The following is a 72089-nucleotide window of genomic DNA, read 5'->3' on the forward strand; positions in this document are numbered from 1 at the left end:
TGAGCTTGATTAGAAATCCACATTTGTAAACAATGCCTTTGTCTCTCAATATTTTAGTAAATGGTAAATATGTGTGCTTGCGTACCCGAGCTGTTTTACAGACTGCAGCAACTTTCTCCCGTTCAGAGGCCCACCTGACGGTGCTTCTGAACTACAGAGGGAAAGCCTACTCCCAATGGAGATCTCGTGCTGCACTTCTCTGTGACTGGAGAGAGGTTAGTAAGAACAAGGATGCTGGACATTCTATCTTCCCGTCACCACATTACATTTAGTGGTGGGCAACAGTGGGGTCCCAGGAGGACACTTACTGAGGGGAAACACCACCGGCCCACTATCTCCGTTTGTCTTGGAATAATATCTCTCCTCTATTCTTGGAAGTCTTTATTGGCTGCTTTAAGAAATAAGGAGTTTCTTCATATTTTTCATTCCACAGAAGCGGTTAGACCTAATTCGCATCTACTATGAGAGGAACAACCAAGAAATCCATTAATGTCAAATCAGCCAAACTCAGAGTTTTTTTAAAATGATTCTGCTTTACAACAATCTGATGTCCACAGGAAAATATCTCTACCCCCCTCTTCCTCTACACCTTCCTACAGAGCCGACTATATGGAGGATGATTCCCAGGAAAGAATGGATTCTCAACAGATGTCAGAATCGTTCATTAAAAAGTTATTCAATTCCCTGAGAGACTCACTCCAATCTATCTACGACAAGTACTGGGGGAACCGCGCCTCCAATATTCAATACATTGCCTCTAGAACTGAACATACTGAACTTAAAATGGAGGTTTTTGCTAAATCCCAAAGGGATTGTTAGGCGATGAGGCTCTTAATCGCTCAAAGAGGAACAATGTGAGAATTTGTGGTAATCCAGAATCTGTCTTTCCTGACCAGTTTCCTACATACCTCAATTAATTTTGTGCTCCCTCAAAAATCCTCACTGGACTTAACCATTGACAGGATTCACCGCATCCATAAGCCTAGAAACATTGCCCTGCACCTGCCTAGTGATATTATAGCGAGAAATATTTTCTATCATTCCTCAGGGCACTTAAAGTCCCCTCCAGACTTACCAGAAAGGTTCAAATATACTGCTATATATCCGGATTTGTCTGCAGCAACAATGCTTCATCATAAAAAATATTTACCATTTACTAAAATGCATTAAAATTTTAGACAAAGGCATTGTTTACAAATCGGGATTTCCAGTCAAGCTCATTGTTTCTAGGAATGGTAGCCAACATGTTTGCCTTTCTCTGATTGATGCTAAAGATCTACTACACTATTGGGGCATGATCTCCTCACCCTCGTCCAGTCCTCCACTTAGAAATTTAATCCATCCAGAAATCCTCACCTAATCTGTCTTCGCCTATGTTTCTGCGGATTAATGGGACTTTTTGCTTTAGTTCACCTTTTAAAAGTTCTAGACGTTAAGGGCTGCTAAGTCTTACAGACTTTTACCTCTTCCCCTTCTATTCCCTGAAAGACCCAAATTGATTTTGATAGTTTTATACTTATGTCACTTACTATGGTTTGTTTTGCTTTATTTCACTGTATCCTCTTATATTGTGCCTTTGCTGTTATTGAAATTTTTGTAATAGGTAGAAGCTATACTATGTCTACTTAGGGGTTAAAACTTTTATCTATTAATGCACATGGTCTAAAGCCTTTAAGAGTTCTTTATTACGGAATGTAGGTATTAAGTCAAAATGTGATATTTTGTGCATTCAAGAATCTTACTTGCACACCAAAGACACACACCTCCTCAAACACTTCAAGATTCCTCATGTCCATTCGGCCACTTCTGATGTTGAAAAAGCTAGTGTTTCAATCAAAAGATACTGTAGCATACAATTATTTTATTTTTTTCTGGATCCGCATGATAGGTTCACAGAATTAATATATGTACTAAACTCGGTACTATTTACTATAGTGTATATGCTCCTAATTCTCGTCAGATTCCCTTTATAAAGAACATTATTTCTAAAGCTAAATCCACGCAACAGGGAGGTTAAATTATCTGCAGAGATAAAAACTTACTGATGGACATCAATTTAGATAGTTCATCAAAAGGTAACAGATTTTCACCTCTTTTACTCTCCTTAGTAGCGGTACCAACACGCTACAGAATAAGATGATATCTTCTTTTCTTCCCCTCATAGAATCTTTCCAAGAATTGATTGTTTCTGGTAGATATAACTGTTCTTTTGAACTCTCTCTCCTCACACATAGACCATGCCCCTATAGATCTGACTTTATCGGACAATTTTTAAGGTCTCCCCTAGAGCCCCATGGAGACTTAACACATTTCTCTTGAAATCCCCTTCAAAGCAAACACGCATCTCTGAGGCTCTTAAGGAATGTTCTGATATTAATCTGATAAGGACTTGGCCATTTTTTGTTTTTTATTCTCATTTTTTTTCCTCCCTGTATTCCAGTGTGATACTGTCTGCTGAGCCCTGTATTTAAGCCTATGATGTGTGATACTGTCTGCTGAGCCCTGTATTTAAGCCTATGATGTGTGATACCGTCTGCTGAGCTGCTTTATCTAATCCTATCCAGTGCCAGAGTTATGAGTTATAATCCTATAGATATGCTGTGTCCGATTGCTGCCTTAGCATTGCCCCTGGCTGCTAGTGCTGCATCGATGGTTCACTTAGGAGACCCAGCGATGCAGCTTAAAGTTGACAATTCACTTTTCGGATTTAGCGATTACCAAGAATAAGGTGCCGAGCACACATTTTTAAAAAGTCAATGGAAATAGCTGCTTGGAGTTTAGAAGTGCCCACTACACACCCTGGCTATGGAACTTTCCTTTTGGGTAATTCAAGCATGTAAAAAAAAACAACTGATCACAATTTAATACTTTGACTAAATGTTTTACTGACAAACATTACCCTAGTAGCCTAATCCCCTAAAACAATTCAATCTCAGTTAGTGTCAAACATAATTTTATCGCCACATTTAATATAAGCAATAAGAATATCACAAAAATATTATCACGCCATTGTCACTTCTTTAAGAATGATCTGTACTTAAAGGATGTTGTCCCGATAGACCTCAAGTGACATATAGGAGGTATATGACACTACTCAGCTTGCTGGTCCACTCCAGATGCTCCCATCAGCATCTCTCTCTTTGTGGAAGGGGCCAGGTGTTTAATGATGTAGTACCATTACCCATAGGACTAATAGGCTTTCATCTGCGGTAATGCTTTAGTCTTTTCGCTATTAAGACCTATTATCCAGTGTATGGACAATCCAGATCTCCCTCCAAATTTATTCAAGAGTAGTCGATATTTGAAAAAAAATCCAATCATCTGCGTATAGAGCAACTCTCTCATCTGCTTCCCCATAGCAAAATCCCTCTACGTCAGTAGTAGAGCATAGTCACCAGAGGTTCTAAAGCTATCACAGAAAAAGTATGTCTAAAGTGGACACCCTTGATGTGTTCCCTTTTTCAAAGAAAAAACATTATAGTATTGCCTGGAGAATAAGGTACAAGCGTCGCGGAGTCCTCGCCGTAGAGTGGACTGAATTAAATCCAGACTACTCTGGGTGGATCACAGCTGTGATCACTTCGGCCATCCTGTGTCCAAATATCTTGGCCAATATATTTACATCTCGCGTGAGCAAGGGGATTGACCTATAACAGTCAGGAGATGTGTAATATTTATAAGGTTTTGTTAGGACTACTACTGTGACCTCATATAGTGAAGTAGGTAGTATGCCCCTGTCTAAATCATCAAGGTAAACTTCTAGCAACTTAGGAAGTAGTTCTTCCCATACAATTTATTTAGCTCCACCAGCAAACCATTAGCTTCAGGACCTTATTATTATGGCCTATTCTGTACTACCATTTGAATTTCCCCTGTTACAGGCATCTATAGTTGATCTGTCTTCTTTTGACAACGTAGGGAAAGTGATGTCTGCTAGATAAAACGTTTGTCATTGTTGGTCATAATTAACCTTTGTTTTGTTTGGATCTGAATAAAATTGTTGAAATATCTGCAGAATGTCGGTAGCCATCTGACCATCCAACCTCTTGAGTTAATGGACAAAGCTGGAACACTGTTTTACCCTAGCAATGGTGTGTGCTAGTAATGGTGTGTTCTATCAATGGTGTGTCCTAGCAATGGTGTGTTCTAGCAATGGTAGCGAGTAAATGGCCAGTTCTTTCTGCTCCTCAAAATATTGTTGCCTAAGAAAAGTAGTTTTATTCTGAGCTTGTTTAGAAGTATACAAGCTTAGTTATGACTGTGCCTCCTTCCAGAATTTTTTCGTTCTCGACAACCCCTTTAAGGCTGGGCTACACACATACTTGTAAAATTTTCCAGTTTTAACTTTTGTGCCACAGCTGCAGTCCATAAGAGTACATTGAGTTGTATGCAACTCATTGCACTCCTGTAGACTGCAGCTGTCACAAAATATGTACTACAAACATTGTATAGGTACACTTTTACTCTACCACAAACCTAATTATATGTAATCTATACTTCTACCTCATATTTCTATTCCTATTTCCTCTACATAATTTTCTCATATACTATTCTTAGTCCCTTTTCCTCATAAACCCTTGTATCCAAATCCCTAATCCAAATTTCTGTTTCTAAACAAATAATCTAAAATATATAATACTTTTCTAATTTGGCATTTTGTTTTGATACTTTTGTGCATGCATGCTCATGATGGTTTACAACAGTTATTTTTATCGAAAGGGTCTCTGCTGCCAAGAATTCTATGCATTTTCAGGTGTTAAACAATAATGAGGGTGTAATCCATATTTCAATAATGTTATCATTTTGTTTTTTAGTAGGGCTTGTATTTGCTTTGCAGCACTGGAACCGATGGGGGTATCCAAGGCCCAGGCATAGATGGAAGAATTTGAGGCTCAGGCATAGATGGGGTATCTGAGGCTCAGGCAAAGATGGAGGAATTTGAGACTCAGGCATAGATAGGGGTATCTGAGGTTTAGGCATAGATGGAGGAATTTGATGACTATCAATGGGGGCATGAGCATCTAAGACTCAGGCAACAATATGTGCATCTAAGGCCACGTACTTAAGAGGGAATTCCTGTGGCTGTCACATACTGTTAAGGGAACCTCAGTAGTTTACTCTCAGGAATATTGGAGCTAAAAAGATCATGCAAAAGATTTGCCGATCGCGCTACATAAGGTAGTTTAAAATTTGTTTTACTGCTTTTCCTCATTCGCAGAAGGAGCGCGGTTGATTTTATTCTCTTTCCATTTTTTAAATGTTGGTAAATATGCGGTCATTGTACAGGTTCTCTGCAATTATGGCATTTTAAGTGAGGCACAAGTTTATAGATTTCATTTAAATAACCTGTCATATAATATCAATAAGATAAATAGAAAAAAAATATTCTGTCCAGATAGTTTGTCAGATCTCAACACCTAAATGATTATATTAAGCCTCATGTACATGGAAGAAGAGCAGAAAGCCTGTCCGAAAGCACACAGCATCTCTATGGCACTGAACCCAAGGGGCAGTCGTCAAGCAGTGTGCTGCCATTGATGCTTCTGTATGGCAGAATCTGATAGAGCATGCCACATTATGAATACTGTACACTACCTCTTTGTGAAATCGGAGGCAGACAGAGGTGCAGTATTGAGTAATAAGATTGATGGATCATGTGAAACATGATCATCGAGAAACTGACAAAGACTGATGCAAACTAATAAAAAGAATGAGATCCGTCATGATCCCTTTTTTTTTTTTTTTTAGCAAAAACATAATGAAAGAAAAGTGTGAAGCTTTATGACCACAATAATATCCAAAATCTGACTAAACCAAATGGTTGATTATAGTATAGCCTGTTGAGTAATTAAACTTTTATTCAGTACAGCAGAAACAGAAACCTCTCAGACGGACCACATAAAGGTTTTATAGTAGATACTATTTTATATTTCTCCATTGGCTCTAAATTGTATATATTTGGATTTGAAGAACTTTTTCCTTTGAAAAGATAATGGATTGGCTACTTAATCTTTCAGCATTTCTTGCCGTGTTATAAAAAGATTAAATAGTTGACCTTTTTTCTGACTATTCGACAATTGTATCCTCAGATGAGAAATACATGTACAGATTTTCCACGAAGTAAGACCGAAAGGCTACTGATGAATCATCCAATTTGCCCTAGTTTAGACTGCAATGTCTTCCTATAAGGAAAGCCCCCAAAAATTATGATCGGTGTGGTCACCAGTACTGTGATTTTGTACATTGACTCCAACAATACCTTGCTGTTTATCTATTGAGGTTAGCAGAGCAATGTCACTTTAGTCAGAGACTTTTTAGTAACTGGCCAGACCTACAGTATGTAGGTTGCACTTCCCCTTATAATGTGAGATGACTCACACCACAATTCAAAGCAAGAGAAAACAAACCAGAATTGCAATCCCAGTTTGAAAATAATAAACTACTATAATCCTCCCAAAAATGATACATAATATGTAGTAAAAGAGTAACACCAAAATGTGAAATTGGAATTCACTGTTGGGCTAGGGCTAAATGAATTGAAATGAGAGTATATGAAAAAAAGAATTGCTGTGGCTCCATAAGACTGAACTTGATTGTCAGGGGCATAGCTGGGGGACTGGCGGGGTATATGTCCAGGTGCTGGGTGTGAGGGAGGGCACCTTCAAGCTTGTCCAAGGTATTTAAATACAGGGCTATGTCAGCAATCTTTGCCCCAGCTGAAGGAATGCCTAGTTACAACTCTGCGAATGTTCAATCCTTCAGATTCTGCAGCTCAATATGATATTGATACCATGATCAAGTTGTAGTTATCCATAGGTTTTGCCGTAAATGTCGATAGATGTGGGTTCCAGCTCTGGGACCGGCACCTTTATCCGGAACAAGGGTCCCCCAACCCCGTGCTGCCTGGTGAGGTGGCTACTAGCCATTAAACTGACATTTAAAATATGCACCGCAGGTCAATTTATGTGCAGAAAAAAAATCTGCAACGTGTAGATGGGTACAGATACATACTGTATTATACTGCGGATTAAATCTGTATCGTGTGCATTTGGCCTTACAAAGTTTATTATATTCACTTATTCTATTGATTTCGGCAAAGTCTGTGTTCATTTAAAGTTTAGAATAAAATATGAGGAGAGCTTATATACACAGCGTTTGGTTTCTGGCGTTTTATAGCGTCCTGGGGGTCAGTGATCTGATATAGGTGTGACTTTTTTCTGATGCTTTCTATAGCCTTTTCATTAAGACTTCAAAAATGCCTGTGGAAAATGACACTAAATTAAAAATGCCACCAAAAACACATGTAAAAGCTCCTTTTAAAACTCATGGTGTTTTGTTTACATGCAATTCAAAATGCTGAAAAAAATGGTGGATTCCAGGTCTTATCTACACTACAAAATATAGCTATAGCATTATACACATACTACAAAACAAACAACGAACATATATCACAAAAAATGTATTTGTTTTTTAAGCTAAAACACCAAAGGGATCCTAAAAGTAGGAAAAATATAAAGGACAGTATAAAGGAAACACTTCCCTTTTTGTATTCACTCCTTGTTTTGACAAAAGCACTGTTCGGTGAAATCTGCTCACACGTGGTATTTTTTTTGCGGTTTTTGAGTAGCGTGTTAGTAAGGATGAAACATAGTGAGGGAATGAAATAAAATTTGCATCTTTTCTGCCTACTTTGATAGGAACATAGATAAACATATAAGCATTCAAGACAGGTGTGTAAGAATGTGGGGGTAAACCCCATTCCTAAAAGGGGGACTTTAGTTGTGTATAATGTGCATTTGTATATACAGTATATGTGTAGTGCATTTATAGGTTTTGTGCATTGCTGTTTTTCTCCCCCAGTATCGGTACCCTGCAGAGCATGTTGGGTTATGCCGTTTATGTTGCTGTCTTATTTTCACTGTAAAGTGGGGCGGTGTTTTTTATCTAAAAGGCGGTTGTTTCTCCTATCCTGTGATTAGTGTGCAGGCAATAGTCTGAGCTGCCGTGAGTGAAGTTGCTGAAGCTGCTTTAGAGAAGCTGCTATTTGGTGCTGTGCAGCCTGTGTATGGGACCTGAGTACAATGGGTACTGGAGCAGGTGACAGGCAGTAGCCTTCCTGTGGTACCAAAGCTGTGGTGGTGCAGCGCGGGCGGTGGGCAGGAGCCTCCCCTGCAGGTAGTGAGTGAGGAGCATCAGAGAGCAGCCTGTTCAAGCCCAATGTAGGCCGTAATTTCTTCAGGACGTGCCCCTGTATCAGGTAAGATTGGGCTTGACTCAGTCCAGCAAGTGTGAGCCAGTCAACCGTAATCATCTGCCTGAACCAACTGGTATTTGTTAAAGAGATTCTCAAGTGTTAAGAAGTGTTTTTTTTTTTGTCTCCTGTGGTCGCGTTGTATCATGAGAGGGCTGAATAAAGATCTTGTTTTGCTACTACTCCTGAGTACCATCTTTTCTGTGAGTATCCAGCCTTGGTCTATACCACCTCAGGCATGCTCTTTACAGATGGATCAAATAAATGTCTCTTACATTGTTCTGTGCTTCTCTAGTTGGCTGAAAACCCACTTGGTCTTTGTGTATAAATTCGAATAGGACTGTAAAAAGGAGAGGCCATGATGTTTGCAAATAGATTAAAGGATTATTCCAATCCTCTAAAGTAATAGTCTGTCGCTAGGATATGCTATCACTTTATGATCGTCGAGGTCTGACCTCTGGGACCTCCACCAATGCTGAGAATGAAGCTGCAGCACTGATTTAGCACTGTGTCCCCTTCTAAGTTTTCCCGACACAGCAGCACTCCCAACCATCTGGCTGTGCAGGGAACTGCAGCCACCCCCATTCACTTGAATGAGGTCGAGCTGCAGTTCCCTGTGCAGCGGATGTCTAGGGCCGCACCCTAGGGAAAACATTAATGTCTTTTGTGACTAATTGAATTGGGTACTACCAAGGGATGACACTCTTGTACTGATTTATTTTTTTTTACAGCCTGGTTGCAGCAAATCAAACTCCTCAATTCATTTAAATGGAAAGCACAGTCTCCCTAAAACTGCTGTAAATTACACGATTAGGCCCATTTCAATGAAAAACTGTAAATAAATTTACTAACCATGCGTTACAATATCACAGTACGTTACTGAATATAAGGACCAGGTTAGAAATAAAAACATTATGTCACCTCAAAGGAAAAGTATTCTCTTTAAAATAAGAAGTAATGAAGTGAATTATGTCCTTCTTTTAATATTTTATTTGGAAATAATTCTCAAGAATCATACTTGCAGACTCATTTGTAAGTACAAAAAAGCACAAATGCTAAGAAATACAAAAAAAATCTTCCAATCAGAGATAGAATATCTGACAAAAAAAAAAAGGTTTTATAAAGGTCATATTTTTGTTTTAATCTGTACACATTAGCTTTATATACTACGTAATGAATCATTTTATTTTCCCATTGTTCAATAGATGGAGTATTGCCTGAGGCTGAGAGTCATAACTTGGCTACTAGATATCTAGCTACAAACAAAGAGTTATGAATAGCAAGAGAATAATTATTTGATGGTCCCAAACAGATGGGTCCCCTAAGAGACATATTATAGGTACCTCCACTTTGTAATAAAATAGTCTACAGTATGTACCAACATTAATTGTCTGATACAATGGTTCACGTTAGAAGATATTTTTAAAAACATCCAACACCCACCATGAAGTGTCTGTCATCTAGCGCTCCCATCACTCCCCTACCCTATGCAGCTGATTAGCGGCTCTGCATGTATGATGATGTAGACAAGCAGAGCCGTTAATCAACTGCAGAGGGGAGTAGTTGGAGCACTAGATGCTGGACTTTACCTGGTTTGGTGGACACTCACGCAGAAGGATGAAACTTATATTTTACACTAATGTAAGCAGCAACATCCACAACATTGGTATGTTCCTAATCTGTTACCCAATAGTTACCTAGTGGTGTCAGCCGCTTGGCGCATGTAAAATCCTCTGATAGACTCCATTTAACATCCTAACATGTGAGATACGTAGAACTAGAATCCAAAATTGTAACATTTTTAAAAGACTGAAAAAGAGCATGTGAGCTGTAAATGTTTTAACTTCAAGGTTTTTTTTATTTCAGATATATGCAAATAAAGTTTATTCACTGTATAATGGAGTTCTGCACTTCTCATATACTGTGTTTAAATTTATCACCATTTTCACAACTGAAGCATTGGATGCTAAAACTGCATGGCATCAGATCTGTCATTTCTTTCCCGCCTTAGTTTCTCTACGATGCCGGAGGGAAAAGTCAATAGTGTATGCAAAAATAATACTTTTATCCCACTATACCTGACTATTGCACTGTCTGTGACTCTAGAAAAACATGTCAGCTATAAGGCATGAAACTCATCTGATTTTTTAGTTTTACTAAAGAGAGACTGCAAAGAGATTGTGTGAGGGAGAAGGTGGGGACAATTTTTTTTACTAGGCTATGTTCATACAACAGTGAAAACATTTTCATCCATTTGAATTCCGTCTGACGTCAATGTCCATATATAGACAGTGAGGTCAGGGGCTCCCCTAGGAGCTCAATCCCCGGCCAGAGCATCATCAAACACTCTGGCTCGTGGATTCCGCTACTGGAGGAACCCATGACGTTTTTGTTGATATATGGAAAATTACGTTAGGGGTCTTGAGATACCGGAATCCCCAACCAGAGCGTCGGCAAATCTCTAGCTGGGAATCCACTCCTGGAGAGAGACCCTGACATCACTGTTCATAGATGAGAGAAATGTCTAGTTCCCTTTCTTGAGATCTTTCCTGAAACCGAATTCCCATTCTGGAAACCAAGGAAAGCAGATCATCCCATGAAGAGGGCAGATGGTGACCTGCCAGTTCATCTATGATAAAACGTCATAAAATTCTGCAACAATTTTTGTTCCATGTTAATTCAGATGCCAGGATACACAATTCGACAGCATATTGGACAACTCTGGAAGCACCTCACTTGTAGGAATCAAGAGTAGAAGCAGCAGCAGTATTGCCAGATTCTTCAAAGACACTCTAAAAGGAAGACATAAAGGGCACATAGGAAGGACAGCATTGGATAACCACGGTCCCATAGACGGGAGGCCCAAGCCAGAGCCTCTCCAGCAAGCAAATAAATTATATAGGCTACTTTTACTCAGTCTGAGGAGAACTGCTGTTGATAAAGTTCAAAATGTGAAGTGCATTTGTTGATGAAACCATGATAGTCTGTAAGAAACTGGGGAGGAGCTGGCAGATGCAGTGACGGCACCGATATGGAAGGCAAGGGAGGAGTAATAACCACGGCCGATCTGCTGAAACTCAGATGCTGCGAATGTTGCAGGAGATGCGGGTACAAAGCATCCAAGCAAACCTTTATTCCCTTATGTGCATGGAGAATTTCTTGTTGGCAATTTCCATGGTGAGCGACTTGCAGCGCTTTTGAGATCCATGGACTACAGAAACTGTTACGTTTTTAATCGAAGAAGTGGATCAACTAAGCCAAAATTGTATACTTGGAGGGAGGAAGAGGCACATGTAAAAAATTGCGCACATCCAAAATAATAAGGAAGGGATTCGAAAAAACGGGAATGAAAAGACCAAACTTTATTATACACTACATAAAAATATAAAACCATTTAAAAAACAGAGAGAATCAGCAAACCTGTAGAGTAGAAACGGGAAGCAAACCACAGTCAGAAATCTCAAATAGGATTCCAAATGGGACAATATGAGCCAATATCAATGCAATAGCCATATAAATGTATTATGTGCAAATAGTAAATCTGGAAGGTAACCACGTGCTGATCCACACAAGAATATACAGTGCAAGAGTGAAAGATAATATATATACCCCAATGAGGGGAAACTATAGCCACACAAATATGGAAAAAAAAATAAAAAAAAATATATATATATATATATATATATATATATTTGCTTGGTGAACCTTTCTGCAATTCGTCACAAGCAGTACGGTTCTAGGCACAAAAAGTGGATGCTATGGGAACTAAAGAGAAATGATCATGATAGGGAAAATTGATACATGATCCAAATAGGCTGTGGAATAAGGACAAACGGCCCCACGCGTATCGCTTGCTCTAGGTGCAGCTTCGTCAGGGGTGAATGATAATCAGAATTGTAGTCAGGATTAAGGTCATGAGTCGATACCAGGTGAACCACAAGGGCCATGCCACAAATTCAAAGGCCAAGACAGGAGCATAATCTAGAAACAAGGCCGAGGTCAAGATCAGGAGTCAGGAACAAACTTATAATAGTAATAGGAACAATAGCAAACTACAGGATGTAATTTGATCTGCAGGCAAGGGATACAAGGAAGCCTCTTTTTTAAATAAACCTCCAGGCATGATGTCATCAGTGGCTACCGGTCACCAACGCTGTCGGCGGATAGAAGGAGAAGGCCTCAAAATCACTGGAACAGTGGTACCAGAGGAGGAGGAGGCGCCTGGTTGCCTAGCAACCAGATGCGGCCGTCGGCTGGAGCTGTGGCCATTCGCCAGAACTCGACGCTGGAGCAAGAAGAGGTAAATAACACCCATGTTGGCTTTCCTGGTATCATGTTGGCATCGATGTGTTTGTTTACACACGCATCATCTATATTGCACTGTATATGGATGTGGTCTCTACGGACGTTGATATGCTGTGCTATAAAGATGCATGTGTAAACAAACAGATCCATACCAATTGTGGAGTAGTTGTAATGGGTTCTATAAAAACATCAATTATGTTATGATACTGTGCATGTCTTTCTGTATGATATAGATAAATGAGTGAATCATTCAGTAGTCGTATATCTGCATATATCTGTGGTCCATGAACCTTTTATTTTAAGGACCACACTTAGTGATTGAGGATGACAGTAGGATGATGCAATGCTGGAAATCCCCCTCTCTACAAAGTCATATTTTACTTTCATTGGGGAATAAATAGAAGCTTCATAAATAAAGTTGCTTCATAGATATTTCTCATGCTAAATATTGACCTTTTCCATTGTCTGACATAAATGTACAGCACAGCCTTGACGCTTGACTCATTTCATTTTGCCTTTTCCCCTTACTTTAAAGTATCTGTCCAGTTATACTCTCCGCCCCAACAAGCGTATACTGCTTAATATTTGCCACTATTAGAAAAAAAAAATGTGAGTGACCACCTTTTAATACCGTTTTGTTTTTAGATCCAATATCTTGTGCAGATTCATTTTTTTAACCCTTTCAGAACCGAGCCTATTTTTGCCTTCAGATTTCAGAACCATTTTTCAAATCCGACATATGTCACTTTGTGGTAATAACTCTGAAATGCTTAGGTCCAGTTCACATGGAGTTTTTTTTAACACTGACTTTGAAACGGAAACAGCGTTGAAATCAGCAGCAAAAAACATCCGAAACTGCCTCCCATTCATTTTAATGGGAGGCGGAGGCGGTTTTTCCGTGGCGGGTTTTAGCTGCTCGCGGTAAAAAAAGACGGTATTCTCTCTCTTGCCGTGATGCCGCCTCTGACCTCCCATTGAAATCAATGGGAGGCAGAGAAAGCGTTTTTCAAGGTGTTTTTGCCCGCGGTGCTCAATGGCCGCTGGAGAAAAACACAGCGAAAATCACGGCAAGTATTTGCAGGAAGGTCAAAATCTACCTCAAAATTCATGAAGGAATTTATGTAGGCATCATTCTTTGATTACATTTTTTTAGTACGTTATAAGGCTTAGCAGTTTTTCAAATATTCCAAATATTTCAAAATTTGCAAAACATTTTTTTAGGCACCACTTCAGTTTTGAAGTAGGTTTAAGAGGCCTATATTTTAGAAATCCCTAATAAATCACCACATTTTAAAAACTGCATCCCTCAATGTATTCAAAACAGTAGTTAGGAAATTTGTTAACCCTTCATGTGTTTCACAGGAATGAAAGAAAAGTGGAGGTGAAATATGCAAATTTCATTTTTTTTGCAGATATTCAATTTTAATCTCTTTCAGTAATACAGCAAGAGTTAACAGAAAAACGCAACTCAATATTTATTACCCATATTCTGTAGTGTGCAGAAATATCCCATATGTGGCCCCAGTGTGCTACGTGACTGAAACACAAGGCTCAGAAATGAAGGAGGACCTTGTGGATTTTGGTGCCTCATTTCTATTAGGATGTTTTCGTTTGGGTACTCGTCAGAGTTTAGAAGGGTTAGAAGGGAAGGAGCGCCTTTTAGCTTTTGGAGCGCAGATTTTTCTGGAATAGTTTTCTGATGCCATGTCGCATTTACAAAGCCCCTGAGGTACCAGTGCAGTTAAATGGCAAAAAAACCGAAGTAATTCAACTGGGGGTGTGATGAGCATTTTCCACACTACTAACAGAAGTTATTGAATTGTTCTATTCACATAATTCCTAATAATGAAAATAACCTTTATTAAAAGCATGTAGACCATATTCTAAAAATAACCCATGATCCCAGAAACATTATCACCCAACGGTATCACTTTTGTCATAAAAAGTTTCTGGGCTCATAGATTGTTTTTAGAACATAGGCTATAAAGTTTATTTAAATTATTATTATTAGAATTGGGCCGTGAAAATGAAGAAAACATTTTTGTTTCCAACATGATGTTGTTTTAGCTAAAAAAATTTCATTTCCCATGAGGAGAAAAAGCACCCCATCATTGGTAAAGCATTTTCTCCCGAGTACAGCAATACCAAATATGGGATTGCTGAAAAGAGAAGGAGCACCATTTGGCTTTATGAGTGCAGATTTTGCTGAATTGGTTTCTGGTGCAGTGCAGTGTATTTTAACTGTCATTTTTCAACTGACAGTTAACCTATTAGGTCCAGCCTTGCCTTTGGCAGGGCCCAATAGGCTTCCGTACATGGCCAGCCAAGAGTTAATTGTTAGGCTTCCTGGTTGCTATAAGAACTATCGGCACCGTGCGATCGCTCGTGGGGATCCGAAGGGGTACAGAGGGAGCCCCCTCTCTGTCAACCACTTAGATGCCGCAATCGCTATTATCCACAGCATCTAAGGGGTTGAACGGCAGCAATCGGAGGTAACTCCATTCTCCATCATTACAGCAGGATGACAGCGGTATATTACAGCTAACACCCGCTGCTGATGGCAAGGGTGCAGTGAACAATAACGGGGGGTTCGAGACCCTCATTCTCATGTAGATCCTATCGGTGCGGCCCAGAGCAATCAAACAGTTACGCAATAATTGTTGATTCTGGTACAACCCCTTTAATTATGGATTTATGAAGCAAATTAACAAAAAAAATGTCAGTGCAATGGTGTTTATAGCCTTTAACTCTATGTATATGTAGGGGATTTGGAGCCCTGTAGCATAAAAACGGAGCTCTAGCCACTAGTCAGCACAGATTGTTGGACCTATTTGGATTACAAAAAAAAAATAATAACATAAAGGAGTGGATATTCACTTTAGAGGTCAGATTGCCTTTACTGTTAATATAGTTTTTTTTTCAAATATGTAACTTGGGGATATCTTCATGTAACATTATTTTATCAATATGCTTAATATGTTTATTGTGGTAGTTGTATTTATCCCCTCATCACCATGTACTGTATTTTACAGTTTAGAAAAATTGAATATTTTAAGAGAGCGTGTCCAGTAATTGATATACCTTACCTCAAACAGGATAACTAGTAAGTGCACATGTGATTTTTTTTTTCCTGTTTTGGGAAGTTTATTATCGTTTACGTCTTTATTCTGAATTAGTTTCCACTCTGTAGGTGGTTATAGAGAAAACATGTGACAGGACCATGGACAGTGGTTAAATGTTTGCTGTAGAAGTACTGTCATTTGCGTTTGTGGTCTTACATGTTCCGTTAGGGAGCCGTAGTTTTTGAGATTCATATTAAGAAATACTGTGCTGTTTTTTAGTCGTAGTTTATGCAAAACTGCAGTTGCAAATATCAACATTTCTTTGTAGATGTAGCAGGGATGATGTGTTTCTAAGACGCATATCACATTTTTTTTATTTGACAGAATGTGCTATGATATCCAAATGTATTGAAATATAACTAAGCTGTTTTTAATAAAGAATAATGATAAAAACACGTGCATCAGGATTTAAAAAAACACCATTTTGCATTTTATGATTTTGTGACAACCAGGTGGCACTCACTTTCACATACTTGCTGGGAAAGATTTCAGTATTTAGCTCAAAAACTGGGACTTTGGACATCCGTAATAATAAATACTTCTAATGTTATGTTATGTGTGATTCATGCAGTTAGGCAAAAATCTAATGAAATTTATATTTTTTATTTACTTAAAGAGGATCTGTCACCAGTTTAATTATTCCCTATCTCCTAACTAATCTAATAGGCTCTAAGATGCTGATAACTACAGTGTGATTTGTTTTAAAAAAAACATTTATTATTTGCAAGGTTATTTGCAAATTTCTAAATATGCTAATGCAGATCTAATAGCCAAATGGGAGGTAACTCTTTTGACTGAGGGCGGTGTAATTTTTTCTCTATGACGCTGTCCAATCAGCATACAGCTTCTCCCCCTTCCCTGCCCAGCAACACAGTGTGATCACATAGTATACAGCTTCCATTCCCAACTGTGTTTTCAACTGGTGATATCTCTGTTTTTTTCACAGCTAGAACTGCGATCCTGGTGTCATATGAAAGATTAGAAAATCCTCTTTCAATTAGTTGTGAAAAATCCACAGCAAATACAGTAGCTACAAAGTGGATGTGGTAAAACAAATCTCATCCACACGCTGCGTAAATACTGAGCGTAAATACTGAATTTCATTCCGCAGCATGTCAATTGTCTTTGTGTAAATGCTGCTTATATGTTGCGGGATTTCCCCATTGAATTCATTGGGGATGTAAATCCCACATCAAATAGTAGTTGTTACGTTTTTTTGTGGCGGTTTCGCAGCAATCCCGCCGCAAAAAACAGAACTCAGAAGACAAAAAAAAATATTAAACTTGCTAGGAGTCTGTGTTTCATCCTCCTGGGATGACACTTCATCCATGTGAGCCAATCACAGGCTGTAGCGGTGGTCACATGGATGTAACGTCATCCCAGGAGGCCGGCCTGGACGACGTCAGAGGACCGGCCTCCTGGGATGATGCTTCCTTCCATGAGCCAATCACAAGCTGCAGCGGTCTCCTGTTATGAGACGTCATCCCAGGAGGCCGGCATGCTGGCCGAGCGACTAAGCGCTGCAGTTTTTTGAAGCGGACCTTCCGGGCAAAAAACTGCACCACGCCCTGCGGCAGACAGGGCGGATACACTGCGTGCTATTACGCAGTGTATCCGCCACGTGTGAACTCAGCCCTACGGGTGTTGTTACTCAGCAAACTATTCAAATGCATAAATGCAAATTCTGATGATGTATCTGTAGCACATCAGCCTCCAGAGGGAATAAGAATGTAAACCTTATACATATACACAGATAGGGAGAGACCTGTCAATCACAAGACGCACGGTGGGAGAAAGTGACCTTTGGGTGTGAACCAGTTTATGAGGCACTAGTTCTCTTAAATGCAGCAGTGGTTAAAAAAACTTTTTGTCTATGTTACACATCCATGTCACTAACTCATGCTGCCGGTCAGATAGGGCAGCATGGTCTTAGTAGCAGGTTCCCTTTAAAAGAGAAGGTATCAGAAGTGCAATAGCAGACGTGAAAGCAACATGACTGTACAAAGGAAAGATGAAATGCATGACACATCTTGATGAAATTTAATCTCAAATCACAAGTCTTGCAATTTAGAAATGACGTTAAAATTTAATATAGTGAGGAAAATTACAGTTTTTATGTTGAATCATTTATCACAGGTTACTAGAAAAGCAAAGAGGAAGTCATTGGTTTTGATAATGTGAACCATGTTCATATAATATCTTTACAAATATATTGATATTGCTGTTTTCTTGACCACTTTACATCAAAAGGACTGAAACCCAATATATTAGAACAAAAGGGCATGTTATACAAAATCTTAATATAAAACCCTTTTTATACTTCCGGTTCCGGCGCTGCCATGCGAGGAGAGTGAAAAAGAGCTCTCCAGCCCTACGATACCCAAATCGACTGACATAGCCAGCACAATTACGGTATCGACCGGGGAAAGACGGACATCTCACTGGCAGACTACGTCGAGCGTGGAGGGAGAGTCCCGACATCATCGCAGCAGCAATAGCAACTCCCGAGGTACCTTCGTTGTGGGACGGCACAGACGCCATTAAAAGTGCAAAAGAACCCATACACCAAACAGTGCCGACTGAGGAGAGGTTGAGGAGAGGCATGGAAATCAGAGGGGCATGGCACGGGGAGCAGCGGAGTGGTCGGGGCACCACGAAGTACGCGATTTGGTGCCAAAATTACCGAGGCAGCACAGAGGAGAGAGGTCACGCCATCTTGCAGGTTTGTGCGGAAGGAGCCACTCACGCACAGATAGGATTTTGACGACAAGAAACACACTGACATACCTTGAATAGAAGCAGAATCTGACACAGAGACATTTATTGTGAAGCACTCATTGCGATGCCACCGGTCACCAGGAAAGATAAGCAGACAGTGAGTCGCCCATCGTCAGAACAGGAGGATGAAATGTCGGACGGGGAAGGGGGAGGGGAACCCTCGACCTCGATGAAGATTGACTACAAAAGACTGGCCATGGAAGTGGCTAAGCGCATTACGCCTGATATACAGGACACCCTAGCCAGTACTATATCAGCCTCTCTGAAAGAGATGCAGGCGGACCTTGTGCAACATGGTACACGACTAGACGAGGTGGAACAGCGAATCTCGATGCTGGAGGATGAGGCAGCAGAGACTCATGGCACACTGCAGGAGCTGGTAGCAGAGAAGGAAAAGATGCTGGCCAAAATAGATGATCTGGAGAACAGATCACGACGAAATAACGTCCGGGTGGTGGGAATACCAGAAACAGTGCCGGCAACGCATTTAAAAAGCATCTGTGAATATGACCTCCCGAAGATGCTGAACATGGAAGGCCCGTGCAAGGTGGAAAGAGCGCACAGGGTGGGCCCAGACAGACAAAAGCTGACACAGCCACAAGGCCAGATACAGAGGACAAGGCAAGTTATAGTTCGCTACCTAGATTACTCTGACAAGGAAGCGCTACTACGTCAATACAAGACCAGAAGAGGGCCGGTAAAATTAAATGGGGTCACAGTCATGTTATTTGGAGACTACTCAGCGGAAGTTTCGAAGAAAAGGAAATTGTTTAGCAGAATCTGCACAGCGTTTCATCATCGAGGCATGAAGTTTCAACTTCAGTATCCGGCGATTTTAAAAGTAACAACGCCAAGTGGCACTTTGCAAGTTTACACGGATCATCGGGAAGCGGAAGCAGTATTCAAGGACATACTCAAAGGTCCAGCATCTACTGCGGCAGAAAACAACCCCGCAAGAAGTGGAACGCAACAGGATACATCGCACCAGAAAGGACAATCGCCAAAAGAGAAAAGACTGACGCAGACGCCGAGGCATGGATAACCTGGGCACATAGCCAGATGATGGTGGACTGTCCGATTTATGGGAGTAGTGAGTAATGCAGATGTTTAGCTCCAGATATATTATGTTGGCGGGAACTCTCTCTGGGGTAATCAAAGAAGGGAAGTATCAAAAAAGGATGTCAAGGTGGGATGTATAGATATATATCTGTGAACCCGGGAGATATGTTATGATATAAATGTGAATCTAATATGTGATAAAGGAAGATAGGCTGCTTAGGACAGGTTTAAGAGTAGGTGAAAGAAGAACACATGGCAGAAAAAAGTGAAGTCAAAAGAAATAAAAGAAGGGGGAAGGGAGGTTGTCAGAAGACAACAAAAAGAGTTAAATTGTTTGTTTATAATTGGAGTTTAAGGCAGAATGGTAGCCATATTGAAGGGAATATTGAAAATTGGTTCCTCCTAGGGGATGACGATACATCACATGTAATCACAGACACATATCATAAGAGCCCTATATGAAAGTAGTAACATGGAATGTTAAGGGGCTCTTGACCCCACACAAAAGATCGATGGTTCTGAGGCACCTCGGTAAAATGAAGGTAGATTTGGCCTTACTCCAGGAAACACACCTGGAAGAAAAAGATTTCTTCAGGATGCGAAAATTTTGGGTGGGACAGGTCTATGGCAGTTCAAAAAAAAAACGGGGTCCTGATTTTAATAAATAAAAATCTTGCCGCAACGATGTGCTCAAAGGAGGTAGATTCAGAGGGACGCATGATACGATTATTATTGGACACGCAATTGGGAGAGATCAGTGTCTATAATGTATATGCACCTAACACAAATAACCGCACCTACTTCCAGACCCTGCAAACGACATTACTAGCGGACACTTGTGCAATGAAGTTAGTGGGAGGGGATTTTAACTCAGTGCAATGTGTGGCTGAAGATAGGAAGAGAAGTACTCAGGCATCGGCACTAGGCACGGATGGTATTTTAGCGGAATTTGCGCAAACTACACAAGTAACGGATGGGTGGAGATATAGTCATCCAGATGATAGGGAATACACATATTATTCACCATACCATAAATCCTGGTCTAGAATAGATTACATATATCTGAGCCAACAATTACTACAGTATTTGGATCAAATAGACATCACTGACATGATCATATCGGATCACGCGCCAGTGAGGCTGGTACTGATAGATAAACACCCCAGGGGGCAATTCACGCAGTGGAGATTCCCAACTCATCTGGCAGAAGAGGAAGATTTCCAACAGAAGTTAAAAGGATGGTGGATGGAGTATTCGATAGATAATGCAGAGCATGTCACTGAGCAGGCACTTTATTGGGAAACGGCGAAGGCGGTATTAAGAGGGAGGCTCATATCGTATGCAGCGTTTAGAAAAAAACAAGCACAGCAAAAATTTAGAGAATGCAGTGACGAGCTTAGAGCGGCATACTCTACCTTTCTAGGTGACCCTATAACAAGAAAAAAACTAAAATGGATAGAGGCCAGAAGACATTTCGAAACATGGTCGGAAAACAAAGAAAGGTTCGGGAGATCACTCTATGAAGCCAAACTTTTTAGGTTCGGTAACAAAGCCGGAAAGATGCTAGCAGGGTTATCTAGAGGTTTCCGACCGCAGACGCACATTACTAAAATGAAGGATCATGAGGGCCAAATTCATTCAGACCCTAAGAAAATAAATGCTGTACTGGAGGAATTCTACCAGCAGCTGTATACTTCCACAGCGGGACCTGGGGATTTACAAGATAGCCAGTTTTTAGCCAATCTCCCCATGCCCACACTCAATCAGGAGCAATTAAGGGAATTGAATGCACCAATAACGCAGGAAGAGCTACAGCAGACGATTAAGACATTGGCAAATGGAAAGGCGCCGGGACCTGATGGTTACCCGGCGGAATTCTACAAAATATTACAAGATCAAATAACCCCGCCGCTACTAACATACTTCAATTCATTGTTAATGGGAGAAGGCATTCCTATAGCAGCAAACATGGCTTATATAAAAGTGTTGCCCAAAGAGGGAAAAGATTTGTTACTGCCGGGCTCCTATAGACCAATATCTTTCATTAATCAGGATCTTAAGCTAATCTCGAAAATCATGGCGACCAGACTGGCTCAGATAATGCCACTATTGGTGGGTCCTTCACAAGTGGGGTTTATAAAAGGCAGATCGGCAGTGACAAACATAAGAAAGGTATTGGGAGTCATGGACGGGATAAGGGCCGAGGTAAAGTCACACAACCAGGCAGCGATAGTGTTACTGGATGCTGAAAAAGCATTTGATAATGTTGAGTGGAGGTGGTTAGACATGGTCATGGATAAATTCAATATACAAGGAGCATTCAGAGTATACCTGAAAGCGCTATACAATAATCCAACGGCGGCAGTCTGCACTCCGGGCGTTAGATCGAAAATGTTTAAGTTGTCAAAGGGCACACGACAGGGGTGTCCCTTGTCACCACTTTTATTTGACCTTGCTTTGGAGCCTTTGATACAGGTCCTGGAGCGAGGGCAGATATATTCAGGGATCCAGGTAGGCGAAGTGGAAGTCAAAACCGCGGTTTTTGCAGATGACATTCTGTTATTTCTCTCCCATCTATCCAGACATCTGCCTAGAGTATTTGAAGTGATTCAGGAATATGGAAAACAAGCGGGACTGAAAATTAACACAAGCAAGTGCGAACTTTTAGGTTTAACGCATCATAATCACACAGCAGATGAGAATCTCCAACGACTGGGAATTAAAATAGCAAAATCGCAGATAAGATATCTGGGAATACATATAGGGCGGAGCACAGGAACACTATACCAATTGAATTATGAACCCATTTTCAGCAAAATAAAAGTAGAATTACAAAGATGGATGGCCTTACCATTGTCCATGTTTGGGAGATGCCATTTGGTCAAAATGATTTCCTTTGCGAGATTACTATATCCGCTGCAAACACTGCCTCTGTTGCTAAAGAATAGAGATGTAAAAGCCTTTAACTCGGCTATAACGAAATTCATATGGATGAATAAGCGCCCTAGAGTGTCATTGGTAAAATTACAGGGATATCATTGGCAAGGGGGAGTGAACATACCGCACTTGAGAGGGTATAATATAGCTAGCCTTTTCCGCCATGTCCTGGACTGGATACATAAAACTAGTCACTACTCAAATAGAGACTTGGAATCGGCTCTGGCGGGAGAATATGATCTCCGGGCTTTGCTACACACTAAGCTAGGACACCTACCTCAAAAGGTCAAATCCTCAGTCATATTACGTGACACAATAATGTGTTGGAAGGAAGTGAGGAAAAAGCAGGGCCTTTCCTTCCAATTGTCTAAGTATTTGCCCCTGTGGACTGATGTCCGGTTCCCGGCGGGGAAGTCTAGTAGTCTATTTAAGGCATGGAAAAACAAAGGGATAGACACAGTAGAACATGTATTGCATGTGACGGAACCGAGATTAAAGACGCTACCAGAACTGGGGAGCGAATATGGGATTCAGCAAACTCATTTTCTGCAATATCTGCAAATTAGAGCTTTTTGTACGAAGCTGGTGGGGAATTTAGAAAAAGAAATAATAGACAACCCCTTTGATGCACTAGTGGGAGAAGATTCCCATAGGAAGTCCCTATTGGAATTATATCGGGCAATGAAAGGTATTTATGTACGACTAGAAAATAAAAATCAATTCCCATATTGGAGACGTATTTTCAAAACTCCAGATATAAATGAGCAACTACTGGAGGGATGGCAAACAGTAAGAAAGCATGTGATTAATGAAGTATGGAGGGAGACACAATTTAGACTGATGCATGCAGCCATTTATGCTTTTAATCTACCGCCCACAGATGGAAATCCAAATAGGATACATTCCTGCCCAAAGTGTGCTCAGCCGCACACAGACTTATATCATGGTATCTGGTTGTGTTCGGCTACTCAGGGATACTGGACGGAAGTATTGGCATATATCAGGAAGCTATGGGGTAAAACTATTCCATTGAACCCGACGCTGTTATTATTTCACTCAATAGCGTTATTAGACACTGAAGAAGAGGGAATATTGCAACACATACCGCCGTTAGCACACATAATAATACTTGTAGCCAAAAGGTGCATTCTGAAAAATTGGCTGGAAACTACCACCCCGAATTTGGAACAATTAGTTCAGCAACTATATAGGTATCTACATTCGGATAGAATGGAGGCATTGAGGCACAAGGAACGGGGAACGGCGAAATTTTTTAAAAAATGGAAGCCATTCTTAGAACAAATGCCAGACTCAGATATAGCAAAAACGATGGAAGGTTTCAGACAAACTAAATGGTATCTCATCGAAGATATCAAAGGGGCACTAGGGAGACTAAAATCTACAGAATCAAACGGTCAGAAAGGAACACATTGAAAGCAAGACATAAATGGAAACAGGAGAAGAGACAAATGAGAAATTATTAGTTAGGCTACCATAGTTACCGTGTTAAATGTTTCTGGGTTTTTAAGTATAATCTGTCATCAAAGCTGCAATAGATCTATAATCTAGAAAAGTTTGGACTTATCAACGAAAGAAGGAATATGTATCATAGCTGTACCAGTTTCAGGGTATGAACAATGCTATGTATTGTCCATTTCTGCTATGTATTATATGTATGTTAAATTTATATGGAAAACTTAATAAAAAAAGTTTAAAAAAAACAAACCCTTTTTATAATGAAGTCAGCTCTGTTATAATCCTTGAAAGTGGCGGGCAGCTATATCAGCCACTCTCTGCTCTGGCTCATTAAGGGGGTCCCAAGGGGGACATTTCCTTTATGATGTATATTTACCTATGAGTTCTATGGGCCTCAGTGAAAATTTTGCACTTGGGATCCCCCTGCTTGTTGCTCAGATGTAAGGTCCTCAATAGTGTCGCATTTCTTAAAGACAAAAAAGCTATAAGACAATTTTCTATGTATGAAAATAAAGCTCCAAATTAGACAGTCATATATGTACTACACAATATCACTATTCAAGGAACAAATATCACCATACTGTTACTGAATAAAGCCCAGTTTGCCAAGACCAATATTACCAATGATACCACTATACAAGGGACAAACATTGCTGCCACACCATGACCACATATTTCTACTACATAGTGGCTAAATAATACTACCATACTGCTAAAAATACAGCCACACCATGACCACATATTACCACCACCACCACCACATAGTGACTGAATAATACCACCATACTGTTACTAAATAATACCACCACATCATAACCACACAGTGACTGAACAATACCCCCATACTGTTACTGAATAATACAGCCACACCATGACCACATAGTGACTGAATAATACCACCATACGGTTACTGAATAATTCAGCCACATTATGACCAGATATTACCGCTAGATTAAGTCTGAATAATACCACCATACTGTTACTGAATAATACAGCCACACAATGACCACATATTGCCACCACATAGTGATGGAATACCACCATACTGTTACTGAATAATACAGCCACACTATGATGTTGTGTTGCAACCCTATAGTGACTGAATATTACCACCATACTGTTACTGAATAACATCTCCACACCATGACCACATATTACCACCACCACATAGTGACTGAATAATACCACCATACTGTTACTAAATAATACCTCCACTCCATGACCACATATTACCAACACATAGTGACTGAATAATGCCACCATACTGATACTAATTAATACAGCCACACAATAACCACATATTACCACCACATAGTGACGGAATAATACCCCCCTACTGTTACTGAATAATACAGCCACACCATGACCTCATGTTACCACCCTATAGTGACTGAATAACAACATACTTTTACTGAATAATTTAGCCGCACCATGACCCCATATTACCACTACATAGTAACTGAATAATACTACCATACTGTTACTGAATAATACAGCCAAACTTTGACCACATATTACCACCAAATACTGACCACAAAGACTCAGGACATGTCATTTTACAGTCTGGATTTGCAGATTTACCAATATTGGTGAATTGTTGTGGATGAGTGAGTCCTGATGACACACGGATGCACAACAAGGGTATTTTGTGGTCCGATAGACTGCAACGGACCCATGGTTTTTGAGGACCACAAAACCAATGCGGTCGTGTGAATGAGGCTTAATACTGCCACTAAGTAAAAAACACTATACAAAGACCTATATTGCCACCATACAATGGCCATATAGTGGTAGATACCAGCTCTACACATGCGCTCTAAGGACCATATAAGTGGTTACTGTATAGCTACATCCAGTGACTCACAGATTACGTCTTTTTGAAATTAGAGTAGTTTACTTTCCCTTTTCCTCTTTATACGGGCCAGACCTCCATGATGACTTTTTCCAGTCACAACTTGTCTCTGCAGAATTTACACAATAGACATGTTAGGCATGTTTTCTCTAGCATCCTCACCACCTATTTGTCCACAATAGGGCTCACATCCCTATCTTAGAAACACACATTAGTGCCATGTAGGACCCCAATGCAAGGCAACAGTACTAACTACTGAGCCAATTAAGCCACAATATTCATATGAGCTTGTTAAATAAACACACTTGGGAAGATTTACTAAGACCAGTCTTAATATGAAACCTGCAGGAGTAAGATGCGCGTGCCACTTAAAAAATGTGTTGCATCTTCTGCTGCCCGTGTGCCAAAAAGGAAAATCTATGTAATTCTGGCGTAAATGGTAGTAAATATGTCAGGCTGTGCTTGGATCCGCCCCTTTTGGTAAAGCCCCACCCACTTGTTGCTATAGTGGCATGTGCGGCATAAATGCATTAAAAGTTTAATTTTTTTTTACGCAAATTACAACTATTAATTCATTTGTGGCTTTTCTAACCAAGAAATCTGTTGTAGAACATATAACAAATTCCGCTCACTTTTTAGCATTACAACAAGCCGACTATAGTTATATGAAATCTGAAATAAATATCACAAAAAGTTAAAAGTCCTGAAGGTATAAAATATTGGGCCTTTTGTTTTCCTTTAATGTTTCTGTTGTAGCTTTGGAATCCTTAGGAATTATCACTATTTTCTACTTTAGACTCATTCTAGTGTCCTCATTCCCCTGTTGTTGTTTTAATCAAAAGAGTCCACTAAAAATGTCCTTTTTTAACCCACATATCTAACAGATAAAGGTCAAAAAGCAGTCTTTTAAGTTCTCATGGTGGATTTTATGTTATAGAATGTCTATAGAACAGGGAATTATTGCTTACTCTTACGTTTTATGTTATTAACGTTGATCTAACAGAGTATGAATTTTTGTCTCCATATTTTTGAGATAATCTATTTTTTAGTGGTTGAACGGAATAAATTAACATATGCATTTTTTTTTTAAGGTCATACAGACAAAAGTGTATGTCATCACAGAAATATCACATTGTAAGTATCATCTTATTTATTTATATTGGTTAACATTTGTTTAGAACTATTTTAATTTAATATATATCAAAGTAGTAAGCCGGCACTACTGACATACACATTTGGAGTCTTTGTCAGTGCTTAGACCAGTGGTTCCACAAATGCTGCTCACAAGCGGTGCTTAAAGTTTTAACAAAGCGTCACGTGACCGGGAACAGGTCACTAAACCGGTTAAACTTATATGACCAAGTGAGAGGTTCTCAGGTCCAGCTTCCCTAACCCTTGGCAATCAGCTGTTCTTGCCAGGGGTAGGTGTGTACCGCCACTAATTTCCAATAATGTAGTATTACACAGTTCCCTTACTGATGCAGGAGACGAACACAATACATGGTGGAATTAAGGGGAAGCCCCATATCTGTTTTGACTCATACAATAGAGGGAAAAACCTGATAGGGAACCCCTTCCATGACTTCATGTACTCTAAGGCCAAAGCCACACGTGGCGGAATTCCTCTTGAATTCCGCAGCGGACACTCCGCAGCGTTAATCCGCAGCAGAGCCGTTTGTCCATTGACTTCCACTTTTATTTAGCAGTGTTCGTTTAGACGATGCGTAAAATTCCGCTGCGGAGCATAGGCTGCGGAGCGGAACTTGGTGTCCGCAGCATGCTAGGGCTGTTGCGGAGTTGTGGCGGACTGGTTGCGGACTCATGGCGGAATTTCTCCATTGACTTCAATGGAGATTCTAAATTCTGCAATGAAGTCCGCAGCTGTCATGCACATGTTATGTGTGCTGCGGATGCGTCTTGCTTTTTTGACATGACATTTCTTCATTCTGGCTGGACCTATGTATTTCTAGGTCTACAGCCAGACTGAGGAAGTCAATGGGGCTCCCGTGATTACGGGAGCGTTGCTAGGAGACGTCAGTAAATAGTCACTGTCCAGGGTGCTGAAAGAGTTAAGCGATCGGCAGTAACTGTTTCTGCACCCTGGAAAGTGACTACCGATCCTAATATACAGCAACCTGTAAAAAAAATAGAAGTTCATACTTACCGAGAACTCCCTGCTTCTGTCTCCAGTCCGGCTTCACAGGATGACGTTTCAGTCTAAGTGACGGCTGCAGCCAATCACAGGCTGTAGCGGTCACATGGACTGCCGCGTCATCCAGGGAGGTCGGGCTGGATGCCGAAAGAGGGACGCGTCACCAAGACAACGGCCGGTAAGTATGAAATTGGTTTACTTTCACTAGGGAAAGTGCTGTCCCTTCTCTCTATCCTGCACTGATAGAGAGAAGGGAAGCACTTTGACCGCAGTCCGCAGCAGCTAGTCCGCATCAATTTACTGCACATTTTGGGCAGATCCGCCGCAGAATCTGCAACGCAGATTCTGTGCGGCATTGATGCGGACAGTTGCGGAGGAAAACCGCCACGTGGGGGCATGCCCTAATAGGGAACTTGGAAAGAGATTGTCCAGATGGTCCTTGCAACCCTGAATGGCATACAAATCTGCATAGGGTATATTCACACGCGGCAGATTTGTTGCAGAAAAGTGTCCAACATTTCTAGCAAAATGTGCCAATTTTATCATACAGCATGCGCCATTGTGATAAATTTGACTTAATTTCTGCCTGTCCAGTCTAGTTTTATGCTGTCTACATATTATTTATATTAATAAATCTCCGGAATTCCGTTTCAGAGCAGAAAGTGTCAATCATGTGATGGATCCGGCATGATGGAACAAAAAGGAAAATAACAATGCAGATGTGACCAGAGATGTAGTTCTTTATCTTCAGGTTTCCACTGCTTTTTAAAGGTCAGAATAGCGAATTCTAACCAGTAAAAAAAACAAACAGATAGTTTATGGAAACCTGACGGACCTATTAACTCGTATCATAACTGATTATAATGCATCCGTCAAACAGATCCTAACTGATCTTGACGAATCATAAGGGATCTGCTATATCAAGTACACTAAAAAAAACGGAAAACATGATGCGTCTTTGTTAACATCTGCATTGGAGGAATTATATAGGTCATTGTGACGGACGTTTTTTCAACATCCGTCACACGGACGTTTAACACGTTCATGTGAATAAGACCTAAGGGGGCAGAAAAATTATTTTGCTTTATAAGGACACGCCCCTTACCCCACCCTTGAACCGTCCCCGTCGCAGATATTTTTCAGATTTTCATTTTCATGTTTTCCTCCCCACTTTCTAAAAGCCATAACTTTTTTATTTTCTGTCGATATGGTCATTCGAGGGCTTGATTTTTCGAGTTGTCGTTTTTCAAGGTGCCATTTATTGTACCATATAATGTACTAGGAAAAAATTCTTTGTGGTATGAAAAATGAAAAAAACCAGCGATTCCTCCATTGTTTTTTGCGCTTAGATTTTACGGCAGTCACTGTGCAAAAAAAATTACATGTTAACTTTATTCTCTGGGTCAATACAATTATGGCGATACCAAATTTATATAGTTTTTTTCAAATTTGACTACTTTTATAAGGAAAAAACAAAAATTTAATTTGTACTGCCAAATTCTGAGAGCCATAACTTTTAGGCCTCATGCACATGGCCTGCGATTGCGGGCAGAGCCGGCCACTGACAGCTGCCCGCATTTTCGGGCCGTGCTCCTATACAAAGTATAGGAGCACGGCCCGTAAAACACGAAAAATGGACATGCAACATAATTGCCATATTTTGCTCCATATTTTTTTACAATGCTTTAGTGGAAAATGCAAAAATGTGTTGTTTTTTTAAACTTTTAATGTTTTTTTTGTACATAAAATTAGACTTTATTTAGTTGATTTTCACTTTTTTTTATTAGTCCCCCTAGGGAGGGGAGGAGGCAGGGCTTAATAGGAGTACAAAGATGGCAGACCTGGGGGCCTTCATTAGGCCCCAGGCAACCCCATTGGCACCCAGTAATAGTGTTATGGGGGTGGGGGGTGATGGGCTGTTGGAACGGGTCGCCCCCTCTTTCTAATGCTTTCAATGCCACGATCACTATTGACTGTGGCATCTAAGGGGTTAAACATGCAGGATCACGCTCGAACGTGATCCCGCTCGTTGCAGTGAAGAATGGGCTTTAACATAATTCCTAAGCACATGGTCAAGTTCAGGCATCACTTTTTCAGTCAGGGACAAGTGTACACCACCACAGACACAGTTATAGGCAGAATACATAACAATTACAGAGGACCAATCACCTCTCCTGACATGTCTGTTTTAGTAAATAAGTATTACCCATTAAATAACGATTCTGGACCATGTTTTCTTAGAACGCTGCATTGTGTTGTTCCTCTGTTATTCCTCTGGAAATGTATGAATGTATGAATAAATTGAAAATTGGATGTTGCAATTCTCCTTGTCAGTCTGACACTGTACAATCATCACAGACAGTATCAGACTGTCTAGGGATGCATCCTGTTGACAAGGGGAATGGTGACACTCAGTTGTCAATTATGTTTAAGCTACACCGAGACTTTTTGTAGCACTACTGATTCATTTTAACGAGTGACAGCTGCAGTCCACAGCATTGCTTGAAACTCAATGTATTACTTTGTAATGCAGCGCTAGCTCTATAGTTAAAATAATTTGGTTGCGTTACAAAAAGTCTCCACAGAGGAACATGACAACACAGAGTTTTGAGTAAAAAAGCACCAGAATTATTATCTCATGGGGAATACAAGTATTTACAAAAATCGACATGTCACGAGAGGTGACAGCTCCACTATTAATCCAGTGACTCACAGGTGACATCTTCTCTGATTGTAGACATTCTCTTTTCTTTTCTTCTCCATCTGGCCCAGACCATTATAACGACTTCTCCTGCCAATTGTAAAGTTTGCTGCCTAGACATCTTTGGCCCCTCGCTTCCGCAGTCATTTCTAGCCTCGATAGCCACACAAATAAATTCAGATACCAGAGGTTATTGGGCATCCTGGTAATACTCTATGGTATCGTTACATATAATGATTCCCAACAGTCTCACAGGGTGCTGACTAAACCCCGTGCCCAGCACCAGTAGACAGAGGGCAGTTATAAGCAGCAGAATCATGATGGCAGGTGATGTAGTGCACTAGTAGCCAAATTGGTTTCTTGTTGTGCCAGTATGTTCTAAGAAGTAAATTATTAGCTAAAAATCTTCTTCACTCCAGCTGCCCACTCTGCACTAGTGATACTCATGTGCATTGAACAAATGGCCACCTTTGTAGCAGTGCCACAAGTGATGTGCGGCTCACCTATTTCTTAAATGGCTGCATAATCCATTTACTTGTTAGACTGTCCTCAGCGGTTACATGCCCACTGTGCTACCATCACCGCTGAGGACAGTGATTAGCTCCATCGGACACGTGCGGATAATCAGAGCCTCATTATTGCTGAACAGCAACAGAGACTGGCGGGAAGCATCGGCGCTGGAGCGGCAGGAGATTTACCAGGTGAGTTACAATTATTTTGTTATCCGAGCAGCCAGTGTTTTAAATGTCCTGGACAACCCCTTTAAGACCAGAACCCTCTATATACTTACCTTTCTCACTCTCGTGTTCCTCTTCCGCTCTGGGTGCCACCGCACACAGGGTCTTATTGCCTGGACGATGTGTGTACCGCCACTCTCGTAGTGTTGCGCGCACCGCCACTTCTGCAGTTTTGTGAAGTGGCTCCAGGAATTAAAGAGGAGCCTTGGAGCAAGCAAGGTGAGTATTACCAGCCGCTATCGATTGGAAAAATCTAGTGTTGTACCTTGGTACCTTGGGCCTAATGGAAAACTTGTTACAGACATTTTTGCAATTGTCCTGTTCATTTGAACCGGATTGGCAGAAACCCATGTGTTTGACGCCCAAACAACCACATTCAGATGTATGGAATTGATTTTCAGCCACAGAAACAAATCTGACACATGTGAATATACCCTAATTTTAGTTTTCCAGCCACAACTCTTTCTGAAGTGCTGCCTTCCTTGTGCGCTCCCCCCAAAAAAAGGGGGTAGGTCTAGCAAGGAGACAGTCTTTAGGGAGGTATGAAGGATATTGTCAGGGGTTAAGATCAAACAAACAGATAGATGCACAGTAAAATAAAAAAGCACTCGTGGAAGTGCCGGCCGCAGTGCCTTAGTGCCGCCATGATGATACCAGTAACAGTGTCACCATAAGAGTACAATTGACAGTCTTGTCATAACAGTTGTGCCAAACACAAAGCCAACATAACTGTGCCAGCAACAGGGCCCACACAACAGTAACAGTCACTGTGTCCATGACAGTGCCTGACACAGGGCACCAAATACAAAGCCATCCACACTGCCCTTATATAAGTGACAGCCGCATTTCCCTTATATCAGTGCCATCCACGTTGTCCCTATATCATTGACAGCCACATTACCCTCTATATTAGTGTTAACCACAGTGCCCCCCTAGAAAGGGCCAACCACATGCCCTGTCTTCTTACTTTGGGCAGGTGGCCAGAAACCAGTCAAGGCATAAATGCAGTGGTGAGTGGTTGGCTGTGTAAGCTCTATCCCTGCCTTGGGCTCCATCCATCCTGGCTCTGACTTTGGTAACTCAGTAGCACCAGCAGGGAGCGTCACTCATCCCTGCTTCCTGTAGATTAGTGCCAAGATACTTGCATAGCCACGTTCTACTGTACAGGCAGCAGGGATTAGCGCCACTACCTGCTGCCACTTCTAAGTCTCCAATGTTAGCATGGCAGCGGACAGGGGATTAGTGATTCTGACCCCCAATCGCTGTCATAGAGTTATCAGATTGGACCTTCCCCATTGGTTTCCCCAGTGGGCTAGGCCAACGATCGGCACAGTTGTCTGGGGGAGTATTCCCCTTTATCGCCCCATTTAAATCCGCCCCTGTGGGTAAGCGATTTACATATAGCAGTATCCGTAACAACCACGTTTAACACAATAAAAACACTTTCTTTAAATGTAATTTTTTTTGGTGCCATATTGGGGTACATATGACTTTTTGATAACCTTTTGTTTTTATTTTTATTTTTTTACGACGTCCACCGTGTTGGATTAATATAATTTTCATTTTATAGTACAGGTCATTACAGAAGCTGCGATACCAATTATGTGCCTTTTTTTTTTTTTTAGCTCTGGGTAGGCCATCAATGTTTAAATCCAGAAGAGCCCCTTTAACATGCAGATTTTGTTACACAGGCCAGTAGTAGGGTCAATGTTTTCCCTGTTGAATTTATGTAGAACTTTCCATCCCACTGCCGCTTTAAATTATTTCAGAGGCAGTTTTACAATGTAGAGATGATGCTGACAATAGATGACGGATGCAGCTACTCCTCTCCTGGCCCCTACACACATCACAGAGCATGCTCACAACACTTTCCCAAATAAGTTAATTGATTGTTTACTGACTTAGTTTTCTTATGCCAAGGTGTCAGCTGCAAAGCGAATCATTTTAATGGCTATTGCAGCAATTCAGGCAACATGTCTGCCCCCATAATCATGTAAAGAAACTAGAAAAAAAATATATACAAAATGCAAATTTGTGTGCATAGCATTGATTTGAGTGTTTACTGAAATGTAATTATACATTTTAATTTCTAATTTTAAGGGTCTTCTACATCACAAAACTGCACAAAGATTAAGCTGGAGATGAAAAGTGGATCCATGATTGTACAAAATGGCTCAATATTTATTCCTTCATCTGGATTCTACTTGGCGCATTTGGAGGGCTTGGTAACGGACACAAATAAAACAGGAGATATTATCTTCCACTTCAAGTATTCACGTGAGGGTTTAGAGCAAACATGGAAAGAGCATGTACAGAACGTCAATATTAGAGCTACTCTGGTCAGAGAACTCTATAAAAATTCGGAAATTTACCTCACTACATGCAATATCAGTTTTGACCATTTGCATTTAACTGTGTATCCGATCTAATTACATTTCCTATTAACAGAGAAAGTGAATTTCCACTAAATATTTCCATATCATTCATGGTGACTGACCTGATCAATGTAGAGGGCAGCCTAGAAGCTATAACATTAGATGGCTACCATTAACATTATGTGTCTGAAAACATCAAGAAGACAACGAATCATGGGCAACAAACTATTTATACCTACATCAAATAAAGCAAATTGTATTGTGATCGTCACATATGATATTTCAAGGCTTCAAGGATTCCGTACTTTGTCTATGAATCAACCTTCCCCTCAACTATTGAAGAATAACTGCTTCCCTGTTTAACGCTATTAATCCCATAGAAATACTCTACTATTAATGTGTATGAATTATGAGATGAAAAAGATAAAACATCATGTTAAGCTTGATAGTCAGTAGATTGTTATATACAATGATGTTTTAAACAAAAGAATCATGAGGGATGATACTAGATCTTGAATTATAAGTCGCTTGCTAACAGTCTATGGTAGTGTTTCTCAAGCAGGGTTTCCTGGTCAGGGGCTCCCAGGACATGACGCAACAAGATCTGTCACTTTTACAGTAGAGATAGCAAACTGATCTCTTTCAAATTAAAGCCATGGAAAAAAATTACCTAATGCTTTACTTACACCAAGCTTCTTTGAGGTAAAAATTTGAGTAGTGGTTTCATAGGAGTGGACACATTTTACAGGGTTTCACCACAGTAATCACTGGTCTATGGGATAAATATCATAATATCATTATGTATTTTTCTTCAAAATACTGTAGATTTATATGAATTATCTATATTTTATCACTGTAGATAAACATCTTATAATTTAATGAATGTCTACATAAAGTATATTGCACTGCAAATGATTGGGTATTGATTTAAGCTGTGTTTCTAAATGGGTTATAACAAAGCAATTCATGATACATTAAAGGGTAACTAAACTTATAGAAAAATTCTGACATGTCATAGTGACATCAGAAGTTTTGATCGGTGGGGGTCCGAGCACTGAGACCCCCACTGATCGTTAAAATGAAGCAACAGAGGCAGTTGGGTGGGTGCTGAGCCGCTTTGTTTCTGATCGGCTTTTCTTGGAAAGCCGATGTAATGTGTACGGGCCCATAGACCTTCTATTGAGTCCGTACACCTTTACATCGGCTTTCCGAGAAAAGCCGATAAGAAAGCAAGCGGCTCAGTGCTCACCCGAGCACTTCTGCCGCTTAGTTTTAGCAATCGGTGGACGTCTCTTTGCTCGGACCCCCAGCGATCAAAACTTTTGACATGTCACTATGACATGCCAGAAGTTTTCTGAACATTTAGTTACCCTTTAATACACAAAAACAGTGATCTTTTTCTGATGGCTTTGGGCTCCTACCAATGGGACCCCTACCTCCTCATTGCACCCCCCAAAGTGAGGAGGAACTTGAGTGGAGCGGCGGTTGAGCATACGGCCACTGCTCCATTTACTGTATATGAGTATGATGGAAACAGCCAAGTGCTGTACTCTGGTATTTCCGTCATTCACATAGACTTTGAATAGAGCGGCAGCGCAGATGCTCGACTGCCACTCCATTCAATGTCCTCCTCACTGTGATCGACAGTGAGGAGCATCTGGGGGTTCGGGACCCCTGCTCTCATGTACGGTGGGGGTCCCAGCAGTGGGGCCCCTAGCGATCAGAATATTATTACCTATCCAGTGGATAGGTGTTAATTTCTGATTCTGGGAATACCTCTTTAGGCCTTGTTCACACAGTGCAGATTTTCTGTAGATTTTGCATGTTTTTTTAAGGCAAAACCAGGAACGAGACCTAAAGAGAAGAAATAGGTTTTGTAGGTTTGCTCTCCTGGATCCAATTCTGGTTTTCGCTTAAAAAATGCATGTCAAATCTACAGCAAATCTGCACTGTGTGAACAAACATTTTCAGCTTTTACTTTATTTAAATAAGGATTGTATTGAATTTTGAATTTGTTGAGATTAGGACATTTTGTTGCCAATCGCAATGTGGAAAGTGAGATGTGGCGTTCTGTAGATACGAATTTCTGATGTAGGGAAAAATGTGGTATAAATCTTCTTTGCACAAATAGTTGTAGAGGGGCTCCGACAACACATATTTAACCTGAGTGTTCAATACATTTACTGAATGTAATATGTGGAGTTGAAATGACTCTATTAACATCGTTTTGTTAAATTACAATATAAATTATAATTATTTTTATCGGCTTTGCTGCGTGCCATCATGATGTCCACATGGCAATACATTTATTTATTAATTTATTAATACACAATGAATTTTATGATACAGATGGAATCATCTGGCCTTTGTCTCTCTCTTCTTTTCACTACCTCCTATTTAGCGATAGTTTAATTGAGCGATGGTGTATTAGGGTTTGCCAACAAAAGCGCTTGTAGGCCAAGTAAGGCTCTGCTCATAATGTAACCCTTCATAGCAATTACAGCTATGAAGGATCCATTTTCGAAGGTATCCCAACAAATTCTGATGGATCTCATTGACTTATAATTGGATCTGTCAAGTTTTTGTGAAGAGTTACGGTATTTTTAATAACAGGAATACTGCTGCAGAAAGTGCTATTCTTACCATTGAAAATGCCTAAACTCATCGCAGAAAAAAACATAATGTAGGTGTGAACAAAGCCTTATATACACTTACAACTCCATTTACCTTACAAAACCTGTGCAGAAGAGGAACTAATGCTGTGTTCACATCAGGCTTGCTTTTTTGTTCATGGGTTCCGTTGCAGCTTCCCGTCGGAGGAACCCATGAACGGAAAAGCCAAGCGGAAATTAAAACTTCAGTTTGCATTACCATTGATTTCAATCGACTACACTATTGTTTCCGTGAAAAAAACGGAAACTTGATGGAACAGAAACAAACGGACACCAAGGCAAACTGAAGCATTACCATTGAAATCAATGGTAATGCAAACGTAAGCTTTTGTTTCTGTTTGGGTTTCCGTTCATGGGTTCCTCTGACGGAAAGCTGCAACGGAACCCATGAACGTAAAATCAATGCTGATGTGAACAGGCCCTTATACAAACACTATGTGGTAGACATTTATTTCATTTTTTTTAGAGTTTTTAAGTTTTAGACCAGGTGATGTAATATTTAGTTACATATTTGTAGAACATATATTAGAAAAAGATTCCATTATCGAGAACTTCTTTTTCAGATTGTATCGTAATTTAAGAATCCTAAATGCCAATTTTCCATTGTTCTGAGAATAAACTCGTGGATAATACATCACCCATCTTGGAGAGAAAAAGGAGATAACAATAAACACAATCATTTAGCTATTATGTGTTTTTTGTAACACTGCAAAGTAGTGCCAAATAGGTGCTACATTTCTATTGACATTTAGTTAACTTTTTTAATTTGTACTGCTAATATTAACTATTTTTAGCCCACTTTAATTAATTGATGGTCATTTTACTTTCTACTTCATTCACACCGTCGATGTAAAAAATTACATACTATACAAAAAATACTTATTTTACATTTCAATTTTATTTTAATATATATTATTTCTTTAAATGCGCATATTTAATATAATAAATGTGACCAGTAAGTAACATTAATGTTACACATTGCATCTAAGGCCTGATTTACATAGCATTTTAGCCCTTAATTTAGAATGCACTTTGGGAAAATACGCTAAACGTGTCCATAGGGCTCTGTTAGGGACTCCATAGCTGAAAGCTCCTGACACCACTGTCCATACATAGAAGGGTAAAAATGCAATGTGAACAAAGCCTAATGCATAATGAGGATCTATAATATAAATCTTTAAATATATCTCTTTATGCAGTACTGTTCTATTGGGTTAACAAAACTTAAAAGAAAAATTGGATTATTTATTTTAAAGCTTTTTATAGATGACTTTTCTGCTAAAACTTTTTCTGTACATAATCTCAGTGCACCAAACATACACAATTGTCACAGTGTCTAATTTATTTAAAATTTCCTAAAGTATTCTAAAAACGAAATAAAAAAATTAGTAAAAAAAAATAACAAAACAAAACAAAAAAATGTAAATGATCCTAGTAATGGTTGTTATATTTTTGGAGAGAGAGTAGAGGTTTAACTAGTTAGGTATAATAGCATTTAGCAGGCAACATAATTATTATTTTTTTAACAATAATTAAAAAATTTTAATTCTAGGAATAATTAAAATTTTTCTGCTTAATGCAAGAACAAAAAAATTTAACTTAGAGGCTCTGTCACCAGTTTATAACTGCCCTATCTCCTACCTAATCTAATAGGCGCTTTAATGTAGATAAAAACATTTTTTTTTTTTTTTTTTAAAAACGTTTATTTTTGACCAAGTCCTGGTCATTTTTTAGTTCTATGCTAATTTGTTCTAAATGCCCAACTTGGGTTTTTTTACTTTTCACCAAGTGGACATTGTAAAGAAATGTGTATGACGCTGACCAATCAGCATCATACACTTCTCTTCATTCATGCCCAGCTTGTTTCACAGCACAGCGTGATCTCGCTAATATAATGCAGTGCACCTTGAGGGGTCTCTTGTAAATGAAACAACAACCGTAGGACAAGGGAAATCTATTAGTATAATATAAGAATTCCTCTGCTTCTCATTACATGCAAATCCTTAGTGTAATGTAAGAAGCAGTATAGTAATAGTCACTAGTCACCACCCCTCACTCTTTCCTGGACGAACTGCTGGTCAGCCACAAAGTTTTATGCTAGGTTCTGTCGTGGAAGTCAATGGCTCAAAATATATTAGACTGAAATTTAGACGAGTGTACCAACAGACACTCACGCCAGGAACTTTATCCAGCATCCTAATCAGGAGATTTCCTACCGATATATATTGAAAGAGGAGAAATAACACACAGACGCTGCTGGTATGCTCAAAATAATCCTATGGGGGTTTATTGCTAAACCCAATTTCAATAATATCAATTAAAAGGGGTGTAGGCTTGAGGTTAACCAATCAGAGGCAATATGACAATAACTCTGTTCTTTCCCATGAGGGAGTTTTTTTTGCGATAGCTAGAAAAACCTTGCAATTCTGATAGCTTTATGTCTGGGCGTTCAGCCAACCCGCTAGCCATGGATGCATGAAGGTCACACAAAAAACACATAGAGATAACACATTTCTTTGAGACTTGAGCAGAACTATGTAGAGGAAAGGTCATTAAATAATGGAGAATACATATCTCCGTAATTCGTCATCCTGCTTGATATTTCATAATTGAATTTAATACAGAGAATATAAGCAAATTTACCATCCATCACAGTTCTCATGTCGTGGTAAAAATGGCGAAAATGTGAGAACCCAGTCTTAAAGGGAATGTGTTGCCAGAAAAACATGTTTTTTTTTAAAAAATTAAACATTTAGTGTGTGGGTGATTAAACATTGTTCAAATTTTTTTTATTTTTTTGCACGAGTCCAGGAAATATTATAAATTATTTCTAATTTATAATACTACCCATTTTTGGTCACTAGATGGAGCTGTTCCCAAAATTGCAGCATTGCAACATTGGGTTAAAAGCCCTCGCTCTAGTGAGCTCTCAGCATCCCCCCCTCCTTTATCCTGGCTAGTGTCGGGATAAACGAGGGGTTTGAACGATGTAACCTCCTACACTGTGTGTCGCCATTTTTTGAGCTAACCCACAGTGTAGTAGGTTTACATACAGTAGTAAACACACACAAATACGAACATACATTGAAATCTCTTACCTGCTCCTGCCGCCGCGGCTCCCTCCGGCCCGTCCGCTCCGTTTGCTGCCGCTGGTGCAAGTGCACAAATCCGGAAGCCGCGACCGGAAGTAGTAATATTACTGTCCGGCCGCGACTTCCGGTCCACAGGAAAATGGCGCCGGACGGCGCCAATTTCGAATAGGACTGTGTGGGAGCGGCGCATGCGCAGTTCCCACACAGACGCCGTACACTGCAGTCAATGGGACGGGAGCCGTTCGCAGTCCCTATGGGACTGTGGCTGCCGTATTCCATGTCTGTATGTGTCGTTAATCGACACAGACAGAAATGGAACAAAAAATGGCAGCCCCCATAGGGAAGAAAAAGTGTAAAAATAAGAAAAAGTAAAACACAAACACACAAATGAATATAAACGTTTTTAATAAAGCACTAACATCTTTAACATATAAAAAAATAATTTGTGATGACACTGTTCCTTTAAGTAATCCTCTTTGTCGTGCTATCAGTCTACACAAAGAGGAAGTTAAAGAGACTGGACAGGAAGTAGTCTACATGGAAAGATATAAAGAAAAATGATATCCTGGAAACAAAAGATCCATTTAAAAAATAAAAATAGACATAATTTTTACAGATATCTTGTTTGTATTTAACTAAAAGCAAAACAACCTGACGGGAGTGTCCCTATAACATTTCATGTTGGTATAAGAGGGTAGCAGCTTAGCATACATGGGATAATCGGGTCTATGCTTGCATGTGTGTGTGCTTCATATGGACACAGACACATGGACACATATGAGTTATATCTGGGTAACCTGGCATTAACAAACATATCGTTTTTCTTCTTCAAATTGAGTAATCCACAAACCTCACAAAACAGTGGTCTCTTTGCCCATTTCATATAGTAGGACCTAACACACCTGAAATTTCCCCCTATAAAATGGGGTGGTTTTACTGACTACCAGCTTCTTAATATCTCCGATCACACCAGGAACAAGAGCTGAAGTATTACATTTAAATGTGTAAAATTTCCAAATGGCTTCATATCAGAATAATCCTCTAGTAAAAAGATTTATAATATATGCACAATAGTAGTAGTTCAAAATATTCAGATAATCAAGTACTAAATTCGAGTACCGATGCAATTTGGGGCATCTCCACAGCAGGTGTATAAGGTCCCGCATTTGGTACATCCAGAGGTCTTTCTACAGCCCATGCTAAACAGTCGTCTTGTGGGAGTGTAGTGGAACTTGGGGTTCAACTATATTTGGGAGAACCAGTAAAAGTGATTAAATGGGTTTGTCAAGGATTAGAAAAACATAGCTGCTTTCTTCCAAAAATAGCCCCAGACCTGTCCATGGATTATGTCTGGTATTACAGCTCTTCATTATTGTGATTGTCGCTGAGCTGAAATACCACACACAACCTGTGGACAGGAGTAGTGCTGTTTCTGAAAAATAAAAACTGCCATGTTTTTATAATCCTGGGCAACTCCTTTAAAGGTTTTCCCATCATTTATGATGTAACGCTGGCATCCGCCGATCGCCGATATCCGGCTTCCCATGGCGGCCGCCAGCATCCTTTACCTCTGTGCGGCGTTCTCAACCTCCTCGGGGAGGCTGGCATGTACTGCTCCTGCTCGCTGCTCGCTCCAGTAGGGTGCACGTGTGCGCCCTGGTGTCCTCTTAAAGGGCCAGCGCGCACCACAATAATCTTCCCTGCCTATCCCTGTGCACTATGCCCTACTTAAAGCCATCCTGCCTTCCTTCCTATGCCTGAGCATTGTTGTGTCTACCCATGTTCGTTTAGCAAATGGTCCCAAAGTTGTAAACTGTACCCAGTGTTCCCGTATCCTGTATCCTGTATCCAGTAATTGTGTTCGTTCCTGAATGAAGTATAGTTTCGGCATTGAGTTTGCCATCTGTGCCATGTGTCATCTGTGCCAAGTATCATCTGTGCCAAGTGTCGTCACACCAAGTGTCTGTCTATCTTGTACCCAGGTACTCTTGTCCTAATGTCTTCCATTGACTGTTGTTTGGCCAGCTGCTACTCCGCTACAGTGGAGAGTCCACGTGGGTCCACATACCTCATAGTCGTGACATATGACATATCCACAGGATATGTCAGAAATGTCAGATAGATGCGGGTCCCACTTCTGGGATCCGCACGTATCTCTTGAACGGGGCCCCCTAAACCCCATTCTACTGCTCTATGATGTGGCTGAAGCGTGTGATTTCCGACCATGAATTACGAAACCAGCGTAGATCACTGAGCTACGCTGTTTCTGTAACTCCCATAGTAGTGAATGGCAGTTACGGAAACAGCTTCCGTAACTGCCATTAAGTTCTATGGGACTTACAAAAACAGCGTAGCTCAGCGACCTACGCTGTTTCCGTAATTCATGGTTGGTAATCACGCGCTTCAGCCACAACACAGAAGTAGAACGGAGTTTAGGGGGCCCCATTCTAAAGATAGGTATGAGTCCCAGAGTTGGGACCCGCATCTATCTGACATTTATGAAATATCCTGTGAATATGTCATAAATGTCTCTGATGGGAAAACCCCTTTAAGTGAAACTAACCTTGTCCCTTTATAAAAAGTAAACCATTGACATGTATTTTGTCGTAGATCTTCTCCCCACTTTCCTTGGTTAGTGAATTAATTTTGTGCTTTGGCTTTAACACGTATGTAATTATATAAGATCGAAAAAAACTTCACGTTTCACCTTTCAAGAGTACATCACAAAACACATGGCAAAAACGTTCTAATATACTTTATTTTTCAAACCTGCAGATTTTCAGTCCTTGTTGCGTGGACCTGGAAGTTCGGAGCTGCTATTCTAACGGTGACGGGTCAACACAGGCTCTGGGGGGAAGGAGCTGCCCTTTGCTCTCCTCTTCAGCCCTTGCACTGTCTATAGCAGAGACAGGTTGGCAGACAATAAAAAACTGATAAGAGATCACAGTCTTGTCCTGTCTGCCGAGAGCTTAAGAGTGAGAGCGTACGCACTATCCTCTCTCCAGCTCTTGCACTGTCCACAGCAGTGACACGCCCCCTTGCCATTACACGCCCCCTTGCCAGTTCGGCAGACAAGTACAAGAATGTGATCTCTCGCGAGAGATCAGTCCTGTCCTTGTCTGCCAACAGCTGAAGAGTGAGAGCGTGCACGCGCACACGCTCTACTCTCTCCAGCTCTTGCTGTAACACTGTCCATAGCAGTGTGACAGCCATAGTAACACGCCCCCTTGCCATTACATGCCCCATTGATCGTTCAGAGGGTTTGTAATAGCAGGAAGGAGGTGAAGGGAACAAGTGAGCCCTAATCTACCCACCGCCCTGTCCCTGCCTACTTGCAACGACCCGCCCTAGGCGACGGGGTACAACTTGGCGGCGGTCCCTACGCTGTCTAAGTGCAAGGGAGACAAACAGGGAACACGCAAGGGAATACAGTAGCCCACGGAACGCCGCGAGGAAACGGAGCGGTGAATGAGCCAGTCAGGATAAGGAAGTAGTGGAGTATACAAACGGGAGCACGGAGCAGAAGCAAGCCAGGGGCAGAGCAACGCAGGATAAACGGAACTGAAGCAAGGCAGAAGCACGGCAGAAGCAGGCTGGAGCAAGGCAGCAGTGGGGCCAGGAATCCAAGAAGAATAACAAGCAAGGAGGAAGAGAAAACGGCAGGTATAAATGGACAGGGGGCGGAGCTAACTCTGACTGACCAGGCCGCGATAGGCTCTCCCACTCCTGAGCCTGCCACCCTGATTGGTGGGAGCAGGTGTCAGTCTCAGAGGTCTGGCCTCAGGTGTCGACTGATTAATCCTGGGAGTATACCCAGACGTAGTGCCTGGCAGATCCTTTACAGGGTTATTTAAATATCGGGCACCAAATATAACGGCACTGATATCTAAATAACGGAGGAGGGTAGAAAAAAAAGTCAAGTGCCCCAGGGTTTGTGAAGTCCTCCCCATGACTCAAATAAGTCGAGTCGCTTCTCCCCTTATGGAAATCTACCCTTTCCCAAAGCAGACACTGAAACAGAGTTGGATTTTAATGGCCACAGCAGCCGTTTATTATTTAAATAACAAGGAATTTTAAATACCATAACTTTTGAATCCCCAAAAAGGAATTCATCATAACATTAAATAACCCACTGCGACCCTATCAGGGTCATAACATTATTAAACAACCAGAATGACAGGGGCAAGTCCTTGAAGCCACCAATATTTAATTTTGGCCATCTGCCCACCAATACCTTACCCCCAGCCATAACCCGGCCCGGGGGCACCAATTACCTTTTGCAGATGACCACCACATATATAACCCAGCTTTCAAAAGGGGTAACACCCTTAGAAGCCGACTAATTGGGGGTGCATCCCGTGATGCACTCCCCCCCACCACTTTTTACGACCTACTTCAAGGACTCCCCCCCCCCGCAGCTGCAATGGCAAGATTAACCTAGCCAAAAACATACGTTGTTAGTCAAATAAACTTCTGACGAGAAAACCACCACCCACAGCAACCTTTTGCCGCAGTGCACCAATCCACTTCAGGGCAGGCGGGCGGGAACATGTTCTTGCTTCTGTGTCCTGGCGAAGAGAGGGAAGAGCACAACAGGAAACAGGTACATCCCATTCAAACCCCACCCCTAATCCCACAAGCCCTCCTCCTATCCTTATGCTTAACTTCTGGTAGGCCAACCAACTCTGTGTCCCTCCCATCTATTTTAGTCATGGAGGCCTCCCCTTATTTCCTTTCTTGTCTGCAGTACGGCCTCTTCTTTACATGCTGCACTCAGCTGCACATGTATGGGCAGGTGAAAGGTTCTCTGTAAACAGAGGTAAAGTCCTCTGCAGATACACACGCTCTTACTTGACCTTCGAGAGATCCGTAAAAACAGACGAAAATAAGACATGTTCTATCCTTCAAAGGACCCATCACACGGTCCGTTAAAACAACGGCCGTGTGAACGGCCCCATTGAAATAGATGCGCCCATGTGACTTTGTTTTAATGGCCATCACACGGACGTATATTACGGTTGTCGGTTGTCTGAATTCAGCCTGACAGTGATCAGATACACATGTTGGGAGGCTCCTGCACGTCACCTGCCGATATAAGTCCCGACCCACAATTGTGTGAGCTTCATGGGCACAGCCCTCGCACTGATCTAAACACCGTTAGGTGGGAATAGTTTTATGAATGCACTAAGCGCTGCCCCCAGGAGCTCTAAAAAAAAATGATCAGTCACACAAACTATTTATACGTTCGTCTGCAGATATTGCGTAATATCTCTGCCAAAAGGCTACATGCAATATACGGTGGAACACCACTTGCTCTGAATAATTGCTACAGAAAATTATTTTAGTTAGTTATACATCCCTCATGATAGTAAGGGTATGTGCACACGATAGCTGCCTTTTACGTCTGAAATTACAGACTGTTTTCAGGAGAAAACAGCTCCGTCGTTCAGACGTAAATGCTCCTCCTCACATTTTGCGAGGCGTCATTGACGCCCGTAATCTTGAGCTGTTCTTCATTGAATTCAATGAAAATCGGCTCAAATTACGTTTCAAAGAAGTGTCCTGCACTTCTTTGACAAGGCAGTCATTTTACGCGTCGTTGTTTGATAGCTGTCAAACGACGATGCGTAAATGACAGGTCGTCGGCACAGTACGTCGGCAAACCCATTCAAATGAATGGGCAGATGTTTGCCGACATATTGGAGCCCTATTTTCAGACGTAAAACGAGGCATAATACGACTCGTTTACGTCTGAAAATAGGTCGTGTGAACCCAGCCTAATAATCATAATCATCCATACAACAGAATTCTATTTTTTTATTTGTAAAACCTTGTCCCATCAATTTCCTCACACGTACTATCAACAATGCAGAAAGAAAGTATTATGAATTCTGATAGTTTCCAAGGTAATTTCCACTGTATATAATGTTCAGCGTGGTGCACAACTGAGCAATGTGATTCATTGTCAATGTTATAGTTGTTCTCAGGACATAAATCATCTGACTCAACAGGGATTCATATTTAAAGTGAAGTTTCAACTTTGACTAATCCTGGCTGATTCATCAACAGATATAAAATCTAAAAAGTTTTATATTTTTGCTGTTTTCACTTGTCTTTATTATTACTCCACAAAACAATCTCAGGTTGCTACATTGGAAGGGGCTGACCCTTTCAATGTAGCAGGATAACCGCTGATAGATTTTACTGTGGAGTGAGTGTTTTTCTACTTTACACTACAAGTGCACAAGGATTTACAGTTAAATGGACTATGGGTTACTGGCACATGACTGCCCCCTGTGGTCTGACTTATTAACAATTGAAACCTCCCTGAAATGTAGTCTATTAAAAGGATAGTCTCGTACTTCTGCCACATATTTGCTAAAAGATATGTGAACATTCCCTTAAAGAACTAAGGGGCAGATTTATTAAAGCAAAGAAAAAGTGCGATGGAGTGAATTGCGACACATTTATTAAAAGGTGCACATTTTCAACGTTTTAAAATGCATTAAAAAAACTTCCATGCATTTCAAGCATTTTTAATGGAGTTTTTTTTACATGTGTTTTTAGTGACATTTTTATATAGAATCATGTTTTACATGCGTTTTTCCTGGCATATTTGAAGTCCTATAGAGAAGCCTATGGAAAAAATGCCACACAGAACAAGCTGGGTTTTTTTTGTTTTGTTTTTAAAACCTCTGAACCCCAAAATGCTACAAAAATGTCACAAACCAAAACGCCATGTATGCATGCTTTTCTCATAATTTACTACAGATTTTAAAGCATCATCTGAACGCAGTGTTTTTTGGGGAAAAAAGTGTAATAAAACACTACTGTAAATGCCACTGTAAATCCAGCCTAGGAGACTTTCTGCACAGTGTGTAACAAGATATTTCCCCATTGTAAACAGTGTAAGCTGAAAAAGGCCAGAAAGTGTCAACCAGTTGTAAGGACTCGATGGTCTGCACAAAAACTGTAATATTTAAGGATTTTTTAAATATATTTTGTGACTTGGAAAATAATAATTAAAAAAAAATATATTAAAAATGTTTAACTTAGGAGCTTGATTTAAACAATAGGTTATTTTCTAAAAATAGATTCTCTTTAAAGTGTAAGTAAACATTCAACAAACTTCTGACATGTCAAAGTGACATGTCAGAAGTTTTGATCAGTGGGGGTCCGAGCACTAAGACCCCCACCAATCGCTAAAACGAAGCGACAGAAGCGCTTATGTGAGCGCTGAGACACTTTGTTTCTGTTCGGCTCTTCTCAGAAAGTCAATGTAGCGGTGTACGAGCCCATACACTTTCTATTGAGCCCGTTCCCCCGCTTCATTGGCTTTCCGAGAAAAGCCGAACAGAAATGAAGCGGCCCAGTGCTCACCCGAGCGCTTCTGCCGCCTCGTTTTAGTGATAGGTGGGGGTCTGAGTGCTCAGAACCCCACCTGACGTCTGACGTATCACTATGTGATGTCAGAAAGTTTTTGAACATTTAGATAAACTTTATGGATGTTAAATAAGATGTTTCTTCAACGCAGTGTAACCCAACCACCAGATGTCAGCAATGCTTACAACTGTAATATTGCAATCTTTAGGCTTGAGAACATGGCATAAACATGCTGCAAAAATAAAAGCATCAGAGATTTCCTTATCTCAAAAAGATATCATCCACTTAAATGGGTTGTCTCATGTGGACATCCCCTTTCCATAAAACCTACTAAAACTAAGGTATGGGGATGTCAAAGAGGGGGGTCCACCACTGAAGATTGAGAATGGAGAGCCGCCCTGGTGAACCTGCTGCCTCCATGCATTACATGGACAGCCATTAATTTAAATGACCGTCATGTAATGCTTTATTACACCTGCAGCAGTCTTGGCTTCCCCGGCAATAACAGCTGATCGCTATTAGCCAGAGCAGAGAGCAACTGCAAAGAGCTCTCTTTGTAAAATGACATGTCATTTGTAAAGCTTCTCCTAGAGAGGCGGCAGAGGCAGTGAAATAGAGCAATGTGACTATACAATCTATGACAGCTCAAGAAGTGACATGCACTTGTTTTTCACGGGCGCCTCAACATGCCATTACAGCTGAAATTACGGAGCTGTTTTCTCCTGAAAACAGCCCCGTAATTTCAGCCGTGACGGACGCTGCCGTGTGAACATACCCTCATTGTTTTCCCTAAATCGACACTTGTCAGTATAGGGCTGCTGCATTTATTGTTCAGTCACTTGCACTTTGCTGTATTTACCTATGCATTTCTTTCTATCTGAGGTTTTTAGTATTTACCTGTGGGGATCCTTGCATCATTGGGTTTGTCGTTCCATCTGTATTTTGTATCAAATACAGCTGTTGTATTTTGCAGTATACTGGTCATCCTGCCTGTATTTTGTGATAGGAGTATATGATTATAAGGTGATAAAAGGATATTATAATTTTTGTTTAGAATTTATTAATTCTTACTTACGCAAACTTGAGCATACCTACGTTATCATGCATGTTGTGTACATTTTTATTTCCTGTGATTCACACACTTCTTTTTGCTTTTGTTACAAAGTTTCACAATTACAATATCCACTTTCAAGGAAGGTATATGAATGTGCATTATTTTATATATACCATTCAGCCATAACATTAAAACTACTGACAGGTGAAGTGAATAACATTGATTATCTTGTTACAATGGCACCTGACAAGGGGTGGAATACATTACAATGGGTTCACATGGTGCACTATTGCTGTGTTTTTAACTTGCGTTCTTTTGTTTTGGTAGATAAATTCCAATTTCTCTCAATGGAGGTTCATCAACCAAAACAAAAAAGGCATGTTAAAAACACTGCAAAAACGCACAGTGTAAACCCATCCTTAGGCCTTATTCACACAAATGTGTTCATTTTGCGCACGTAAAAAATGCAGCGTTTTTCCTGCATTGCAGTTCCGTGTGACATCTGTGTACGGTTCGCGTCTGCAGTTTTTACGCACGTATGTGATTGTATCTTACGACAGCAAAAAAACCTGAAGGAGGCGGTTTTCTTTTTCTCTTCATTTCTTTAGCAATTGTTGCGTGAATCACAGACAGCACACGGATGTCCATCCGTGATTTTCACGCACCCATTGACTTCAATGGGTGCGTGATGCGCAATAAACGCACAAGTATCGGACATGCAGTGAGTTTCACACAGCGGACACACGCTGCGTGAAAAACACAGAGGCTGGGTTCACACGACCTATTTTCAGACGTAAACGAGGCGTATTATGCCTCGTTTTACGTCTGAAAATAGGGCTAAAATACGTCGGCAAACATCTGCCCATTCATTTGAATGGGTTTGCCGACGTACTGTGCAGACGACCTGTCATTTACGCGTCGTCGTTTGACAGCTGTCAAACGACGACGCGTAAAATGACTGCCTCTTCAAAGAAGTGCAGGACACTTCTTTGCAACGTAATTTGAGCCGTTCTTCATTGAAGTCAATGAAGAGCAGCTCAAGATTACGGACGTCAAAGACGCCTCGCATAATGCGAGGAGGAGCTTTTACGTCTAAAACGACGCAGCTGTTTTCTCCTGAAAACAGTCTGTCTTTTCAAACATAAAAGCCACTTATCGTGTGCACATACCCTAAATGTCTGAATGGCCCCATTGAATTGCATAGGTCCGTGTGACGTCCATTTCTTAACGCGCATAACACGGACGTGAAATACGCTCGTGTGAATAAGGCATTAGGCAACAAGTAAACAGTCAGTTCTGAAAGTTGATGTGTTGGAAGCAGGAAAAATGGGAAAGTGTAAGGATCTAAGTGAAAATTGTTATGGCTAGATGACTGGGTCAAGGCATCTACAAAACTGCAGGTCATGTAGGGTTCCAGTGGATACTTCCTAACAAATGTTGTTCAAAGACAAACCAGCAACAGGGTTATGGGTTCCCATCATTGACGCGCATGGGAAGCGAAGGCTAGCCTGTCTGGTCCAATCCCACAGTACATCTGCTGTAGCACACATTAATATTTAGTTAATTTTGCTTATTTTGACCTGGTAGTTTAAGTTATATAACCTGAAAGAAGTAAAGGAAGTTTTCTGCCTTTAAACAGTAGGGATCACACTGCTGGGATCTCATCCTCATCTCATCCAGTTGCCCTCCAGACATGGAGTGTTTCCTGTAGATTGGAGCAGACAGCAGCCTGATGATAAGCAAGTTTGGCTTTCCTTAAGGGAAGATAAAATTACCCATTTTGTTTTTCAGCAAAAAGTGCCTATCCAGAAGTCATATGTGTCTTTCATGACTTTCACTAATGAAAGTAGGAAGCATACAAGTATACAAGTGGCGACAGATGACAAATTGTTAGACAACAGAGTAGCCTCATTGTGTACTTGCCCCACTCTAAGTCATGTTCTTCCACTTGTTGCTAGCATGTCTGCTGCATTCACCAAACATGGGGTCAGAGTTTGCCATCCGCACCCCCTTCCTTTGGATGACAAGCAAATCATTATCAGCAATCTCTTCTAGTCTTTCAGGATCAGAAGCATCAAGACCAGAGTCTCCAACAAATGGCATGAATTGAGATTGTGAAAAGTAAGGCCACATGCACATATCTTTCACCGTTTTAACATCCGTTTAAAACGGATCCGTGTGTCCGTTGTGACATCCGTGTGGGCTCCGTTGTCACTCCGCATCAGTTCCATTGTTCCGTTTTAAATGGATATTGTGCTTCTGTTTGTCTTCCTTTTTAAACGGTCCATTAAAATCCGTCTTGTGTGTTGAATGCAGGGAACTTTGGCATGCCCTGCCGTGTGCTGTCCGTTGTTTTGATGGACCTATAGGCTTCAATGAACAACACGGAACAACGGACAGAAGTAGGACATGTCCTACTTTTGATGGATCGGATGCACAGAAGTAAAATAACGGAAGTGTGCATGGCCCCATACAATTGAATGTGTCAGTGTGCTATCCGTTAAAAAAACGGATAGCACCCTGAAGAAAATAACTTGGCATGAAGCCTAACTCAAGCACCTATTGGGCTTACATATAAATTACCAGTCAACCCGCAAATCCTAATTTAGAAGAAATTAGTTGTCATATGAAGGTCATAGCTTTGGTGACAATTAGAATCAAATTTAAGATGTGATTTATTTTGACTTGAGCAGAAATTTCAAACTGGGTAAGTCTGCCAATTTGGTCATGGATGCAGTGGCATAGCTATAGGGGGTCGCAGCGGTTGCACTTGCAACCAGGCCCCCAGGCCTGGGGGGCCCACGGGGCTCTCTTTGCCACACAGAGCGCTACTGCTAATTCTTTATGTGCTGTGACGCTGGCACTTCCTGGTTACAGGCAGGGCTCCTTTAGACATCACGGTCACATGGTACATCCAGTGCAGAAGAGCATGGAGGACTCCAGATGAGCTGCAGAGGGGTCCCGTAATGTATGTGTGTTGTATTGTACTGTGTGGTGGGAAGAGGAGAGGGGGAGCTTTAAATTACAGGCCGCCCCTCTCTCCCCCGCAAACACAAACTGCACGATACAATACATTATAAACTGTGGGTCGCGGCCCCCTGGGGTGTCGTGTGAAGACCTCCGGGGAGTCGCGAGCCACTCTCCGAGGTCCCGGTTCCAACTGTATTTGCGTCCTCAGGATGCAGATACAGTTGAATTTAATGCTGGAGCAAGGAGCTGACAGCTCCTTCCTCCAGCATTCACTGTGCCGTAAGCCATTGCGGCTCTGTGCAGACAGGCGCGACTTAGTGACGTCACCGTGGCTGTCTGCGCCGAGTCACTCATAACACAGGGCAAAGGAGGAGAAGGATCTCCTCCTCCACCCTTCGTGGAAACGGGGATAGGTAAGTAAGTTTATTATTTTTCTATTATGCACATATGGGGGCATTATACTGTACAAGAGGAGGAGCTGATATGATGGCAGCTATGAGGGGCATTATACTGTATGGGGGCATTTATGGAGGTCATTATGCTGTGCTGGGCTGCTATGACGGGCATTATACTGTATGGGGTCTGCTATGGGAGCATTATACTGTATAGGGGGGCTGATATGGTGGCAGCTGTGGGGGCTATACACTGTGGGGTGACAGGTATGGGGGCATTGTACTGTATGGTCGCAGCTATGGGGGCATTACACTGTGGGGGGACAGCTATGGAGGAATTATACTGTGTGGGGGCAGCTAAGGGTGCATTATACTGTGTGGGGGCAGCTATGAGGGGCATTATACTGTGTTGGGCAGCTATGAGGAGCATTATACTGTATGGGGTCTGCCATGGGGGCATTATACTGTGTGGGACAGCTAAAGGGGCATTACACTGTGGAGGGCAGCTAAGGGGGCATTATACTGTGTGGGGGCAGCTATGATGGGCAATATACTGTATGGGGCTGCTATAGGGGCATTATACTCTATGGGGCTGCTATGGGGGGCATTATACTGTATGGGGGCATTTATGGGGGGCATTATACTGTGTTGGGTAGTTATGAGAGGCATTATACTGTATAGGGTCTGCTATGGGGGCATTATACTGTATGGGCTGCTATGGGGGCATTATACTATATGGGGCTGCCATGGGGGCATTATACTGTATGGGGTCTGCTATGGGGGCATTATACTGATATGGTGGCAGCTATGGGGGTATTATACTGTATGGAGCTGCTATTAGGGCATTATACTGTATGGGGGTATTTATGGGGGCATTATACTGTGTTGGGCAGCTATGGGGGGCATTATACTGTATGAGGTCTGCTATTCGGGCATTACACTGTGGGGGTGGCTATGGGGGCATTATACTGTGTGGGCATCCATGGGGGCTGTTGGGCAAGGCGGTTGGGCATAGGAGTGGGCAGGGGTCTTGTGGTATTGGGGAGGGGTAGGGGGCCCAAGCTGAATTGTTGCACCAGGGCCCATGACCCTTTAGCTACGCCCCTGCATGGACGTATTAGCTATTACACATTTCTAATCCATTTTATGCAAGACTGAGATCATGATCTCATCTCCTGCTTCATATTTAGCTTCTATTTCCTTTCCCAGGAAATACACGGTTACATAGAGCAGTTCATGGATCTGTTTAACTTGTTCCTACACCAGGTTGTAAACGTAAGTTGCAGGTGAGGGTAGTTTCTGCTCAAAAACATACACCTCAGCCCGAAACATTGTGTGAGTACAGTGGTTGTGCCCATGAAAACAAGAGGGGGGTTGCAGCAGTGAAAAATAAGTGCACTTCCTCTCTAATGGCAAACATTAGAAAAACCTACTAAAACAATACTGATTACAGCGTGCAAGGGACAAAACATAGGGGCTACAGCCTTTGTCAGCAGACAACAATTATGGGCATTCTTTACATGCAGGGGGTACATTGGAGAGAAAAGCACTGAAAGGGGTTGTCCAGTCTTTTTTTACTGTCAATGCTCATACTGTGAATTGTCAACAGACTTGTAGCTGTGGTTCACAGTATTACAGTCTTCTCCCATTCATTTGCATGGGCGCCATCACCCCTTCAAAACAGATAATCGGTGGGGGTGCCAGGAGTAATGCCCCCACCGATCAGATGTTGATGTCCATCAATTTCTTATAAATGGACCAACCCTTTAACTACAGATTGCACATATGATTTGTTTGTAGTCAGTGTCCATAGAAAAATAGGTTTGCTTAGGAGCTGAATACACAAAAAGGTAGGAAAGTTTAAATCAAAAGTCAAGAAAGCAGCACTGTGTATAGAAAATTCGGGTGCAGGCCCTTGAGCACCAATGGCGGATCATCATTAGTGCGTTTTGAGCTGCCGCCCATGGGGCCCATGGCTGCCCGAAGTACAATGCATTTTTGTCACATTTTTGCCGCAATTTTGCCACGAATTGCGGAAAAAAACGCTACAAAACTGCATTGTGTGATATCGCTTGGCTATCTCCGGTAGTGCCATAGAGAAGGAATGGAGCAGCAGGGTGCATGCTGGACCTGACGCTCAATTCATTCGAAGGAACGAGACCCCCGTTTTCATGATCGGTGGGGGTCCCAGTGGACGGATCCCCACCGATCAGCATTTAATCATCTATCCTGTGGTTAGGGGATAACATTTAATCTTGGGAAGACCCCTTTAAGATCTGTGAATCTGTGGAATAGCCTTCTTCAGGAGAAGGTCACAGCAGGAACAGTAGACTGCTTCAAAAAAGGCTTAGATCATTTCTTAGAACAAAATAATATCAATGCTTATCCAAATGTATAAATGTATGTGTAATGTACAATGTGTCACGAGAAAACAATCTTAGAATCGCTTGGAAAAGTAAAACCATTCCAAAGTTATTACCACATGAAGTCACATATGTTAGATTTGAAAAAATGGGCTGTGTCCACAAGGCGAAAACTGTGTCTCTAAATGTTAAATATTGCATAATGTTTTGAAACCTGCTTCCACCTCTCAACCGAGAGCAACTTTTATGAAAGTATTTACCAGTGCGCAGTTTGAGTGTTACTTGCTTGTCTTATAGCAATGTAATTTTTTTCAGTAAGTTTATCCTGTCCAACCACATGAACCTGAATAGTCAATTCTTGGTTCTGGAATGTGAGAGTAAATGTATTGGTATTCCCCTCTTCAGTTTAATTAATGTTTGTTTTTCAGTCTAACAGTCCAAAGGTCTGCTTCGAAACAGAAACTAAATAGAAGTGAAAGTTTTGGCATCTGTCGACTTCATAGAGATTAACAGAAAATGAACATGCAATATCAGGGTTTCATCATTGCTTCTGTATATGTCAACAGAAAGTCCTCGCAATGCATTGTCATGTACAGGTATTGGTTTCTGAATAGATGAAGGAATGTACGCAGGATTTTCTCAAGGGGGGTTTGAAAAAAATTCATTAGGAAGTTTTGGCCAGACTCGGTGTACAATGCTCTTCCCCTCATTCTCATAGCTCCTATTACAGCTGGCTGAGCAGAGTATGAAGCTACCAGTTATCGGGAAAAAAGGTTGCTTCCTAGTTTCCTTTTCTGGAACGGAGGCTGGGATCTTTTCTTCCTAAATACCGGTAGCTACAACCTCAGCTCAGCAAAGTCTACTGTACAGCCTGTCCTGCCTCTCCTAGCACTAGGGTGCCGAGAGAGAGAGCACTGGCTAGCAGTAGTAGTAGTCAGCAAATGTTCTCTCGCAGTACTAGGGCAGGCTTTGTACGGTACTGCAGACTTTACTGAGCAGGGGCCCTCTGCAGACCCCATTAGTAAATACTGTACACTGAAATCCAGAGGTGACATCTTCTCTGATTGTAGTGATTTTTCTTTTATTTCTCCATCCGTTCCAGACCACCATGATGACTTCTCCTTGCCACGACTCGTCTCTGTAGAGTTTGCTGCCAAGACATGTTTGGTTTCTTACATTTCTAGCAACCTTCCCACCTATTCACCACCCTTCTGCTTCTTATAATACTGTGCCTGCTGCTGCCTCAGTTACCCCCATAACTCTAGTTAGCCCCCCAAAAAATAGGGGCAAATGTAGTGTGCCACTTTGATACTACTAGTGGAAAATGGTTAGAGTGTCTATTTAGTTTTACTCTCCTGCCCCATGTAATATCGGACGTGGAAAGATGCTCATGCACACTGAGTGGTACTGCTGCCGTGGCAACTGTACAATGCCTGGAGAGTATTGTGCAAGGGTCCGATTAATTAGAATTGGACCCACGCATGATACTCTCTGGGCTTCGTACGGTTGCCACAGTAACAGTACCGCCCAGGATGCAGGAGCGTCTCTCCATGCCCGATGTTAGTTTGGGCGAAGAGTATAACTGGAGGGACACTTTAATGTTTTATACTGTTTTACATGATTTTACATACTCATAGAATTATAGAAAGTGCATGGAGGTTGCCAGTCAAGACACTGTTGTTTGCACTGGATACCTTTATATGTGAGAAATACTGTAATGTGCCATCAAGATGTGTTGGACATGAATTGCTGTGGCTGGAGCAGGTCCCTATCTTTTCTATTGAGCATCTCTGGATGCTTCTGGAAGGAGGACGGAGCAAAACTAATATAGGCTTGCTCCCTCCCTGTCCAGCGTAGTTCAGTTAGAGACAAGCCTGTGAGGAGATTGCTACAAGGTCAGGGCCTCACAGCTCAGGACTAGGCCTTAGGCTTCTGGCCTGGCATAGCAACTTTGGTAGCTGACATTGCTGAATATATTTGAATATCTGCACTTCGTTGCTATGAACTGCAGAAAAAAGAAGATATTTCTGCACCCCTCAGATGGGAACTGCATAGTGGAGGAATTACTATTTGAGAAATTGCATCCGAGAAAAGCATTGCTACATTCAAAAGACTTGAGATTCAGAAATCCTTGCTCCAGCTCAGCCAGCCCATTGTTGGATGACTGCCTTGTAAGATTGTGTACTTTCATCTGACAAGCGAAGAAAGCTATCTGTTCAATTGCACTACAGTCTGCTGCATATCATTTGCACTACAACATCAAAGGCACCCCACCTTCCACTAGCCAGGAGACATTTACACAGGGCGTGCCCCGGAGGGGAACAACTACCATCATCATCTAAGTGTAAGTGCAACCCATTCATCACTGCCAGCCCTATGAGTGAGGGAGGTCTAGTGGGATGAGCCCGGCCACCACAAACACCGTTATAGAGGACTACTACACCCAACGTCCTGCCTGCCATCTGTCCCACTGAGTCAAACCGTACCACCCCCCCCCCCCCCCGGGTTGCTCCACAAACAGATAATACCATTTGCAATTCAAATATGGCAGGTCACTTCTTGGGACGTTTTTCGGTCCGTTTTTCATAGACTCTATAGAAAAACAGCTCCAAAAACAGCGTAACAAACGCAGCAAAAAACGCGAGTTGCTAATAAAAGGTCTGAAAATCAGGAGCTGTTTTACCTTGAAAACAGCTCCGTATTTTCAGACGTTTTTGGTTAAGCGTGTGAACATACCCGTTTTTTAACGGTACTTTGAGGGAAAAATAGGAATTTTTTTTTTTTTTTTTACTTTTAATATTGTTTTTTGTACAATAAAACAAACTTTATTAACTGTATTTTTCTTTTTTTATATATCTCCCCCTAGTGGTCTGGAACCAGCAATCCTTGGATCGCTTGCATGATATACTGCATTACTAATGTATTGCAGTATATCCCAGAGATGGGAGCGGCATCTATCTGACATTTATGACATATCCTCCTCGATATCATAGTCATAAATGTCCCTGATGGGAAAACCCCTTTAAGGCAACACACATTTTGTGTATACAGGTTCCTGAAATGTAAATTCAGATGAGAATAATAGGTACTAAGTGATGGTGGCCCTTGGGTGCCATGGAAATCATTTGGCACTCTGCAATTGTGTTTGCAAGTGCTAGAATTGCTAACATTTCTTGCCACAAATATGTCAGCAATCTTTGAACATCTTGTTATATTTTTAGCTATTGTTTAGTCAATTTACATAATATTGTTGAACATTACCTATTAATTCATTGGTGGCCCAAAGTCAGACTTCACAGATCATCTGATCTCTATTGCCACATGTTTTCTTTGGGTTTTGGAGGTGGTCTTTTCATTTCTCAGACACCGGACACCCAGAAACTCTCAACCACATTTAATTAATCAAACTGTTAAGTTGTTGTTCTGATATTTCTATGCACCATTGTCCATCTAATTAAATCATGATGAACATTTTTTTCCTCAAATTTTAACACTATTCAAATACATTTTATCACGATAAGGACGATTTACTAAACAAATTGTGCCAAAAAATAAAGTACATGACATTCACCAAGTTTATTATGTGTTTTAGATCCTTTTTGTAAAAATAGAATTAGAAAGTCCCCACTTTATTCACTACAAAGGTTCAGGGCAAAAAATTAAAGGGCCAACAATCCTTAGCAAAGTCACTTATACGTATATAGGTTGCACACTCACTGATCTTACCAGGTACTGGTTCTGTTTGGAGGCTCACTCACACCACTATATTTTTGTACACACACAACAAAGAAAGGAGCAGCACAGCAGAAAAGAACTTCTCCGGGGACCAGCAGGAATCCGACTTGAAGATCCCACAGTAACAGGAAAAAGGGAAGATAGGCAGCACTCCAATGCTAAATTACAAATGGTTTATTCACCCATATGTACATAAACCATTTGAAATTTAACAATGGAGTGCTGCCTCCCTACCCTTTTTACTAAATCATTGTGTTTACTATTGGCACTATTTTCCCTTGCAACCTGTTCTTCAAAGCCGCTCCATCTTTTGCAAAAGGCATTCATCAGGTAAAACAGATCTTATTCACGAACTTATATTTACTTCTATGTTCTCATAAGATAATACTTTAGGCAAATAAGGTCGCAATTGTGACTTACTCCACTAGGTAAAAATATTATTTTTTACTTAGATGTAATGTAGAGTATTCGTATATAACATTGTCACCTTCTGGAACTGGAGGTGACAAACAGGGTTAAACTCAAGGGTCTTGGAGGAGAACATTGTGTTGTCTCTGTTGTATCCAGACATACCCCTGTATTTTTATACAACAGTATTCATGGCCCCATTGAAATGTATTACCACCAGGTTCCCATAACAACTCATTTTTGTTTTACACCTGGTTTCCATAACAATCCAGACATCTTTCTTTAGTCACCGTGAACAGACTGTACCTATACAACACTGTAACTATACCGGATTTCAGCATTCTCATAAATTTAACCCCTTTCAAACCAGCCATGCCACCAAAAAGGAACCCTGTACTTGGACAAAAGACTCCTGCAGCAAAGCGCATGGCTGCTGCCGATATGCTGAAACCTCTCAACAGACCCAAGCCCGTGTTCAGGCTGACAAGATATGTAACAGCCAACAGCGAGCTGCTGAGACTCCCCAGTAGACTGAGGCATATCAGTAGGAAACAAACTTTTTAACCACACATGCACATACACACACAACAAACAAATAGACCCGTGCGAAGCCGGGTAACTCTGCTAGTATAATATGAACTGTGGGTTTCCTAAAAATCTATCTTGAGGAACAAAGTTCAGCGGGTTTAATAACGTGTACTCTCAATAAGAAGGCTGTTTTGTGTGATCAGTTGATGTCTAATATCAGTAAGTCTCTCAATTTTTTTTTACTAATTTTGATGATCATCCTTATTAAATGAATCTTATGCAATTTGTAAGTACATTTTTAAAAAGAAAACAAAACTAGACATTGACATTACTATAAATAAAGCTAATAAACTGAAACATTCAGGGGCACTTCCTCCAATTCTAACATCAACACCAAAAGCCTAATGGACAAACCTCTCCTTTTTATCCACCCCTCCCCTCCGATTACCCTACTTTTGACCAATCTGATACAACTTCCATTAGTAAATTTTAAACACTGACTGTGAGAAAATCTAAACAAATTGGGACTAAACATCAACCTCTAAAGAATCAGCCCCCCCACACAAAACGTCTAATCCTAATGATACCTCGCATCTAGTCACCAAACTGAACCAACACATTATACCAACAGATGTTGTAAATGTCCCACAGGCACCAATTAATAAAACACAACCCTTTTGGTATAATTTCTATCAATGGTTTCAGAGCAGGTGATTTACACGTCCATTTACAAGTTCTTGACAGTTTTGGGACCAATAACCAGTCTGATTTTACTATTGATGTAGCTGAACAGATTACTTTGTCCCATAAATCTACTTATGATGACAAACTTTCATCACAACTGACATAATTTTTACCGCCCACTCAAGTATGTTCTTCCCCACTACCTTTACTACAAATCCAGACCTACTCTCTTTGAGTACTGTATCTACTGGTTCTTTTTTAGGCCTCCCTTCATAACTTAATACTGTATGCCTTCGGTTCAGCAAAAAATACCAGCGCAACAAAGCACCATATTACTTTTAACAAGCCCCAAATGTTAGATAACAGAATGCTTTCGTCCCACACATAAGCTATCTACGAAAATAAAAATAGACATTCGAAGAAGCAGAGGAGGAAGAAACAGAAAACTTAAGAACTAATCTGACTCTGCCAAAAAATAACTAGATCATGGCCTCTTAAAAACCATCACATTCAAACCAGTCAATCTTTATGACCATGGAACCACACACAATGAACATTGGACCATATAAAAACAGAAATGACAAAAACTAACCTCACTCTCCTGGGAAGGAAGTCCATTAAAACACTATTGGAAAATAATGATATATTGTAGTCATACGGGCTGCAGACAAAGGTGGTGGTATTGGGATTAAAAATAGTTCTGACTATCTGAATGGACCTTTGGAGAAACATATTTAAGTCCACTACACAAGCATTTTGAATCATATAAACAATTGATTATCGCAGCTTCTACCAACAAAATGCTTCCTAACCATTAGTGAACCATTTCTTCCTTTTTTCCATCTCCCAAAAGTCTGCTACCAAGCCCACTGGTCACCTGATTCTTTCAGTCTATAATTCAATCACTAGTAATCTGTCAAATTTCATAAAACTACACCTCCAGAAATGGTTCTTAACCCTACCTTCATAATTAGAGCATAGTATCAAGCTGATCCTTAAAATACGAGATTTCCAAAACTGCATTACCATTCCTCAGCTAGTCTTCCTTATAGTCTACTTCACGGCCCTATACTCAGACATCCCCACTCTCCTGTCATGAAGGCTGTCAACCAAATTTGTCTCAGGATCCTAACATGCCAGTATCACTAAATACGTTTTTGCTAGTGGCATCTCCTTCAATTTTGATCATAATGTTTTTGAATTTCACAACTTCATCATTAAACAGACCCAGAATTGCGTGATGGGGACGCTTTTTGCACTTTTATATGTTGCTAGCGGAGCCTCCGGCCATGTGGGGGGGCCGTGCCGGCGGGTGGCACGGGCCCCCTCATGCTGCGGGCCCCGTAGAAGCTGCTACGGCTGCTATAGCGGTGGTTACGCCACTGGCTTTCACCATTTTAATTGTATTTAATGCTCATCTTTTCCCCATCGTACCCACTCTTGTAGCACCAACTTTCCAAGCATGGTTTTCTTCTCTCTGTGTCGTTCTTGGGCTTCTGTAGACTACAATCTGGCTTCGGGTTAATTTTGGCGACACTCGATTATAGTGGAGGAAATAAGTATTTGATCCCTTGCTGATTTTGTAAGTTTGCCCACTGTCAAAGTCATGAACAGTCTAGAATTTTTAGGGTAGGTTAATTTTACCAGTGAGAGATAGATTATATTAAAAAAAAAAGAAAATCACATTGTCAAAATTATATATATTTATTTGCATTGTGCACAGAGAAATAAGTATTTGATCCCCTACCAACCATTAACCCCTTCCCTCTTTAGCCACTTTTGACCTTCCTGACAGAGCCTCATTTTTCAAATCTGACATGTGTCACTTTATGTGGTAATAACTCCGGAATGCTTTCACCTATCCAAGCGATTCTGAGATTGTTTTCTCGTGACACATTGGACTTTATGTTACTGGCAAAATTTGCTCGATATGTTCAGTATTTAATTGTGAAAAACACCAAAATTTAGCGAAAAATTGCAAAAATTAGCATTTTTCTCAATTTAAATGTATCTGCTTGTAAGACAGGCAGTTATAATACACAAAATTGTTGCTAATTAACATCCCCCATATGTCTACTTTAGATTGGCATCGTTTTTTGAACATCCTTTTATTTTTCTATGACCTCACAAGGCTTAGAACATTAGCAGCAATTTCTCACATTTTCAAGAAAATTTCAAAAGGCTATTTTTACAGGGGCCAGTTCAGTTGTGAAGTGGTTTTGAGGGCCTTATATATTAGAAACCCCAAAAAAGTCACCCCATTTTAAAAACTTCACCCCTCAAAGTATTCAAAACAGCATTTAGAAAATGTCTTAACCCTTTAAACATTTCACAGGAATTAAAGAAAGTAGAGGTGAAATTTACAAATTTCATATTTTTCTGCAGAAATACATTTTTAATACAATTTTTTTTATAACACAGAAGGTTTTACCAGAGAAATGCAACTCAATATTTGTTGCCCAGTTTTTGCAGTTTTAGGAAATATCCCACATGTGGCCGTAGCGTGCTACTGGACTGAAACACCGGCCTCAGAAGCAAAGGAGCACCTAGTGGATTTTGGGGCCTTATTTTTGTTAGAATATATTTTAGGCACCATGTCAGGTTTGAAGGGCTCTTGCGGTGCCAAAACAGTGAAAATCCCCCAAAAGTGACCCCATCTGGGAAACTAGACACCTCAAGGAAATTATCTAGGGGTGTAGTGAGCATTTTCACCGCACAGGTTTTTTACAGAAATTATTGGAAGTAGGCCGTGAAAATTAAAATCAACATTTCTTCAAAGAAAATGTAGGTTTAGCGATTTTTTTTCTCATTTCCACAAGGACTAAAGGAGAAAAAGCACCGCAAAATTTGTAAAGCAATTTCTCCCGAGTAAAACAATACCTCACATGTGGTAATAAACGGTTGTTTGGAGACACGGCGTGGCTGAGAAGGGAAAGAGCGCCATTTGGCTTTTGGAGTTCACATTTAGCAGGAATGGTTTGCGGAGGCCATGTCACATTTACAAAGCCCCTGAGGGGACAAAACAGTGAAAACCCCAAACAAGTGACCCCATTTTGGAAACTATACCCCTTGAGGAAATTATCTAGGGGTATAGTGAGCATTTTGACCCCACAGGTTTTTTGCAGAAGTTTTTGCAAGTAGGCTGTGAAAATGAAAATCTACATTTTTTCAAATAAAATGTAGGTTTAGCTAATTTTTTTTCATTTCCACAAGGACTAAAGGAGAAAAATCACCATAAAATTTGTAAAGAAATTTCTCCCGAGTAAAACAGTACCCCACATGTGGTAATAAACGGCTGTTTGGACACACGGCGAGGCTGAGAAGGGAAAGAGCGCCATTTGGCTTTTGGAACTCAAATTTAGCAGGAATGGTTTGCGGAGGCCATGTTACATTTACAAAGCCCCTGAGGGGACAAAACAGTGGAAACCCCCCACAAGTGACCCCATTTTGGAAACAACACCCATTGAGGAAATTATCTAGGGGTATAGTGAGCGATTTGACACCACAGTTTTTTTGCAGAAATTATTGGAAGTAGGCCCTGAAAATAATAATCTACATTTTTTCAAAGAAAATGTAGGTTTAGCTAATTTTTTCTCATTTCCAGAAGGACTAAAGGAGAAAAAGCACCACAAAATTTGTAAAGCAATTTCTCCCGAGTAAAACAATACCCCACATGTGGTAATAAACGGCTGTTTGGACACACGGCAGGGCTTAGAAGGGAAAGAGCACTATTTGACTTTTTGAGATCACATTTAGCAGGAATGATTTGCGGAGGCCAGGTCACATTTGCAAAGCCCCTGAGGGGACAAAACAATGAAAACGCCCAAAAAGGGACTCCATTTAGGAAACTACACCTCTTGAAGAATGCATCTAGGGGTGTAGTGAGCATTTTGACCCCACAGATGTTTCATAGAATTTATTAGAATTAGGCAGTGAAAATAAAAACAGTCCTTTTTCTTCAATAAGACGTAGCTTTAGCGCAAATTTTTTCATTTTCTCAACAAATAAAGGAAAAAAAGAACCCAACATTTGTAAAGCTATTTCTCCCGAGTACGGCAATACCCCATATGTGGTCATAAACTGCTGTTTGGGCAAACGGCAGGGCTCAGAAGGGAAGGACCGCCATTTGGAGTGCAGATGTTGCTGGATTGGTTTCTGGGCACCTGTGGGCCCAAAACAGTGGAAACCCCCCAGAAGTGACCCCATTTTGTAAACTACACCCCTCAATGCATTTACCAAGGGGTGTAGTAAGCATTTTAACCCTGCAGGTGTTTTGTAGAAATTAGTGTGCGCTCAATGTTGCAGAGTGAAAATGGGATTTTTTTCCATAGATATGCCAATATGTGGTGCCCGGCTTGTGACACCATAACAAGACAGCTCTCTAATTATTATGCGGTGTTTCCCGGTTTTAGAAACACCCTACATGTGGCCCTAATCTTTTGTCTGGACATATGACAGGGCTCAGAAGTGAAGAGTACCATGCGGAGTGGAGGCCTAATTTGGCGATTTACAAAGTATTGGTTCACAACTGCAGAGGCTCAGATGTGAAATAATAAAAATAAACCCCTGATAAGTGACCCCATTATGGAACTGCACCCCTCAAGGCATTTATTAAGGGGTGTAGTGAGCATTTTCACCCCACAGGTCTTTTCCATAAATGAATGCGCTGCGGATGGTGCAAATTAAAAATTTATATTTTTCCCTAGATATGCCATTCAGTGGCAAATATGTCATGCCCAGCTTATGACGCTGGAGACACACACCACAAAAATTGTTAAAAGGGTTCTCACGGGTATGACGGTGCCATATATGTTGAAGGAAACTGCTGTTTGGGCACGCTGTAGGGTTCAGGGCCGAGGGAGCACCATTTGGCTTTTGGAGAGCGGATTTTGCTTGGTACTATATTTGTTTGAGTATTGCTGGTGTTTTATAATGTGGGGGTACATGTAAGCGGGGCGGAGTATATAAGGGGCATAGTCAGGTGGTATAAAAAAATAAAAATAATCCATAGATGTGTGTTACGCTGTGAAGCAATCCTTTCTGCACAGGCCGGTGTCGCACTGATAAATGGTGTCATTTCTTATCCCCCTTTTGGTCCACACTCCGCGCCTTTGTAGTTTGGGGAATTTTGCTGGGAAAGTATTATCCTGGTATAATACGGGCACCGTCGCTTCCATCGGATATGATTGGGCCCTCCCTTCCTGGTTCCCTAATTTTAGGTCCTTGATAAATCGCCTCTTGAAACAGAAGAAATGTTCTCCTCGGGCACAACTGCATATTTTTTTATTTCCTGACTTATTGGAGCCATAACTAATTTTATTTTTCATAGACGTAGCGGTATGAGGGCTGGTTTGTTGCGGGACGAGCTATAGTTTTTATAGGTACCATTTTTGGATACGTGCGACTTTTTGATCACTTTTTATTGTAATATTTGTAGGGCAAAGTGACTAAAAAACAGAAACTCTGGTAACGTTTTTTACGGGTTTTTTTTACGCTGTTCACCGCGTGCAATAAATAATATAATATTTTGATACCTCCGGTCGTTACGGTCGTGGCGATACCAAATACATATGGTTTATTATTATTTTTCAATAATAAAGGACTTGATAAGAGTAAAAGGGGGATTGTGTGTTATTTGATTACTTGAAACTTTTATTGTTTTCAAACTTTTATTTTTTGCACTTTTTTTTACACTTTTTTATACTTTTTTTACACTTTTTCTCAAGTCCCACTAGGGGACTTGAAGGTCCAACGGTCAGATTTTTTTTTTTCTAATACATTGCACTACCTATGTAGTGCAATGTATTAGATCTGTCAGTCATTCACTGACAGCAAGCCGTTTAGGCTTCGCCTCCCGGCGGGGCCTAAATCGGCTTCCGTAATGGCAGAGCAGGAGACCATTGTGTCTCCTGTTGCCATAACAGCAGTCGCCAGTCCCGATTGCCTGTCAGGGCTGGCGATCTGCTTGTAACCGCTACGATGCAGCAATCGCTTTCGATTGCTGCATCGAAGGGGTTAATGGCAGGGATCGGAGCTAGCTCCGGTTCCTGCCGTTACAGGTGGATGTCAGCTGTACAGTACAGCTGACTTCCACCGCTGATGACGCCGGATCAGCTCCTGACCCGGCGCCATCTTGCCGGCAGCTACGGAAGCCGATCAGGCTCCGCCGCCGGGCGGATCTTGACCGGCTTCGGTGCTAGGCAGACCGGGAGGCCAGTATTAGGCCTCCGGTTGCCATTGCAGCCACCGGAACCCCGGCAATTTCATTACTGGGGTTCCGATGAGCTGCAAACACCTTAAGTGCAGCGATCGCGTTTGAGCGCTGCACTTAAGGGGTTAATGGCGGGGATCGAAGCTAATTTCGGTCCCCGCCGTTACAGTCGGATGTCAGCTGTAAGATACAGCTGAGATCCGGTGATGATGGGACCGGCTCAGCTTCTGAGCCGGTGCCAAACGTTTGACGTACATGTACGGCAAGATGCGGGAAGTCAGTACTTTCCATGACGTACATGTACGGCAAATGTCGGGAAGGGGTTAAGAGTTCAGCCTCCTCCAGACCAGTTACACGCTCCAAATCAACTTGGTGCCTGCATTAAAGACAGCTGTCTTACATGGTCACCTGTATAAAAGACTCCTGTCCACAGACTCAATTAATCAGTCTGACTCTAACCTCTACAACATGGGCAAGACCAAAGAGCTTTCTAAGGATGTCAGGGACAAGATCATAGACCTGCACAAGGCTGGAATGGGCTACAAAACCATAAGTAAGATGCTGGGTGAGAAGGAGACAACTGTTGGTGCAATAGTAAGAAAATGGAAGACATACAAAATGACTGTCAATCGACATCGATCTGGGGCTCCATGCAAAATCTCACCTCGTGGGGTATCCTTGTTCCTGAGGAAGGTGAAAGCTCAGCCGAAAACTACACGGGGGGGACTTTTTAATGATCTCAAGGCAGCTGGGACCACACTCACCAAGAAAACCATTGGTAACACATTACGCCGTAATGGATTCAAATCCTGCAGTGCCCGCAAGGTCCCCCTGCTCAAGAAGGCACATGTACAGGCCCGTCTGAAGTTTGCAATTGAACATCTGGATGATTCTGAGAGTGATTGGGAGAAGGTGCTGTGGTCAGATGAGACTAAAATTGAGCTCTTTGGCATTAACTCAACTCGCCGTTTTTGGAGGAAGAGAAATGCTGCCTATGATCCAAAGAACACCGTCCCCACTGTCAAGCATGGAGGTGGAAACATTATGTTTTGGGGGTGTTTCTCTGCTAAGGGCACAGAACTACTTCACCGCATCAATGGGAGAATGGATGGAGCCATGTACCGTCAAATCCTGAGTGACAACCTCCTTCCCTCCACCAGGACATTAAAAATGGCTCGTGGCTGGGTCTTCCAGCATGACAATTACCCGAAACATACAGCCAAGGCAACAAAGGAGTGGCTCAAAAAGAAGCACATTAAGGTCATGGAGTGGCCTAGCCAGTCTCCAGACCTTAATCCCATCGAAAACTTATGGAGGGAGCTGAAGATCCGAGTTGCCAAGCGACAGCCTCGAAATCTTAATGATTTACAGATGATCTGCAAAGAGGAGTGGGCCAAAATTCCATCTAACATGTGTGCAAACCTCATCATCAACTACTAAAAATGTCTGACTGCTGTGCTTGCCAACAAGGGTTTTGCCACCAAGTATTAAGTTTTGTTTGCCAAAGGGATCAAATACTTATTTCTCTGTGCACAATGCAAATAAATATATAGAATTTTGACAATGTGATTTTTTTTTTTTTTTTTTATATAATCTATCTCTCACTGGTAAAATTAACCTAGCCTAAAAATTTTAAACTGTTCATGTCTTTGATAGTGGGCAAACTTACAAAATCAGCAAGGGATCAAATACTTATTTCCTTCACTGTATCTGATTGTTTTGCAACATTTACTCAAACTCTGCACATCTTTAAATATGTTTATTCTTATCCAACTTTTAATGTAATAAGCTATGTATTTGTTGTGACTATGTATTTATTTAGACAAGGTTAGATATAAAAAGTCTACACACCCCTGTTAAAATGCCAGGTTTTTGTCATGACAAAAAATCAGTACAAAATGAATCATTGCAGAACGTTTTCCACCTCTAAAGTGACCCATAATCTTTACTATTCCATTGAAAAACAAACTGAAATCATTTAGAGGGGAAAAATAAAAATAACAAAACTACAATAATGTGATTGCATAAGTGTGAACACCCTCTCATAATTAGGGATGTGGTTGTGTTCAGAATTGGCCAATCACATTTAAACTCATGTTAAATAGTAGTCAGTACACAGCTGCCATTATTTAAAGGGATTCTGAGTAACACCATATAAAGTTCAGCTGTTCTTTTAGGATTTTCTTTACATTTTCTTTGTTGCATGTGACAGCAAAAGCCATGGTCCGTAAAGAGCGTACAACACATCAAAGGGATCTGATTGTTGAAAGGCATCAGTCAGGAGAAGGGTACCAAAGAATTTCCAAGGCATTAGATATACCATGGAACACAGTGAAGACTGTCATCAAGAAGTGGATTACATTTGGCACAACAGTGACGTTACCAAGAACTGGACGTACCTCAAATCTTGATGAAAAGACCAGACGAAAATTGGTCCGGGAGGCTACCAAGAGGCCTACAGCAACATTAAAGGAGCTGCAGGACTTTCTGGCAGGTATTGGTTGTGTAGTGACAACAATCTCCCGTATTCTTCATATGTCTGGGCTGTGGGGTAGGTTGGCAAGACGGAAGCCTTTTCTAGCAAAGAAAAACATCCAAGCCTGGCTATTTTTTGCAAAGACCTACATCAAGTCTGACAAAAGCATGAGTGAAAACATGTTATGGTCTGATGAGACCAAGGTTGAAATTTTTGGCCATAATTCCAAAAGATATGTTTGGTGCAAAGCCAACACTGCACATCACAAAAAGATCACCATACCCACAGTGAAGCATGGTGAAGACAGCATTACGCTTTGGGGCTGTTTTTCTGCAGCTGGAACTAGGGCTTTAGTCAATGTGGATGGAATTATTGGCACAAAACCTGCAGGGCTCTGCTAAAAAGCTGAAGGTGAAGAGGAATTTCACTTTTCATTTCAGCATGACAACGACCCAAAGCATACCTCCAAATCAACAAAAGAATGGCTTCACCAGAAGAAGAACAAAGTTTTGGAATGGCCCAGCCGGAGCCCAGACCTGAATCCAATTGAAAATCTGTGGGGTGACCTGAAGAGGGCTGTACACAGGAGATGCCCTCGCAATCTGACAGATTTGGAGAACTTTTGCAAGGAAGAGTGGGTAACAATTGCCAAGTCAAGATGTGCCTTTGTATACTGTTTTTATTCAGTAACAGATATACACATACTGCAGTATGTATGTGGTAGTAATGTGTGGTCATGATGTGCCTTTTTTTTTTTTACCCCTTGTTTAGTGGAAATACATAGTAACTGTACGACTATTATTTAGAGGTATATTATCATACATCGATTTCGTTTTTATAACATGGAAAATTATTATGTTCCAAGCCCCACATAACTGATTTTCATTATAAAGCAACATCCAAAGGCACATTACTGCTGGGCTGGTGTATCTAAGTCTATCTATGTAAGTCTACAGTACGAGTCTCACATTCCATTCTTATAGACTTACATTAAGAAACTGACTTGTGGTCCACACACAAAACGCTGTGTGAATCGGCTAGTCAGACAGGGGATCACGTGACCGCATGGGGAACTGAAAAGAGGCTGTATTTGGAAAAATAATCGCACAGTGAGAAGAATTGTTTACACATATGTTTACAAGATGCCCATTACACACAGGCAAAGGAATGATAATTTTTATGGAAGTTCTTTTGTAAGTGTATGGGCAGCTTATAGGGTTTTTTCCAGGACTTTAAAAAAAATCTTACCTAGAACAGGGAATGCTATAAGATAATAAATTAACCGATAATGACCCATACCCAAAATGTCAATCCCCCACACTTCCACTCCAGGGCAGCCACTCTGTTCTCCGCTGCTCTTGTCCCGAATGCTCCAGTAGCTGTTCATTGGTCACGTGCTGCTGCAGTCATTCACTGGCCTCAAAGGTGAGGCACGTGAATGCTGAGGCCAGTGATTGGATGCAGCAGCTTGGGACCCACGTATGGTACGTGACTGCTGCAGGAGAATCCGGGAACAGAGTGGCTATGCTGGAGCAAGTGGAAATCTCAGGGGTGAGTACATGATAGTTTAATTACTTTAGAGCACTCTCTCCCCTAGGAAAGATTTTTAAAATGTACCAGAAAACCCTTTAAAACTCCCTTTAGACATATACTCAGAACATTGTAGTAAACATTTGGTGTTGCAATGTATTGCAGCAAAGAGGTTAAAGAGGCTCTGTCACCAGATTTTGCAACCCCTATCTGCTATTGCAGCAGATCGGCGCTGCAATGTAGATTACAGTAACGTTTTTATTTTTAAAAAACGAGCATTTTTGGCCAAGTTATGACCATTTTTGTAGTTATGCAAATGATGCTTGCAAAAGTCCAAGTGGGTGTGTTTAAAAGTAAAAGTCCAAGTGGGCGTGTATTATGTGCGTACATCGGGGCGTTTTTACTTCTTTTACTAGCTGGGCGTTCTGAAGAGAAGAATCATCCACTTCTCTTCAGAACGCCCAGCTTCTGCCAGATCACGCTGTGACGTCACTCACAGGTCCTGCATCGTGTCAGACGAGCGAGGACACATCGGCACCAGAGGCTACAGTTGATTCTGCAGCAGCATCAGCGTTTGCAGGTAAGTAGCTACATCGACTTACCTGCTAACGCCGATGCTGCTGCAGAATCAACTGAAGCCTCTGGTGCCGATGTGTCCTCGCTCGTCTGACACGATGCAGGACCTGTGAGTGACGACACAGCGTGATCTCTCGAGAACACGGCTGTGTCTGCACTGCCAGAAGCTGGGCGTTCTGAAGAGAAGTGGATGATACTTCTCTTCAGAACGCCCAGCTAGTAAAAGTAGTTTAAACGCCCCGATGTACGCACATAATACACGCCCACTTGGACTTTTACTTTTAAACACACCCACTTGGACTTTTGCAAGCCTCATTTGCATAACTACAAAAATGGTCATAACTTGGCCAAAAATGCTCGTTTTTTAAAAATAAAAACGTTACTCTTATCTACATTGCAGCGCCTATCTGCTGCAATAGCAGATAGGGGCTGCAAAATCTGGTGACAGAGCCTCTTTAAACAAAACTTAATAAAGACTGGGAACTGTCTCTAACCAGTGTCTCTTATTATTTCCTGTTGGCTTTTTGAGAATAGATGTGTAGTATTTTTTATGCGTGGCCTCTATCTTTGTTTGTAGGGGTTTCTACAGAGAACAATACATCAATAAGCATAAAATAATACGTTTTCACTGCTACAGTATGTAACAAGTTATTAAAGAATTTGCCACCATGAATCCTTAGTCTTATCTGAAGCTAATTCTCTTTAAAATTAATGACTTCTTCAGCAAAATAATTCTTGTGTATTGTACTCCATGTCTAATTTTCAAAAATCTATTATTAAGTTATATTCCTTTTACAAAATTGATTAACATTACTTTAAAAAAAAAAAAAAATCACTTTACCCAAAATGCATATTACGTTGTTTACTTCTAAAGACCTTTTTACCTTGTATATATTCTTTTTTTGCCATATTCTTTCAATAAGAATGCAGGTGGGATATTTACTATAACTTCCCACCCGTTCTGTCTCCAAAATGTCCAACACGCTCGAGAACAGACACATATTTTTCACCTCGAAAGGCCTATCCAGTCAACCGTTTATCTAGGAGAAACATACATCCACATATTGAGGATTTATAATTTTTTACTTTTTATTTTAAAAAAAAGTATTATTATTGTATTTGGGGTATTTTAATATTACATATTATGCCATGTACTATCAGTTCTAACATTCTAAAAAGACAGGGATGTTCCTAAATACATACATGTGTGGAAAAGTAATAATTTTTACTAAACTATTCCTATCAGCCATACCCAAATTTTACTATTAGTTTTCTTTTTTAACTAATTTTTTAAATTAACAGAAATTTAGATTAGCAAAACACATTATGTAAGGGGAGTTAACCTGCACATTATATCTCCTTACATCACTGCATCGCCTGTCCTTGCCCTCACTGCAGGAGGAGGAGCTGAGCATCGGTACTGGCCCATGCAGAGCCTGGCATTGATATAAGGGCAAATGTTGTGCCACTATGCGATGAGCTAGGACGTTTGCAAGGAGTGTAGTACTGTTGGACCCTGTGTTTGCTGAAAGAGTGCAGTTGAGCCCTGTAGCTAAAGACCCTGGAGATACTGTGCGTGCAGTTGGACCCTGACTTCTACCACCGTGGCACTGGTGGGGAACTGTGAAGTGTAGTGACTAGAAGCAGAAAGGAGAGGTGCAGAGTGGATCTGAAGAGCTGTCATAAGGCTGTTGGAAATCTGCAGCAGAGGTCTGAATTCCTGCAAGTCCCCGAGATGTGTTGTACCTAGAAGCCCATGTTTGTCAATGAGAGAGGAGCCATGACCGGTTAGAGAGGATATGCTCTGTTTGGGTGCCATTGCTCGGTCCGTGTGGGATGTGATGAGACAGACCTAGAGTGTGTCCTGTAATAAGTGGACTGAAACATGTATATGTGTGTCCTGAAACAAGTGGACTGATGCCTTTATAGGAAAGTGTCCCATGAAGTAACTGGACAGGGGCCTGTGCTAGAAAGGGAAATAATCCAGGGACAGGTGGACTAGTGAAGGATGGTGGGAAAAAGAAAAGCTACAGAGGTATGTAAAGACAAGTGGTAGTCCTGCAACCTAAAGAGTAAAATGTCTACATGCTATATTCTATAAGTAAGTTAGCGTATTGATACTACTGTTACTATTTCTGCTGTGTCACCATTGCAAACAAAGTAAAGCGATCCCTAACCCCTTCCTGTAAGCCTTGTGGTAGGCTTAGATACAGGGTCCAACAGACATTATTACACATGGGCCAGGTATCTAAGCCTACCACATGTGTTAC

The 72089-nt window shown here is 41.1% G+C and overlaps 1 long non-coding RNA gene across 1 annotated transcript; it reads left to right on the plus strand.

The window, feature by feature from the left end:
• Window positions 1–14891: 14891 nt before the first annotated feature.
• Window positions 14892–34070, plus strand: LOC142657154 (uncharacterized). The gene is made up of 4 exons (XR_012849824.1): window positions 14892–15048; window positions 15589–15659; window positions 26872–26914; window positions 33471–34070. It is a non-coding gene; the product is annotated as an uncharacterized LOC142657154 (long non-coding RNA).
• Window positions 34071–72089: the final 38019 nt, after the last annotated feature.

Source organism: Rhinoderma darwinii, chromosome 7 (assembly GCF_050947455.1).
Source record: "Rhinoderma darwinii isolate aRhiDar2 chromosome 7, aRhiDar2.hap1, whole genome shotgun sequence".
NCBI lineage: Eukaryota > Metazoa > Chordata > Amphibia > Anura > Rhinodermatidae > Rhinoderma > Rhinoderma darwinii.